Source organism: Magnolia sinica, chromosome 18, assembly GCF_029962835.1.
Source record: "Magnolia sinica isolate HGM2019 chromosome 18, MsV1, whole genome shotgun sequence".
Lineage (NCBI taxonomy): Eukaryota > Viridiplantae > Streptophyta > Magnoliopsida > Magnoliales > Magnoliaceae > Magnolia > Magnolia sinica.
Window position 1 is genome coordinate 31,648,681 of NC_080590.1, and position 72,089 is coordinate 31,720,769.

Below are 72,089 nucleotides of genomic sequence, written 5' to 3' on the forward strand. Positions count from 1 at the left end.
GCACTCAAAAGAAGCCTGGTATGATGTGCTTGCCGCTCAAACTCTTACGTTCCCCAAGCCAGCCTTGTCAAGGACCAGAGAGCCCCTGATGCGCCTGGGCAATTCCGAAGGGAGGCGAAAGGAGTTAGAGCATCCTTCACTTGCTGCTCTCGCAAGCGCATCCGCCACCGCGTTTCCTTCACGGAAAATTGGCATTTGCAAAAATTCACTTTTGGGGCGTTTTGATCGTATGTTGCTTAAGATAAGTTACTTGTATCACAAGTAACTTATTTTAGTTTCTACTTATTAAGAAGATAAGTATATTTGGTCAACAACAAACTTATCAGCTTCTCCTTTCTTTTATCTCTCCTGATGTCTCTCTTCAGCAACTTATAAAATGTAAAAAGGCTAAAAAATTAACTGAAGTGATTAAGTACTTGTAAGTAAAAAAGTTACTTATAACTAATCATAAACCAAACTTATCTGAAATAAGTTACTTATCTACTGGTTTAAGTAGAAAGAGTAACTTATTGTTTCAGTTCATCCATACTTCCGATATGGCATACATGTATCTCAATCCAAACCGTCAAAATAGCGGGCCTCCCAATAATCACAATGATGGAAGGATCCTCCCATCTGAGTATTCCCCATCAAATGAATGATATGAATAAAATGGACATGATCCAAATTCCACAGACGAATCAGATGATCGAGATCCACTGCATGCATACGATCACATGACTGGGATGACCTGAATTGGCAAGCACGCATGCGAGATATAACTTCAATTTTCTTTGTGCAATTCATAAACAGTGGCAACCGTCACCATACTCCAACCCCTATAACTATTGAGATTGGTCGGCAATAACTTCGATTATTATGATTTCGCTATGTAATCTGACACTGACATTAACAGATAATGGAAAACATGAGAGCACTCTAGCAGTTGTATGCAGTTCACACCAAACTACATAGCTTTACAAACCATATTGTGTGAAATTCATATCAAAGTCATATATAATTCATGTCTGTGTTCAAATGGTGCTTTTTTTTTTCTTCTTCTTTATTTATTTATTGAAATGGTGCTCAAAGGATCCATCCATGCATGAAGTTACTCTCGGCCACCACAGTCCTCGGAATGTTGGCTTCGGGAGCAGCAAAGCTGTGGTACCTGTTCCAATAGGCATTCCATTAGAAGTGTCCATAAATGTGCTACTATGATCATCCAAAGAGCTCAGTATGATCCCTTTCATCAGGTGGGCCCCACCATGTAAATGACATGGACTAATAATCAGGATGGTCCAATCATTAGGTGGGTCAGACGTGTACGTTGAATGGGGACCAATGGGCACATTTTTAAACCATTCCCTCTTTTGGGCCATGGAATGTAGGAAGTGGGGCCCACATGATGAGCAGCTGGGAACTTGCGTATGCCTAGGTGAGGAATTAGCAATGCTTGGGCAAGTAAACAAACTGCACCCTATTTGTAAGGTGGGCTCGCATTCGATAGCAGCAGATTGAGAAGGGTGCATTGGGAAGCCGTTGTTTCCGACTACTGGGCCTGACTCCCATGAGCCTTGCATGGCTCTGAAAGCACCTTGCCCCTTCGCTTCAAGCTGAAATACCAACATGTGCAAAATTTGAAAACAGATTAATACAACCGTTTGAGAATTTGCAAATTAAGTATTTGGTCATGAACCCGGCCACAGCTCAACTAAAACCTTATTTTTGAGCTCCTTGTTTAGGTCTCCAAGCTGGCGTTCCTGTGAATTGTAAGCAAAGGAGATAAAGTTGAACTTAGAAATAAAAAGTGAAGACTTAAAAAAGTAGAAGATGAACATCTTGCTCAAACATTATGTGCAACAAAAGCGTGAAACTATCAGTAAACCAATATATCACGTTTTTTTTTTTCGGGCCACGGTGATTGATTTGTTTACACCCATATTCCATTTTCAGGAATTGAACTAGCACATTTTTGTACTACGTAAATTCACAAAAAATGGAAAATGGGTGTAAGAAAATCAATCAGAGTGGGATTCCATTAGTAAAAGATAATATCATCGACCTTTGGAAGGTCCCGCGAAAATGGTATGCAGTTAATCTAAAACTTGCAAGCCATGAGTATCAGAAGAACAATATGAAGGCACAGGTTGCTTAGAAAACTGAAAGTCAGTACAAGGATCATTAATGATGATTCAGGTTGCTTAGAAAATTGAAAATAGGCACAAGAATCATTACTGGTTAATCATCGACATGTTTGAAATGACATACGGAAATTGAATCAGAAGACTCAAAACCGTGTCTCAATCTATCACTGTTATAAGGTGGCCTAAACACCTATTCGACAATTCTTGAACACAAGCAAAATCCTCAAAAGATGCATAAAGACATGAGCCCTGCTAAGGCAGTGGAAAGATTATAAAGAAGAGAGATGGAGAGAGAGTGAAGAAGAATAGGAAGAAGAGAGAGAAGTAGAGAAAGGAAGGCAAGACTTTAGAGAAACGCAACACTTGTGTTAGTCCCTCTCTACAAACACTCACATGCATGCACGCACTCATGCACATGCGCGCACATACATATTAACATGAAAAAGAACGTAGTGTTCCGTTAATACACATGTTCACATTTATATATACATTCACATTTGTTACTCTCCCTCTCAAGCTAGAGCATGAATATTAATTATATTTAGATTGGAACACAAGCAAAGAAGATGATGATGACCAGTACCTTTGGTTAGAAAATCAGCCAACCGATCATTCGACTTTTGATATAACATTCAAACATCTTGAAAAGCTACTTTCTTTTTGATAAAATAATAATAAACCTTGATAAAATCTATCCTTTGAATATATAAGATACATAATGAATATATACTTAATGATTTTACTATCAAGTTTATCTTTATGAGTAGGTAAAAAAACATATTCCAGAGATCTCCAAGGGCATAAGTCGGCTAGAGAAGGAATCATTACGATCTATATTTTATATAGAGTCTTGGGAACAAATTTAGATGAGACTTGATTTAAAAATATAGATGGATATGAGCAATACATCTTACGTCCTATTAAAATGTGACAAAAAGATTTGCATGCGCATCACGATCAACCATGTCTAACACGGGTATATTAATTTTCCCTGCAACTTCATTTTACTATGGAGTATAAGTTATGGTATATTTTCAAATAATACTAAAACTTTCACGGTATAATTTGAATGTTTCTAATGTATATTTGCCACCTCTATTAAATTAAGGATTTTGATACTTTTCTTTATCTATTTTTTATTTTTAGCTTTATATTTAAGAAAATAGTTAAAGACTTCAGATTTGTTTGACATGAAATAAACATATCCATAGCATTAGTAATCATTAATGAAAATGATAAAGTATTGACCTCCGTTTCTTACCTGTAAATTTAGAGATTCACAGATGCCAGAATGGGCTATATCTAATAAACCCTTAGACCTAGTTGCTTTGGAAAAAAGTTCTTGAAAATTTTTCTGAACACTCAATGTTCATAAAATGACAAATCAACTCTGAATAAGGACCTTAATATACTAAATCATGCTATTATTGTTATATCGTCTTTTTCAATATATCCTAACCTTACATGCTATTTCACAAATTTAGATACAATTGATTAATTCAAGATAGTAGATTAAGCAAGAGGTACATCATCACTGTTTATGTTTAAAATAAATAAATATGAAGTTAGACTTCTCAATACATAGATGAAATTATTAAGGACCCTTTTTGAAACTCTTATATAATTTAATAAGAATTATTCTAATATGAGCTAGAGAATTATGACCTTTTATATTTAGATCTTGTTTTATAATAAGCTCCTTTAGTAAAAATCACTTTTTCAAAACCAAAAAAAGCTTCTATTTGAAATAAATTTTTTCTTAAAGGGCAATTCATCCTACATGGCACTTTTTTAGCATGGATTGTCCATAGCATGGGGTCAACTTTGAAGTGGGCTATCCATCATGTGGGTCTCACCTTGGATGTGGGTCATTCATTGTTACGAGCCATCCTTTAATGTGGATTGTCCATTATGTGGGGCCTACCTTGATGTTGGTCATCCATCATGCTAGGACTACCTTGATGTGGGTCATCCATCATTCGAACATTGGAAATTGATTGTCTATCACGTGGGGCACACTTTTAATGTGGACTGCCCATCATGGAGTGCCCAACTTTGAAGTGGGTCATCCATCATGCAGGCCCGCCTTGAATGTGGGTCATTCATTGTTAGGAGCTGACCTTCAATGTGGACCATCCATTATGTGGGGCCACCTTGATGTGGGCCGGTCATCCATCATGCTGTTTCCACCTTTAATGTGGAATATTAATCATCGGTGCCCAACTTTGAAGTGTGCCATCATCATGCGGGACCTGCCTTAGATGTGGTTCATTCATTGTTAGAGGCTAACCTTTAATGTGGACCATCCATCATGTGGAGCCCACATTGATGTAGGTCATCCATCATACAGGGCCTACCATGGATGTGAGTCATCCATCATGTCAGACATGGGATGTGGATCATCCATCATACAGATCCCACCTTTAATGTGGATCGTCCATCATGCGGTGCCTAACTTCAAAATTAATGGGTGGTCATTTGCCGGGCCTACCTTGGATGAAGGTCATTCATTGTCAAGGGAAGATTGTCTAAAGGCAGTCTAATGGTTATTCTCTCTATATTCTCTTGATTTTCTTTCCAAGGAACACTTAGATGTGTACTTTTGTCGAGGGAATGCCATCTCTTACTAAGAGAATTAAAAGTAATTTGGATATGATAGGATTTATCCCTATCACATCGAAACACTTTGCTTTATTATAATCTTTTTAAATTTTGAATTTGAATTTCAAGAGGGGATTGAAAAAAAAGGAATATAATCATAAATATTTTGAGGGATAGCTATGGGACCTACCAATTAGTGGTTGTTTATATATAAGCACTTTCGGCTCATGTCGAACAAAACGGAAGCTTAGAATTATTGACATTTTAGATGAATGACACTATAGTTTTCATTCAGACACTTTTTTTTTTTTTTTCAAATTATGGTGATTCATACACCAAACACAAGGCATACTTGTAAATCAACCCAGAATGTCTAAATTCTAGGCTCTTTATGGATATATTGGAAAATGCACTGATTGAATGATTGTAAGTGCTCATTTGGGGACCATAAAATGGAAGGCTAACGATAAATAGTAAGTGATCCTAATTAAAACTGGAAAATCAGATAGTTAACATCATCTGTATTGTTTGACTGCCAATTATTTAGAGGATGAGAAAAAATCAGAAAGGTTTGTTCTATCTTCCACACAATGTCCGCAAAGCTTTGGTTAAGCACACGAGATGTCCAAATCATTTGGGGATTAGCTCATTCAATAGTACCCTTGGGAGCAAATCATAAAACCAAAGTACTTCTTTGAATCATAAGCAATGCAGAGTGGGATGCATCCCATAGGCCACCCCACTCAAGCCTAGTGTGAGAATGCCCTCCCATTAATCACTCCCAGTGAGGAGTCTTGAATACGAGACTTCCCGCTTTGATATCAATTTAATGGAGGACAATTAACCACTTTCTCTAAAAGCTTGAACTGATAATGCATGGCGGATTAATCCTTTTGTCTCATAGCTCAGGCTCCAAATATATGGGTTAGGTACTCGGTCGAACCCTCCTCATGGGCCCCAAATCCATGGGTTCCGCCTCACATGAGCTACTTGCCTCACACAGCCCCCAATTCCATGGGTTCTACGGGCCGCCCACCCCAAGTGTGCCCGTGCATTCCACAAGCCTCTTCACTCAAACCCGGTGTGAAAATGCCACCATATTAATTTCATATCCTATGATGTTAAGGATGATCTTATTTGTATGAATTTTGTACCATGTCTTGCTCAAATTTGTATGAATGAATGAACAGTTTAAATTGAAAAAAAAAAAGAAAAAAAAGAAAAAAGAAAAAAAGAACAGTTTAAATTGACAATAGGTCATCCCGTGTGTTTTAAAAGCTTAAGGATATGCCGACATTATCCAAACCCATCAGGAAAACCGAATTCTTCACTAACAGATCAGATTTTGTAATGTTATCCAATTTTCAATTCTTCAAATTGAAGCACCAACACTCAAGATTAGCGCTCTAATACCATGAAAATCTTGTAGAATGCATGATCAAGATATGACAGGAATAGCTCAGAAAATGTAAGTCGTCATCCAACACAAGAATCATGCCAACAGTGCCCAGATAAAATCAATCTATAATCATATCATATGTAGTTAATGATAAATTAAATCAATTATAGCTATTAAAACTGATAGAACGCAGGAAGCATACTTGTGACGAAGCTATACATACATTAACATCATTAAAAAGGATCATTAATGTAATCAAACCACGAATAATCAGTTTCCGACAATACACACCTTTTCACGGAGTGCTTCCATATGCTCTAACATAATTTGTGTCTGCATTGTGGAAAATATAGAAAGCATTACCAACTCATCTTCACATTCATAAAATCTTTTAGCAATGTTTATTAGTAAATATTAATAGAAACATTATATTTCTACAACAAAAAAAAATTCTTTTCAACATTCAGTAGACAATCTGACAAAGATGAAGCCTAGAAATGATTGTCTAATAAAGGAGAGGATTGTTAAAAGAAAAAAATCAGTTCACAAGATCAATTGATTATGATGATTACAGTGAAAATAGATTTGATGAAGGTCCAAAACATGTCTCCAATTCTCAACAGCATGAGTACAAACCAAGATTTTATACATATAGTAAGGAGAAACCATATTGATTAATGATAAGTAGACAACATTTACTTGTTTCGTTATGACTGATTGCGGACTACATAATAGCCCAAAGCTCAAATATGACAACAATCACACTAATTAGGAGTAAAATGAAAATCCAAAAACAATCTACACTACAGATAGGGCAAATCTATCGAGAATGATACATACATCTCAAGTAGATGAAAGCAATTTCAAAATCCACAAAATGCTGATAGGCTATGATTAATTTAGGAAGAGGGTCTATCAAGTTAATCAAAATGATACAAAAATACAAACACCAATCCTGGAAATGATACCTTTTCTTGTCACCCAGATGGAACTATCAGAGTCTAAATAGAAGTGCCAAGTTCCATCTGCACAATTCTGGAAACTAGAAAACTCATTGTAGACTAGTTTCCACTTACCATTTGTAGTAGTTGCACAATATGAATTGAAAGTAGTATCATAATAAGCTCAGTACATAGCAAATATGCTTTTACGACTCGAAAATCCTAATTAACAAAACTCCTCTGACAACCCAAAATCAAGAATAGCCAACAATAGCTCCTTGAGAATGGAAGTAATCCTCCCTTTCCAAATTCCTACCTATACAATGAAGATTCATGACTCCAATCTCCATATATATTAGGTTGTGTTCTTTGAAGGTGTGCTCGACCATAGAACATCACCTCCAAGAATTCCTTGACAATCTGTCATGACTTGTATGTATTTTTTAAATACAAAAAATGTAAAATAGCATAATACTTGGGAACACGACAATGTCCTTATTTACCAATGAGAAAGGGAAATCAAAATGTAGGGCTGTAATCGTTGGTTTGAGGAGGCAGATCGTTTGTAATTTGGGAATGGAAAGGGATGTAGATATTGGTGTCCTTTTTCAAAATAGTGGATGGACCTAACCTAGATTACCCTCTAATAGCAGGACTGATCTTTAGAATCTCATCAATCATGTAGAACTCCAATAAGTGCTGCACAAATCCTGTTCCACTGTTTCACTCTATCAAGGACCATGTCCTCAATTAAACCAAAGGTTATATTCCACCTTGAAAAATCTCAAAAAAAAAAAAAAAAAAAAAAAAAAAAACCAAAAGCGTCAGCCGCCTTTCAATTTCTTGCAACCACAAGTTCTTCAGTTTCCTTGGAATTGGAAGTGAATTGGTCTCAGATACGTCGAAGGACCAAAATGAAAGAAAAAGAAAAAAGAAAGAAAGAATAGTTCTGTTAATCTGAAATTTAAGGAATCCATTCAGTCGAATGTGATTTTACTACCAATGAAGATACTTTTTAAAATGAAAAACATAATCTATTATACACAGAGTGACAAAGTTCGACTGGGTTAACTCAATACGTGATAGTTTGTGTACTATTATCATTTACATACTTCAACAATAAAACCTAATTCCAACTGAAAACATGAGATATTTGAAGTACCTTTCTTTGTCTTGTTTGTGTGAGAGCTGATTCTAGTTGTCTTTCCAGTTTCTGCAATTCTTTCACACTTAGTGGTCCAAGATCTTCCCCGAGCAAATGCCTTAACATAAAATACAGATTTCCATTTCACAGGAAAAATTAGTGCAAGTTGTTACCTTTATGAGAAAGTAAATGATGCACGAGCTAAGAATATGAATATCATCCACATGTTCTTAGTTTGTACAAGCGGGACCCATGGATTAATGACTCAGATTGCTGACCCTAACATGGATGAATCATGTCCAAAATATTCTAAACGCAGGAAGATTCCAGTAATCCAGTCTTTAGGCCTTCTTTCAGTTGAATCTGGACCATTGCTGAAATACTCATCAAGAAATTTTGGGTGATTGTCCATATATTGTGGGGTCCATCATACAACATTTTGGATCACTGAACCACAGGCTCCCTTGTACAAACTGAGGATAATATCCCTCTCCTCAGGATGGGTGACCATATAAGTCCTCTGTCAGTATATCAATTATTCCATTCCAATACTGGTAGTGAGTAAGAATAGCTCGAGTTATAGGATCAAAAGAAATAGATGAAGGCATGGAAGTAGTAATGTTCATCATGGGATCTTGGAATAGGGATAACCTCTGCGAGCGCTGTAGTGAATCACACTTCGCCTTTAATTTGGATACTTCTTGGTACCATCCCTATATTGACAAAACAAGCAGAAATCAAATGAAAATGGTCATTGAGAATTGTAAATGAATTCAAATCTCAAACCTCATAGATTAATATAAGAATGAGGCCTAGTTATTTGTATTGTAATAAACATAACTGCATCTGTTAATCAGAAGATGTACTAGTCTGTTGACGACGAGTAACAGTGGTTCAAGAAAAACTAGTGCTGTAAGAAACAGAGGGAGGACCTATGATCATTGACCTGAAAATATCCACAATATTCAATGGTTTTCAATTTGTACAAGTGGGTTCCCTGGTTTAATAATCAAGACTGATTTTCTGGACCCATGGTCGATGAAATGCTTCCTAAAAATCTCCCAGAGTGAAAGATCTTAACCACTAATCTCAGGGGGCCTTTTCTAGCTAAATGTTGACAGTTGCTGAAATGAGGATGTTGATATGGATGAATGGCAAGACAAGGATGGATAGAATTAGAAATGAATTCATTTGACGGAACTTGGGAGAAGTACCAATACATATTAAGATGATGGAAAGTAGACTTAGATGGATTGGTCATGTGCACTAGAGATCGAGAACCATGCTGATTAGGAGTGACTTGGTACAAGTTGAAGGTTCTAAAAAGGACAAGGGGAAGGCCCAAAAGGACATGGATGGAGGTAGTAAGAAAGACCTATTGATAGAGTGGAATGGCAAAACAGGATTCATGTAGTTGACTCCAATTATTTGGGATAAGGTTTGGATGATGAATGTGGACAGTTGCTGTATTTCTCTTCTCAACGGTATATTTGCAGGCCAGGAATTGATGTTTGAGTTTTGATCCAACAGTTATGGGACCCAACAAAAGAGCTTTTTTGGATCACTGAGTAATTGGCTGCACTCGTTCGAACTGAATCCCAGCTTATGGTGCATTTCCTCAGGTCAAGTATCCTATAGTTCCTCTTTAAACATATAGTACAGATATTGTATAGTATAGTCAATCTAAGAAACGATTGATCTGACTAAGAAGCTAGTTAAGTTTCTCGGTTCAGATCATCTGAGCACCAACTTCAGAAAGCAAATGATGTATTTACATGGAGATGTTTCAAAGCAACCAAAATGTTGTAAGCATAGAGTCATTTAGAGAAGTAAGAAGATGTAAGATTTAAGCGATTCTATGTAAGAACAATATAGGCAGAGAAAGCTAGAGAAATTTTGAGAAGTGGGTTTTTAACAATTTGCAATAGGGAAAATGTTATTACAAGCATGACAGATTGTATTTAAGGATAAACCAATCATTAGAAGGAAACCATACTATCATCAAGGGAATGAAAGGTGAAAGAAAGAAATCAAAAGGCTGCAGTAAGATTTCAAGCTCCAAATATGATTTCTTTTAACTTGGTCAATTCTCTTTTCTATATAAATCAATCACACAAGTTTCAATGTATTTTTTTTTCTTTTCTTTTCTTTTTTTTTTTGTAATTTCTAGGGATGATTTTTCGAATTCTTGTGAAGTTGTTTACAGTATTTCACAGGTTCCTGTAATTGTAATTTCTAGGGATGATTTTTCGAATTCTTGTGAAGTTATTTATAGTGTTTCACAGGTTCTTGTAATGGATGTAAGATTGGTCTTTAGATTATTCCTTCTAGTTTTCACATTCCAACATAGCTTTGATGAATGTGAAAGTCCTCTTACAATTATCCCGTGATTATGAGGAATTATGTGATCCCTAACCTGACAACCATTACACTCAGGTTTTCACTTTACACAAGTAGACCTATGGTCCGTCGATCCAAACAATTGCTCCGATGCGATCTCCCACAGATGGATGATCTTTGTGGAGATCTCTTCAGGTCACAGAATGAAAGGATAGGATTGGCCTGTTGAGGAGAGAGGAGATCACTACGGCACATTCCATCTGCAGTGGACCCATGAGAAACAGTCTGGATCACTGGACCATGGATCCCATTTTTACAATATATCCTGTGTATCGCTGGTTAAGAAGCCTATATTTCCCCTGCCATTATTCATATTCTAGGAAAGAAACTGAGAAAAATGCGAAGTTAGGAATGAAGGGAGTTTTAGAACTGAGAAAAATTCTTCTAACACAATCTGAAGGTGATCTTAAACTAGAGTTTAGATTCTTTCACATTTCGGTCCTTGAACCAAAGTGGTGCTTCATCTCTGTTCCCACATCAGGCCAACTTGGGAATGAAAATGTTTTTGAAATAGCCTCTCTCTAACTATTAGTAATTGTGGACTGAAGTATTCTTACTGCTTCCTCTTCTTAACCAACCAATCTTGTGTGTAAAAAAGAGGTCTGAATGCAGTAGTGACTCAGATATCCCAACTCAAAACACCAAAGACATCACCATATATGTTGTCCAAGAATCAAAACAAAATTCTTTTCCAGTTTCAGAACATTACAGCATACGATCTTGACTCGTTACAGAGTCTATCTGTTATGCTGCCAAGACTCAAGACAGTACATGTCTCTACCTTATTTGATAGGCTCACAATCATGGGATTCACCATTATCAGTGTTCTTCAGATACTTGGCACATTGGAATTTTTTGATACTGAGATTCCTTGAAATAGACAATGCATTTGTATCCTATCTTGTTCGAAACTCCAATTTAAGTGACACAGACACATATCCCTTGCACTGTATCCAAACACGGAATTACAAAAATGAAGAACATACACATTCCAATGATTTTTGCAATTTGATATCCTCAGAGTATGTAGTATATGTTGTAAGAACCATCCAGACATATCTTACTTCCATCTAGTTGAAGAAGGCATTATACAACTTTCATGACAAGAGCTTGTAGAGTACTTTCAGGCTTTCAGTTTGTACAAGTGGGGGTTATTTTTCAGCAATCCAACTGTTAAAATTACGTGTCATGTAGTGAATGGTCTATGCACCAAAAATCCTTCTGGAGAGTCCTAAATCTTTCAATAGTTAATTGACGGTTTAAAGAGAAATGTTGCAATGGTTCTGGTTCAACCAGTAAAATGTCAAACATTCCATAGCCTGGAACTTCCAAGCTGTGGGATTTTCAGTGAATGAGGCATCCACTGTGAATAGTTGAAATCGAGCTGAAAGACAGTAAGACATTTACTTGCTTAAAGTGGGAAAAAAAGATGAAACCAATCACACAAGCACACTGATGTGAAGATAGAGTGACCGGGTTGGGAGGGCACTTTCTTCTCAGAATTCAAATAAGATAACCAACATATAAGAAAAATATGCCAAAAACACAAACCTGTGTATCGCGATCAGTGATATTAGCATCTTGAAAAGTGTAACAACACCGTTGATATCGCTCGAGTGTTGTGTTGATACTGAAAAGGAAACAAGATTGTTATTAAACCATTCAAATTAGAGAAGAAATTCGGAGTCTCCATAGTAAATTTACCATCTTAGACACTCAGTAGAAGGTGGATTGTAAAAATAAAATGTAATCCATGCACACCAAAGTGACAATTCATTTCAAAATTGATTCATTCATGTAAATTACGAATGAAACTTTTCATTGACTTGCTACAATCACATAATACCATGAATACCACAATGCTGTAACTCGATGGTTACTTAGAATTGAATACCACTCGACTATTGTCAATTTTAATTCTTGATTTCGATGTAATGGCAGCAGAAAGAGAGCGTAAAACATCAGTTAATGCATAATTAACATTTGATACTATCTCTGACAGTTCGGGGGCATCTCCTCTCCAGATATGTAATCGAAAAGGCAGTAAATGGCTCTCCACCATGGAGACATCTAAATCGAATCTTGGTAAAGAGAGTCGGCTATGCCGTTGGCCATATGTAATGCATGATAAAGAGGTGAGGAAGAAGTTCTTGACTAGCTACTCAATACCATGAAAATGTTTTGAAAGAGAAAGACATTTCTACAAAATCTTTAATTATCTAGCGATTCCATGATTCTATTAGAACATTACATTGTATAACCTTCGAATTCCGTATGTGCAACCCAAATATGTTTCACAATAATTAAACTCACTCTGAATTAGAATTTTGACTTAAAATGCTTGAAATAGATCAGCCCAAAAATCACATTGAGAAGATACTATTCTCCAATTAACAGCATCAAGGCAGGGAGACATTCTGTGCCGCACAACCCAAAAGTCACACTGTTTGGATGATCCTAGCCACCAATCACGAGCAGTGGCGGATGCCAAAGTGAGGTCCAAAATGCAATCAGTTTTCATATTTGTTGCTTTCTTTCTCTTAGAGCTACTGCAAAAATTTATTTGGATTGATTTTTATATATACCAAAATCAACTCTAATGCAAAAGACCAACTTTAGAAAATTTTAGTAAGAAGAAATGAGATATCAAGAGGTGGATACCATACGTCTATATCAGTGGTGAAAGGCCTAGATGGACGGGCCCATAGGATCCGATGGTATCTACATGACCTTATAGACCTTCGCACAAGGTCGAAGATGGACAGCTTCGTCCAGTGGTTCACCTAACTACAACGAGACTACAAAGTAGTGATTTACTCCTCTGATCTTACAGTTAAACTGTCCACCGGACATGATCAACGGTTTAAATTGTCTAGATACAGCATAGTGGACAATCAAATATTCTCTCGTTATTCATTAGTAGATGTGCACCTTTATCGAAGGAACACCTTTTTCTAAAGAGAGGAACCGAAAGGTGATGAGGAGTGGGTCACGGACACTTTCACGGCAAAGATGGACCAGAGAAGGCCCGATCGGAGGCAGAAGTGGTCAATACTGTTAAAACTTTCAAACAGTCGTATCTCACAAGCTGGAATGAGTTTTTCAATGTATCATATATGATTTTTGGGTAGGAGAAGCTACTTTAGCCAACCAACCCTGCTATGCCAGGTTGCCCATGCCAGATTTGTGAGATTCCATGGTCAAAAGTCCATTTTATTTTCATTTTTACTATAAATAATAAGTTTTAGTTCGAACATAACTTTCGATCCTTTGAGTTTTAGGAGTCGTGCCCAACATGAAAAGGGCTTAGAGAAATTAGGAGAATAATGTGGTTAGGCCAAATTGGACACTTGCTATTTTTGGCTGAAAACGATGAAGACTAGTAGGAATTATGACCATCTATAAATAATAAGTTTACTATTTATATTAAGTTACGTTTTTAGAGAGTTTGAGTCTAAAACTCTGTCATAAGTTTGAACTCATCATTTAAAGGATTGTAATTTCATTTTTATTATCAATTAATTTATTTTTAAATTATTTCTATTTTATCCCTCGTGGATTCGAGGAAATTCTGTGAGGAATCCAGAGAGCTCTGTGGATTTGAAGTAGACGATGATCGACCTCATCACATCCTTCCCTACGTCAAAAGGATTAGGAATAGTTTGGATATGATAGGGTTTATTTCTGTCACATTCAAACACTTTACCTTATCACAATCTTCGGACCCATCCATCAGTGATTGCTTACAAGTGTGTCTCACAGACTTATATTCAACATCTCTCACTCAATCATGTTGTGGGAGGGACAATGCAAATTATTTATCTCTCTTATCTCATAACAACCAAAACCAAAAGACCGTGATAGAAAAATAAAAACAAATGTATGAACCAGTTGGAACATCATTGTATTCTCGCAGACGTTTGAGTACTAAATGACCACTTGAATAGCACTCAATACAAAAGCCTTGTTATATGCATATACGTCCAAGTTTGCATGATCATATTGGTTAGAGTTAACTCTTGATTTAGAGCACTTAACCAATATACTTACATATCAAACTTATTAGCTTTATTTAGAAAACTTAGTTTTCACAAACATCAATTTAAAACTCTCTTTTTAAAGTAATAATGTACTACATATACTTTTGAAAGAATATTGTCTAGAAAAACTTACTGAAATTTGATAATAAGGATGTATAAGTCTTCAAGTGTGTATTAATACTTTTAAAAACTTCGTGTAGTTTTTATGAAATCTTCCACATGTAGATGTATAAATTGCAATTAATCAAGCCACTTTCTTGACATAACCAAGTTCGGCTTATTTAATGACCTTCATTATCGTACACTAAAGTAGCAGCACAGGGAACAATGGCTTACATTTTTCGTACGCCTAAATAGTGGCTAGATTTACTTAACCCTTAACGGGTCGTTTATCTTTGTCTACACGGTGGGGTACAGTTTGGGTTCCAACAACCAAGCAAAATTCAGAGCTATTTGGGATGGGGTGATCCATTGCCTTTCGCTGGGCCTATCTCGGATTGTGGTGGAATCTGATTCTAGATTGGTTGTCGATATTCTCAATCTTTCTTCCAAGCCGTCCTAGATTTGGAAAATTCAGAGTGCGAGAATCTGTAAAATGAAGCAATTTGGACAGCTGTCCTTTATCCACACCCTTCGGGAAGGCAATGGCCCTGCAAATGGCCTAGCGCACATCGGGAGTGAGTCCTAAGTCTCGTCCTTCTTTTCCAGCTCTGCCTCGCTCCCACTTTCGATCCGTGGCTTGGTGTTCCTCGATAAGGTTGGCTTGGGCTCTTTGAGGGCCTCCGAAGCCATCCCCTCGGGTCTTACTTTCTCTCGTTTAGCTCCTAGTGTTGTTTTGCCTTTTGTTATGCCTTTTGTTTCTCGTATGATAGGCGAGGCCCGCCCGAAATGGCTGTACAGTTTAGTCCTTGAATGATAGTTGGTGGCATCGTTCCACCTTTCTTGGAAAAAAAACCCTTACCCAAGCCAAATACTGAGGCCCAGTACTCCTATTCTTCCTCTTTAGGTTTTGCATTCAAGGAAAATAAAAACTAATACCCCCTTTCTTCCTCACCACAATAGTTGGTTGTGGCTTCCAAATCCTTCTTGCAATATAAAGGAAGTAGCTGCAGCCAACAACTATTATTGAGATGCCACTTCTTTTGGCAGCCACAATTGATGGTAGATGTAAGAAAAAGTGGAGAGGAGAGAGAAGAAAGAGAGGTAGGGTGAGGACAAGCAGTGACAATGACCACTGCTATTGCCTCTAATGTTGTTGGTGGTTGTTGTTGTTGCTGGTGGGACCAATGGCAGCGGCAAACCTAGGAAAGAGAGAGATGAGAGAGGGAAAGGAGAAGGAGAGAAAAAAAATGGGGGCAGTGGCTAGTGGTGGTGGTCTAGGGTACTTTGATTTGTTATTTTATTTTATTTATTTATATTTTTCTTTTCTTTTCCTTTTCCATTAGTTGGTGGACATGGTTGTCAAAACTAGCCTTGGAGATGGACTAGGTGGCGATTATGGTTGCGTTCATCTCCGGTAACCAGGATAAAGGGCATGAGTTTGAGTTGCAAAAATTGGTAGATAATGATGATAATACATGAAAAATAATCAATATTAAAATAAATAAAATTTCGTATTAGGAGAATGGTATTAGTCTCGATGATGATATACACAAGAGATCCATTGAAGCCACTCTAATACCACTTTGAAAGGCCTAGATGGGTGGGCCCACAAGACCTGATAATGTATATATGATTTTAGGTACCTTCGCACAAAGTTGAAGATAGAAGATAATGTAGGTGCATCTCCACACTAGGGTGGGGTGGCCCATGAGGTGGGGTGTATGAGATGCAGAATGGCCAAGGGATGAGTCCCACTATGGGACCTGTGAAATGCCGTTCATGGAAAAGATGGACCAGAGAAGGCCTGATTGGAGGCAGAAATGATCCAGACTATCAGGACCTTAAATCAGTCATATCTCACAAACCGAGATGAACATTTTTTGACATTTAAATTTTTTTTTTTTTTTTTAATAAACATGGACTCCTACCACCGATATTCATTTAACATATAAAATTACAAGAATTCGGGAGGGCTGCAAACAAAAAGACAGCAGACCCCTCCTATCATATCACCCCTTGCCCTACTAAAGCTATATATATATATATATATATATATATATATATATATATATATATATATATATATATATATATATATATATATATATATATATAATATTTTCAACCTAACCACAGAGGCACATGCTAGCATCCCAACACCAAAAGAGAGACCCCTATGAGCTGAAGAGCCTTAAGACCTTGATAAAACCCTGTCAGGAGGGTTGTGGATCGAACCGAGACCAACCTTATCTAGAAAAATTAAACCCTTGACTTGCCTGGGCAGAGATTTGAAGTGGTCATAACGGGCCGTTTGCTGGGTCTTGCTTCTAATCTTCGCTAATTCATCAGTCGGACCGTTACCTTCACAGAGAGTATGATTGAATTGGAAGATTCTCGACCGTCTTAGTAGGGTGATCCGGTTGACCCATGGCCTCCATCTCCATGGGCAAGTAGTGGCTCCCATTAGGGTGTCCACTACCAGCTTTGAATCTGATTCCACTATAAGTTGGCCCATCCTTTTTGTTAGACTTAGCAGCATTCTGTCATGAATTGCCCGTAATTCAGCTAGATTATTCGAGTCTACCCCATACCCTGCTGAGAAAGCGAAGATAAAAGATCCATCTTCCTTTCTGCAAATGCCACCTCCGCCAGAAAGGCCAGGATTACCCCTGGCTGACCCGTCAACGTTTATTTTGACCCAACCCGGGGAGGGGGTTCTCCATTTAATCACCATAGAGTCCGAACTGGAATGTGTGGGAGCTGAAAGATTTGGAACAAAACTGTTTCTTGGGGGGGGGGGGGGGCGGGTGGCTGGGAATCAGTTTGGAAATTGGGGATCGCCTGAGAAGCCCACCATTTAATTCTATTCACAGAGGCTCTGACGTTCATTGCCACTTCGCCGAAATTTGCATCATTTCTAGCCCTCCAAATTTCCCAGAGAATAAGGAGGGGGAGGGAGGTTCTGACCTGACGAGTAGCAGCACCGGGGGCATCGGCATTTCTCCATTGGAGGAGTCTACCAAGGACGGATGTGTGAACAACATGGGAGATGCCGCATAACCCCTGAAAATGGTTCCATATGTGGGCTGCCATTTGACTATGAAGGAAAAGATGAGATAATGTCTCCCTTTGAGGCAGAGCGCTCCCATCCAGACCGCAACAGCGGCATTTGGAGGCTAGAGAAATTCCTTTAGACTGCACTCTACTGTCAACTGGGACTGCATTTTGCAACAATCTCCAAGCGAAAAGTGAAATTTTCAGGGGTAGGTGATTGGGCCAGATTCATTCCCCCCATGGAGCGTTGTTGTAATGTCTTCTGATGAGCATCCAAGCAGATTTAAGATTGAACTCCCCTGATCGATCAAAGGGCCATATGCATTCAGTTGGGTCGTCAGTAATGGCGAATCCCTTTCTAAAGATTTTGTCTATTATATCCTAAGGAAGGTATTCGAACAACCTAGATGGAGGAAGTAGACCTGAACAGCCAAGGAGATCCTTCACTTTCATGTTTCTCAACGCAGGAGGGATCGGCATTACAGCGTGATGTCGTAATTGACTGAGACCGGTCCAATTGATATTCCAGATGTTTGCTTCACCTCTACCTACCGTCCACTGTGCGTGATGCTGAATTGAGGGGAGAAAATACCTGATTTTTTCCAAAAAGGGGGCAGTTGGATTGTACATTCGCGAAAGAGTCATCTTGAAGATCTGCACCGTGCTTTGCTTTCATTAGCTTCACCCAAGGACCCTGACTTTTTCTATATCGAACCGACCAAGTAAGCTTCATATGCAAAGCATTTAGAACTTCTTTTAGGTTCCTGATTCCTAGACCTTCCTCTTCCTTTGTCTTGGTCACTTTCTTCCACGTGAGCCAATGGAATTTTTTCTTTCCGTCAGCCCAGCCCCAAAAGAATTCTGCAAACTTCCTTTCCAGTTGTTGAATCACCTGTGCCGGAACACACATGGCTGACATAATGCGGATGGGATAATTGCCTAAAACATGGTGGATGAGAATAATCCTTCCTGCCTATGAGATGATCCTAGCAGCCCAGCCAGAAATTCGACTGCTGATTTTATCCAATAGAAACTGAAAATTTGACAACCTGATTTTCCCCCTGATTAGAGGGGCCCCCAAATAGCATATACTTTCTCCAGCTCTTCGTAGTCCAAGCAGATCAGACAAACTTTTGTGTTTTGCCCAGACCATTTTGACAGCCCCAAATAGTTACTCTTGTTGAAGTTAATTTTTAGACCGGTTGCAGTTTGGAATTTTTGTAAGAGATCATTCAAAGTTCTGAGAGAAGATCGACTTGCATTGGTGAAGAGTAGCATGTCATCCGCGTACAGCAGATGAGATATGAGAGGGCAGCCTTGATGGAATTTGAAAGGAAGACAACGCCTTTCCTCTATCATCCTTTGACATTTGATTAAGAAAGCTTTCATATCTATGATGAAAAGAGCTGGAGAAAGCAGGTCACCCTGACGGAGACCTCTTGATGCTTTAAAGAAACTAGTTGCTTCTCCGTTAATGATAATTGAAAACCAATTGTTAGCCCAACATGATTCGAGGAGTTGCACACTTTTGCCGTTGAAGATGAACTTGAGAAGGACTTGTTTGAGGTATGCCCAGTTCACCCTGTCATAAGCCTTTTCAAGATCAAATTTAATGATTATATTTCCTCCCTTGACTTTCCTGTTTAGTTCCCTCACCGCTTCCTGAGCTAAAGTGATGTTTTCCGCAATATATCTCCCTTGGACGAAAGCGCCTTGTTCCTGTGAGATCAGCTTAGGCAAAATAGAACTTAACCTGTCAGAAAGAACTTTTGCTAAGATTTTGTAAATGACATTACATAGACTAATAGGCCAAAATTCAGAGAATTTGGCAGCCGCAGAAGACTTTGGAATTATGCAAATAAGCGTTGATTTGAATGCCTGAGGAAGAGGAGCCCCTACAAACATTGCCACCGCTGCTTTGTGCACATCATCACCCACAATATTCCAGCAAGACATGTAAAAGGACGCAGAGAATCCATCAGGGCCCGCCGCACTATCCTTTGGGATGGATTTGAGGGCAGAGAAAACTTCCTCCTTGGAATGGGGACTCTGGAAGGAGTTATTTTCTTGAGGCAAAACACGGCGGGGAATATGGCGGAAGAACTCTGACATACTAGCAATATCTTCCTCTTGGAAAAGACTTTGGGGGTAGCATAACCTACTTAAGCCAACCAACCTTGCTATGCTGGTCAAAAGTCCCGTTTAGTTTTCTCTTTTACTATAAATAGTAAGTTTTAGTTCAAGTATAACTTTTGATCCTTTAAGTTGTAGAAGTCATGTAGGCTCAGTTTGCCCTTTTGTCCATAGGCTCAATTGTTTCTTTTTTTGGTACATGATAGGCGAGGCCCGATCCTAGGCCCGTTCGAGCTGTCTTCCTGTAGATAGTTTGTTTGCCCTTTTGTCCATAGGCTCAGTTGTTTCTTTTTTTGGTACATGCTAGGCGAGGCCCAATCCTTTTTGTTGGTTTTCGCCTGAAAGTTTGTTCATCTTTGGTTGATATGATATAAAAGTCCTCTTTCAAAAAAGAAAAAAAAGTTGTAGATGTCATGCCCAACATCAAAAGGGCTTAGAATCGCTGAATGATCCTCAGGTGATACCATAAATTCCAGCAGCATGTAGGAAGGGGGTTGGAGGCCGCTTCATGGATAACGCGAGAATCAGTTTCAACTACCATTTTAGAGAGCCCCATTTCACTACAAAGCTTCAGGCCATCCACCATGGCTTGCACTTCCACTACAGTGTTCATGACCCTAAATAATAACTTCAATACAAAGAAATTAATACATTCCTTCCTTTGATGGCTTATTTTACTATAAAAGAAACAAAAGTCTTTAGCATTCTTTTTTGTTTATTAATTTTTAGGTGGAGGGTGACCAGTACTAGTTGTCGTACATGAGGGTGATTTCCTCATGTTTTTCTTTATTATTAGGTTCTCATTAAGTCCATCTCTGGAGCTTATAAGATGTGTGAATTTGATTGTTTTAAAAGGCCATGACTCTTATTTTTAGTTGGGTTTTGATGGATCTCTCTTAACTCCTCCCTATTTTGAGAATCAAGTTGTCTCAGATGATGGCAAGTTTGTGATCTCTTTGGTCCCTAATCCAGCATATGTTGCTTGCGTTTTCAACAATTAGCTTTGATTTTAGTTATTGGATTAATGTCACTTTTTTTTTTCTTTTCTTTTTTGAAGATCTTTCTATTCATTCACAAAAGAACCGGGTTACATTCGGGGATGCCCGGAAAAAAGAACCGGGCAAACCTATCATGATCACAAAAAACTAAAAAATCAAACGCTAATTACAAAGGCTAAGACCTGCCATCACGACCTTTAGTCGCCCTCAAGGCCACCTTGTCCAAGAAGAGCAGTCCCCTAACATGTTGCGGCAGCTCCGCAACTGAGGAGAAAAGAGAGGCACATTGGGTATCTCTCCCAATCCGGGCTAGAGTGTCGGCCGGGAAGTTGGCCTCCTTGAATATGTGAGCAATGCGCGTTTGCCCCAGCATCTTGAAATTTTTGATCCTCTTGAGCCAGTAGCTCCACTTCCATCCCGAACATGAGTTGCTGTTCAGAATGTCTACTATAAGCTACGAGTCAGATTCAATCTCTACCTTATAGAAGGCCCGTTGAAGGCAAAGGGATAGGCCGTTGAGAATGGCGCGAATCTCTGTACACGTGTTTGTACCTTGCTACTACGTAGCGGAGAAGGCAAAAATAAACTCACCTTTATCGTCTCTGCAAATCCCCCCACCGCTTGAGAGCCTCGGGTTACCCCTACGTGAACCGTTGACATTAATCTTGACCCACTCGTAGCGAGGCTTGAGCTAGCGCAAAACATTCGACTGAGAATGCAGCTGAGAAGTAGAGACCGACCCTGAATTCCTACGCACGGCTGACGAGATCGACTCTTGGGCTGACCTGACTCCACTTCGATCTGAAATGTACCTCATCCACCAATCAACATTAGCAAACAGGACAGGATGGAAGCCGTTTTGCTGTCAAACCTCGCAGCATTACGAGCTTTCCACACCACCCAGCAGATTAAGAAAGGGGCCACTCTTTGCGCATCTGATTTCCTACCTAAAGTAGAGTATGCGCTCTTCCACTGCGCAATCTGTGTGCTGAAGGAATGAGCGGGCATGATTTGGATGTGGAAGATGTCACCCACGTGATGCCAGAGGGCCTGCGCAATGCTACTATGAAGAATTAGATGAGAGACGGTCTCGACAGATTTGTGGTCTCGATCCTCGAACCCGCAGCAAACTCAAGCAGAAGCTAACGCACGCCCCGGGACTGAACGACGCCATCAACCGGGACTGCAGCCTGTAAGATCTTCCAAGCTAACATTGAGATCTTAGGTGGTAGCACACCGTTCCAAAATATCTGGACCAATCCATAGGCGGAGAAGGAGACCTACAAATGTTCCTAACCGAGCTAATAGTAAACTTGCTAGACGGAGCCAGTGGCCAGAAATTCATATCAGGGACGTCTGATAAGCAGAAACCACCTTGGAATATGTAGTTAACTACCTGCTGAGGCAAAAAACTGTACACCGCTGAATGAGGCAATGGGCCGCAAGGGCCTAGAAAATCCCTGACTTGCATCTCCAACAAAACCTCCGGGATGGGGCTGACAGCGAGATCCATAAGCGAGCCAAGTCCAGTCCAATTTTCCGACCAAACAAGACTAGTTCCCTCCCCGATTAGTCGCTGAACAAATGGAGCCATGTGTGAAAGCTGAGACTGGATTCGATTCCAAAGAGGGGAAGCAAAGGAGCAACGCCTATCTATCCCGTCCAAGGAAGCAAAGGAAGCAAAGAAGCAGCTGGGACTGGATTAATGTCACTCTTACAACAAAGATTCTGATTCAATCTGTGCCTTTTTCAACCTATTGAGTCTTTTATCCCTTTGGACGCATTATGAAATCAGTTTATTCAATGTCCATTTCTACTTTTGAGTGTTATAATTGATTTGAAACAGATTAAATTGAAGAGAGAGAGAGAGAGAGTTCAAAATCAAGAAGACAAAGCTCATCTTTACATTTTTATGTACAATGCCCGGACTTTTGAAACCACATAGAATAAACCCATGATGTACTCTTGAGTATTTCCATGACAGTTATAGCATACATGAGTTTATTTATGCAAGATTAAACTCATTTTGGCTTTATCTGATTTTTCAAATCAATTTTCTATTTTAATAAGGAATTCCTTTGTCTTTTTAACATTGGGCATGGCACCGCACATTGTTTTAAGAATCAAATACTTCATAATTTTGAGACATATCTTGTTAAACTTGACCTAACCCCTTGTGATATATAATTTCTGACTTCGAGATAGAATTAGATGGTTTAAGAGGTTCTTCTTCCATGGCAAGGTTAAAATCCATGAGCCCAAGACAATCTTTAGAAATACTTTTCATTTGAGATAATTGGCTCTAGTTAAGGATGAAATAACATTGTATTAGGTTGGAATGTTTGAAATGTCTATAGGTGAATGTACAAAACAAACATACTCATGTGAATTCAAAAATGCCGCATCTAAGAAATGCATGAACGCAAACTAAATATTAGGGTTTCAAGAGTCATAATATTATATTATTATTCAATTGATTAGGGCCTTTAACCAAATTACGTAGAAAGATGATAGGCTTATCTCATTAACTCTGGTAAGGGCGTAGCACATCATTGAAACTTCTCTTTTGAGTCGAAGTCCAGATATATAAATATCTCTCTTGCAAATAAAGCTAATTGATGTTGACTTCATAAATATAAGAGATCAAATATTACTCTATGCTACCTTTATGTAAGATGCATCCTTCAAACCTATTTTACCAACACCAAATATTACTCTATGCTACTTATGTCTTTGCCAAATAATGGCATTCTCTAGTGTCAGTCCTGTCCTCTTTTCTCCCCTGCTATTGGGAAGGGAGAGGCAGGTGGGTTTCTAGCTTGGGGATTCTGGGGGCTTCGCGGGGCTGTGGTCCTGGTTTTGTAGTGTGCAGTCAGTGGGGGTTTTTTTCTTTTTCGCATACATGATAGGTGAGGCCCACCCTTTTGTTGGGCTTCACCCGAAAAGCTGTATATTGTTTTCAGTTAAATGGATCTGTGGCAAGAGCCCACTTATTTATTTATTTATTTATTTATTATTTTTTTTTTTTTTAAGGGAATAAAATGCAACCACATGTAATCCTAAATATGTATGAAAGATAATCAAATTTCATATACGTGAGTCTAAAGTTGAAAATTTTCATCAATTGACGCCACTTTGGTAGCTAACACAACTAATTCTAACCTCCTCGGTTTGAAACTTAAGGACCGCAGTGTGATCCTACCCTTGCCGGACTAATGATAAGAAGTCCGAAATATAGTTGATATTGATGATTAATGGACGGTTAAACTATCCTAAATAGATGGATGGATTTTTTAAAAAAAATCACGAATGATAAATCCAACTTGAACTTAATTTTTAAACTTAATCCACTCTCCACAGACATTTTCCCTTATTTCACCAATACCAGAGGTTAATATTAGCCCTTGATGTATGGGTAAAGGCCCAAAAGTTTCACCCAATAAAAACATGATAAGCAATTATGACTGACATGATGCAGAAGGACAATGACAGGTCAAACATTCATAGTCGTTAATAATTACTCACCCACTTTGAATACAATCAATTCTAATTCCAACGTCTAATTAAAGGCCAATTCTTGAACAATTACCATTGCCTAGTCGGTGTTGTTTTATACTAGCTGGGTCATCCGCGATATGGCTAACTAGATGGATAGTCTGCAATTACTAAACAAAATGGAATTATTATTATTATTATTTTTTAATGTGGGCCTGATTTCTAGATCTGGGACAAGTTTTTTCTTTATGTGGGCCTGATTGCTATGTGGGCCTGATTTCTAGATCTGGTTAGACCTGGATTTTCTTTGCTCTCTCCTCCCCCAAGTAGTTCTTGACCACATCGAAGATGAAGGGACCTGCACCTCTTCTGATAACGACAAACTCTACAGTGCGATCAAAGCCATCAATGGTACAAGCTATGGTGGAAACAGAATGCTCGTCCAGAAGGCGAGATTCGGCTTGGAACAAAAAAGGAAATGAAGCCCTCAGACCACGAGCAATCGTTCTTTGCAACATCGGGGTGTCCCAATCAAACAGCAGAGAACTTTCTCTATAAGAAATCTGTCCAATCTCGCGTGGTGGGTCACATCAGAAGATCGATCGGTTTATCCTTTGGAGATCATCCGAAGGACTTTATCTCTCTTTTCCACTGCATCGAAACTCAGGGCTGTCCATTATTCCCATCCAGATCTCCTAAAGTTAGAAGCCCCAAGCCAAAGTCCAACAGAGAATCCAATCGCTTCGTCCCGAAATTACCTCCATTGGGATGGTACAGGTTACGGCCACAGAAGGCCGAAGGGGTCGATCGGTTTCCAGATGTTAGTCTTATCCTGGAACGTTCGAGGGGTGGGTTCAAGTCGGAAGAGAAGCATCATTAAAGACATATGCTTCAGAAGTAAAGCCGATATCATCTATTTGTAGGAAACCAAGGTCTCCAAATTCTCAACTGGATTATCCTTTTTTTTTTTCTTTTGAAAAAATGGACGTCTATATTGATATCAAAAAACTATACAAAAGGGAACTCCCTTATATAAAACAGGAGACCCAACATCGAAAACGGCAAGATACTTAAGGAAGTCTAATAACTACAAATGGGTGGCGTTGAATGCGGTTGGCAGCTTGGGAGGGGTGGTTTTGGCCTGGAATTATGCAAAATGGTCTCTAGATTGCAAGTGGGTGGGAAAGTACTCAGTCTCCATTATTCTTAAAGACGCGGCTTCGAATTTCTCGTGCCTTTTTATCTCTGTCTATGGTCCCAATCTCACAGATAGAAGGTCTTAATTTTGGGAGGAGCTTACTCAAGTTAGGAATTTATTCAGCGGTCCGTGGTGCTTAGGTGGGGATTTCAACATCACAAGATTTGCAGAGGAAAAATCAAGTGGGAGCAAAGTTTCTCCGGCAATGAGGCAATTCTCCAAATGGATCAACAGTCATGCTTTGGTCGATCTTCCCCTCCAAGGAGCTAGGTATACTTGGTCGAACGACAGGGCCAATCCAGTCCGTGCGACATTGGACATATTTCTTATCTCCACTAAGTGTCTGGAACAATTTCCCCTGTTATCTCAAGCTTTTCTCTCTAGGCCCACCTCAGACCATTGCCAGGTCATTCTTAGCTCTGTAGAGGAAAACTGGGGGCCAAAACCATTCAGATTCGACATCTCCTGGTTAAGAATTGCCGAATTTCATCAGCTAGTGACTGCTTGGTGGAAGGGCTTCTTAGTTGAAAGTTTTGCATGCTTCAGTCTATTCAAGAAGCTCAAACTCCTCAAGGGCAAAATCAAGGAATGGAAGAATTCAGTCCTCTATGATAGACAGCAAGAAATGTCAAAAATTTTGGAAGATTTCCTCTTGGCACACTCCAAATTAGAAGAAGCTCCAATGTCAGCCGAAACCTGGAATCAACGGGCTAACTTAATTCAAAGATACTCCGATAGAATTTTTGAAGATGAGATCTCCTGAAAGTAGAAATCTAGGAGTACCTGGATATTGGAAGGAGACAAGAACATGAAATTCTTTCACAATATGGCAAGCATGCAAGCGAGAATTAACAAGATCAAAGCATTAGAAGTCAACAGGACTCTGATCGATTCCTAGGAAGAAATTTCAAAAGCAACAATTGATTACTTCAGCACTCTTCTAAGAAAAGAGGTTTGGTCCAGGCTGAAACTCGATCTTCTTCTTTTTGATCGAATATCTAAAGAAGAAGCTTCATCCATTGAAGCCTAGTTTACGTTGGCAGAAGTGAAGGAGGCGATCAGCTCCCTCGCAGGCGATAAAGCCCCAAGCCCTGACGGTTACCTGATGGTGTTTTTCCAATCCTTTTAGGAGGTGTTACAGAGGGACATCATGGTGTTTATCTCTAAATTCCATGATAGAAGTCGGTTGTCTAAAGAACTGGCAGTAGCCTTCATCGCCCTAATCCCCAAAAAAGTGGGAGCAACAGCTTTGAAGGATTTTTAGCCGATCAGCCCTGTAGGAAGTCCATACAAGATCTTGGAGAAGGTTCTCGCCATTCGAATAAGCAACGTTATGATGAAGATAATTTCTGAAATTCAAAGTGCGTTCATATCAGGAAGATAGATCATCGACAGTACCTTGATTGTGTCCGAATGTCTAGACTCCATCCACAAAGCCAAATCCAAACATATCCTATGCAAACTAGACATAAAGAAGGCCTATGATCATGTGGATTGGGATTTTCTCCAATATATGATGCAGAAGATGGGATTTGGTACGAAATGGTGCGGCTGGATTAAGGAGTGTGTGGGGACTACATCAGTCTCGATCCTCCTCAATGGAGTTCCTAAGGGCTACTTCGCCAGTTCCAGGGGCCTCTGTCAGGGAGACCCACTATCTCCGTTTCTCTTCCTTATCGTCGCCGAAGCCTTATCCAAGATGCTTTAAAAAGGAGTCGATGCTGACATTATTGGAGGTGTTCATATCACAAATATGCCTCTCATATCCCACATTCAGTACGCGGACGATACTCTCCTCTTCTGTGAATCCAAGCTGAATAAGGCGAGCAACCTCTATACTATAATCCGTTATTTCGATGTAGTTTCAGGGCTTTGGGTTAATCTGTCAAAATCCACGATCATCGGTGTTAACATGGAAGATCTGGAGGTCACAGCGTATGTTGATTTGTTCAACTGCTCCATTGGTTCTCTTCCTTCGACCTTCGTTGGGCTCCCTCTGTGTGTTAGAACTCCTCTCAAATCAATGTGGGACAGAGTCATCGACAGATTTGAGAGGCATCTTGCATCCTGGAAATGTAAGTATATATCAATAGGGGGCCATCTTATAATGACTAAAGCAGTCTAGTCTGCTTTTATACTTTATGTCTCTTTACAAATGCCTAAACTCTGTTCTCAACAAGTTAGAAAGATTGAAATGCGATTTCCTCTAGTTCGGAAAAGGAGATAAGAAGAAATTTCATCTGGTCGATTGGAACACGGTATGCCTTCCTACTAGAGAAGGAGGCGCTGGTGTTAGAAAGCTGAAGTGGATGAACATGGCCCTGCTCGGTAAATAGACTTGGAGGTTCGGATCCGCTCCTGGGGCTTTATGGAAATCGTTGCTTAAAAAAAATATGGCTGGTCTGTTGGAAGGTGGTGGACCAAAAACTCTATGACATATAGAGCGTCAGCTTTATGGAAAGGGGTCCTAGAGATGAAACGGAAAGTTATCAAAGGAATTCATTTCTCGGATGGCAACGACAACAACATCTCTTTCTGGAATGAAATATGGTTACGGGAAAACCCTCTTAGAGAAGATTTCCCACTTATTTATCAGCTCGCCTCAAACTGGGAGGTATCAGTCTCAGATAGCTTCTCCTTCCTCGATTCCAGATTAGTGTGGGACATCCCTTATCGCAGGAACTTGCAAGACAATGAAATTTCTAAGCTTACAGCCCTGTATCTCCTTCTCAACAATAGTAAACCAGATCCTCACAGCCAAGACAACATTCTCTGGTATCAGGATAAGAAAGGGAACTTTTTAGTTAAGTCCCTATACAGTTGCATTCTAATCAGACCCTAGCGTTCGTCAGTCCCTTTAGCAGACCACATGTGGAAGTATAAATTGCCGCCAAAGTTTGGAGTTTTCAGTTGGTTGATTAGCAACAATAAGGTATTAACAGTGGACAATCTTCGGAAGAGAGGTATGTGCATCCCAACCATATGTCTTTGCTGCATGGCGGAAGCTAAATCGATGAACCATCTCTTTATCCATTGCCCGCTCACACTTTAGTTATGGATAGTGGTTCTCGCTTCGTTTAATATTTCTTGGGTGTTCCCCTCCTCTATCGTCAATCTAGTGAAAGCTTGGTAAGGGACAGATTTCCGTAATCAGAGAAATCAGACTTGGAGATTGGCATTAGTGAAGTGTGGTGGACGATTTAGGAAGAGCGCAATGGGAGGTGTTTTAATGGGGAATCCAATGTCGTCGGGTACCTTATTAGGAGAGTTCATTTTCTAGTAGTGGAATGGGCCTCCCACGGATTGCACGCTCTTAGGAGTGTTTTATTTTAGTTTTCTTTAGTTTGAGGGATTTTGGTGTGCTACCTCAGCAGGCCATCTCCTTTGTATCCTTTTCTGTCCTTTTTTTATAAAATTTCATCACTTATAAAAAAAAAAGTTATTGCCCCAACATTTTTCCACTAGTCTTACCCATTTATAGTTGAACTCGAATCGACTAAGGACCTGCTTCAAGAATCTCCATTCCACTCTATCATAGGCCTTCTCCATATCTAATTTCAGTACTATATTATCTCCATGCACCTTTCTGTTGATCTCTCTAAACATCTTTTGGGCGAGGGTAATGTTTTCTGCTATCAAGCGGCCCTGGATGAATGCTCCCTGTTCAAGGGATATGACCTTCAGTAGCAGCATGCTTAGTCTCTTGGCAATGCTCTTCAAAAATATTTTATACACACAGTTACATAGGCTGATTGGGTGAAATTTCGAGAAGTTTTTCAATGTTGGGGACTTTGGAATCAAACAAATGAGAGATGACATGAAAGCTATTAGCATATCTCCCCCTCCAAATAGGAAAATTGCTGCCTTGTGCAGATCATGACCTACTATATCCCAGCAGCTAGCGAAAAAGGCCCCTGAGAAACCGTCTGGCCCGAGAGCCCCTTCCTTTGGGAGAGAGCACATTGCATGGTGGACCTCTTGGATGGAGGGAGGGGCTATCAATAGATTATTATCTTTTGGCATTAGGATTTGGGGAATTGTAAGAAACAATTTAGATCCTGAGTCATTTTCTCTGACTTGAATAAGGCTGTGAAAAACTTGATTGCTTCAACTTTAATGGTCTCATGATCATCTATTACCTTACCTCCCTCTACTTCCATTGCTCAGATTTTTGCTCTCCTAAGCCTTTCATTTGCAGAGGTGTGGAAGAATTTGGTGTTCCTATCTCCTTTATTTAGCCAGGAATTTCTTGTTTTTTGTTTTCAGAAAATTTCTTCCAAGAGTTCCATCCGGTCAAGATATTGCCTGACTTCGAAGTATTCTATTTGGAGGCCCTCAGATGTTGAATTTTGCATTCAATTTTCAATTAATTCCAGGGATTTTTCAACCTTTTGCACCTGTTGGAAGACATTACCGAAGACCTCCTTATTCCAAGCTTTGAAAGCCTATTTTACTTTTCTCATTTTGAGTTAGATGTTGACCATGTGATGCACCGATGTCTCCCCTTATCGGGTAGTCCTCACCTTTTTAATGAATGAGTCATGCCGTGTCCACATCCTCTAAAATATGAATGATTTAGTTATAGAAGAACACTAAAGGGGAAGCAAGCAGGAGCATATCTGTACACACCATCGGCCGCCCTGGATTTTCCTAGGACGACATGTGAACATGTAGGTTTTTTGAGAAATCCTACATGTTTCTATCTCCAACGATCTGAGACAGGACACGACAGCCGATCTTCCTGCCTTCATTCGGGCACACATCATCAACGAAGGTTTTTGCACCTCTAACAATGATGATTCTTTTATCTGGCCCAATGGTCCTGGTGGTTCTTTTACGGTGAAGTCTGGATGAGAGGTGGTGCAGTCGCAACGCCAAAAGCTGCCTTGGATGATGTGGGTGTGGCACCCATCTCTCCCACTTAAGATCTCTGTTTTTATATGAAAGGTTCTAATGAATGCACTCCCAGTCGATGGTAATGTCCAGAAAAAAGGGATCTATCCTGTGTCTAAGTGCGAATGTTGCGGCCTGGAGGAAAACAGCCCGTCTTCCACGAAATCCATGTTGCATTTGTTCTTGCACGGGTCCCTGGTGAAGAAAATGTGAAATCTAATTGCTGAAAAGTTGGGCGTGATGTTAGCCTCTCATACCTCCATTATGGACCAGCTCCTGTGGTGGTGGGCCCTTCCTCGTACGCGTCCATGCCCCCTTTTTGCCTTTCATTTGGCGCTGACCTTTATGATGTGGGAAGTTTGGAAGGCCAGAAATAGTTCCAGATGGTCTCTTGGTGGCTGATGCGAAAGTTTAACTGCCGCAGTCCTCCTCAGCCGTTTGACACCAACCCTGTTGCTCCTTTTCCCAGGTGGTCCTTTCCTCCCACGTGTCTTAAGGTAGTGAGGTGGCAAAAACCACCTGTTGGATGGTTTAAGCTTAATGTTGATGGATCCGCCATCGGTAATCCGGGGCCTGTAGGTGGGGGCAGCATTTGTAGGGATCATAATGGCAGCATGATATTCACTTTTCATAAAGGGTACGGAGTAGCCTCTAACAACAGAGCTGAAATCAGGGCTCTCCATGATGGTTTGGATTTGTGCATCCAACACGGGCTGCAGAGAGTGTATGTTGAATCGGATTCCAGATGGGTGGTTGATTGCATTAGTAAGAAATCCATAGTGGCGTGGAAATGGAAATATTGGATCCTGAGAATTAAGAAGTTGATGTCTGAAATGCCCTTTTCAATTGCCCTCATTCATAGAGAGGCCAACAGCCCAGTGGATGGTTTGGCTAAGCAGAGTAGTACATCACAAGAGTCCAAGACCCTCTCAGCTCCCTCTGATTTCTCCCCTCTTGCTAGAGGTTCCTTTGTTTTGGACATAACAGGGTTGGGTGATACGAGGAAGAAAAAGATAGGAGTTGTATGTGATATGATAGGCGGTTCAACCTTTTTGTTGCTATGCTTCGCCTAGTTGATCTTTTTTTATTTTCTCCATCAATGAAATTCTCCTTCTCCCCCAGAAAAAAAAAAAAGAAAAAAGAAAAAAAAGAGGGATTTCGGAGAAATCTAACCTTGCCGGTCTGATCAGCTTCAATCTAAGTAATATTTAATCATGTAAGGTCCAATCGATCAACTTCAAAACCATCCGATCAATGTGTTGGTCCGTTATCCATCGATAGTCGCAACCCCAATTTGAACGGCATAAATTGGTGCATGGCATCCTGGGCTTGAGCGGCATGAATCACAACCGTCCATGAATCGGTGTAAAACGCACACTGACGTAACTGCCCAGATCGAGACGCATGCATATCTGCTGACGTAGTTGAGGGGCGCACTAATGATTGTACAGTGGTACGTACCATAGTTTTCAATCGTGTTCCCAAAGTCAGGGGCAAAAGACTGACATTTACAGTCCTCACGTACGGGTTTCCAAGTTTTACTAACTACGAGGTAAATATAAGGACGTCACCGATTTCGACAGCATCGTAGTATCAAGGTTACGTACGTTTTCCAAACTTAGCTTCGTTTCCATCTCCTAATATTTCAAAGGTGGATCTTAGAGTCATCGATCTAGACCGTACATCTAATGCTCCTTGTTTAGCAATAGCCGTTATTTGAAAGTGCAAGCAAACGGTAACTATTTACTCAACATATGGTAGACTCAAAATGGACGGTGGAATATAGAGATGTTTGTTACCTGTATTAAAAAGTAGAAACTGGTTACGATTCAACGCTCTCATAAAATATCATACGTCGCGTACACGTAGCTCAAGTTAAACAGCAAAAATTTGGGCCCACTGATATAGGTCATAATCTTTTAAACAGATTGATTGGATGATCTTAGCCTTTATATTTGTTTGTAGAACTCAAAACATAGACCATATTCACTGGGAGCCATGATTTAGACGGTTTGATTTGAGTAAGAAGTACGGCATGCGTACAATTTCCGAGTTTACGCGATGAACCATGGCATACTATCACAGTGAAAGGTACATGTTATCTGAGTGGCGAAAGAACGCCAGCCAAAGAAACTATGGTTTGCATGGATTTTCCAGACAAACAGCCTCGTAGTCAGCAGCTGTCCTGCAAATACATGCAGAGGAGATGGGCTGCTTACGTACTCGTTTTCATTTCAAATTCCATCAGCTTGAAATCTGACGCTAAAATGAAAAGTTGCTATAATACATAGAGAATGATCAGATACAGCGTCCATATCATGAGTTAGGATACATCTTTTTTCATGACTAGTATAGAATATCCAATATGGGCAAAGCGGCCTACATCATGATTATCGGCTGAGATGAAAAACGGGTAGATCCACTCATTCGGTGGACCACACCAGTACACTGAGTTACCATTGGCTTTTGATTAGTTTATGATGTCGTGTCCTGATAGATCGAGTGGATCGAACTGATTTGTGAAACAGTGATGCAGTTGGAAAATCTCAGTTGCAATCAACAGTGTTGTCTTCTCCATCATATAAGAAGCACTGGTTGATTGTGAGTTGGATCCGCTTTCGGACCCAGCTAGACAGAATATGTTGCATCAAATTTTTAGTGTTTTCATGGAGCCATGAATCACCTGATTACTCATGTACGTGGCAAGAAAGCTGTAGTGGAAGTCGATTCATTCGGGTTAGAGGATTCAACACTAGAAGAATTTAAATATGATGATTGTGGGACATCTGATCAATCAGCTTTCATGTCATCCAATCAATCAGCTTTCATGTCATCCAATCAAGATCAGCCTCCCTTATTAGGGGAGGATAATTAAATTACCAATTGAGCAGGTGAGAAACCGTATGGGTTATCAAGATCCTTTGGTTCCAGTGAAGCTGGTGAAGAAGGAGAGACTGCGTCAGAGGCTATGGAAGGAGTTGTAAATCTTCCCCATTATATATATATATTGCCGAACCTAAATTGTATGCAATATTTTGTTACCACTTTTCATTGAATGAAAAATCTTAACTTCAAATATATATATATATATATATATATATATATATATATATATATATATATATATATATATATATAAATCCAAACTAGTCAGAAATTGCCTATGGATTTTGAAAACACAGAAACATTACGGTTTTTGTGGAGACTTCAATGTGGTTTCCAGCTCATCTAAAAGAATTAGGAGCTTTTTCTCCGATCCTAGGAGTTCCCCGGAGTTCACAGCGGCTATTCAGTTGACACAACTGATAGATGCAAGGTATGTGAGCAGTAGGTTTACTTGGAGCAACAACCGAGAAGGGTTGTCTTGATCGTAGGCCATGTTAGATCGGGCGCTAGGTAATGCTGAATGGTTTAGCCGGTTCTCGTATTTCCAAGTTAGACATTTACCTAGAGTGAACTCTTATCGTGGCCCTTTATTCCTTTCTTGTCAACGAGCCCCTCCCAGCTATCCCAAGCAAATTCCAGTGTATGTGGCGGTTGCATGATACATTCCTCCAGGTAGCTAGGGAAGCTTGGGTTTCTGACATGGATGGGCAGCCAATGATTCTTCTTCAAAGGAATATGAAGAGTGTTAAGATTGCCCTGAAAATCTAGAATAAGAAGTCTTTGGCAATATGTTTCTTAAGATTAAGGAAGATGAAGAGGACGCTGTCCAGGGTAAAGTTATTGTTCAAAATTGTCCTAATCCAAGAAATGATGACATGATAAAGGTAGCCATGGACAGGCTCTACAACCTTGATCTTATGATGCTACATCATGTGGACTGTTAAGATTTTGTGCTCATACTACGTGAATGGAGTTCTCAAAAAGTTCTCACGAAAACTTATGAAAACCGGTGCGCAGGTGAGCATTGGGATAGACTTTTAATGCTTTTGAAAAATACTCATATATTGTTCTAGATGTAGATGCATATGAGGTCGGCTCAAAGACCAAACTGGTAAAATAACTAGTTAACTAAGCGCATGTTTGTGATGCAAATGAAGTAACTCTGGGCAACGAATTGGGGATGATGAATCGATTCACGATGAACGTTGACGTCTGGCAGAGGTTCGACACAAAGGATTTGGCAACAAGCTACACACTCTCTTCATGGGCAATATCACGTTCGACACCATAGCAGCCGATCTCTACAGAATCTTTGGAAGATATGGGAAAATCATTGATGCATTCATCCCCTCTAACCCAGGGCTCAAGCGTTTCAGAGGATATGAATTCATTAGGTTCATGTATGAAGCTGATGCGAACGCTACACTAGACATCCTAGACGGTGAAAGGGTGGATGGCAGAATCATCACAGTCCAAAAAGCCAAATCACGCTCCAACCCCTAACCAGCGCTCCACAGGGCAAAATGGCACAGAAGTTATTCAACAAAATGCCACAGCCAATCCGATGCGTCCATTACTGCCTCCCCCAGCCACTTCACAAGCAGAGGATAGTCGGGATACCTTCTCCATACCAGCTAATCAAGAGCATATGCAGACCAATGTATGCAGGCCAGGTGTTCACTTGTTTGCCAAGACTAATTGCCTAGTGAAAGCTGATAGCCAAACTATTGTCCACAAGTTGAGGGAGCTCAAATTGGCTTTGGTAGTTCAAGCAACCAATGTGCAGACCTCCACCCTATCCCAGCACCTAGCTCGAGCCAACTATAGACCCGATGGGGTGGTCATCTCGCAGATAGGCCCGGATTCATTCCCTCTCCACTTCACCGAGCGCACAACCCTCATATCCTTCTTCTTAGATACCAACCTACACAAGAAAATGGGCCTCCTAAATCTAGAGCCATGGTCCCCAAACTACATGCCGTGATCTCAAGGTACATGGATTAAGCTGCTGGGTATCCCGGCTCACGCTTGGTTCAAGCCAGTTTTCAGGGATTTGGGAAGCATGTTTGGAGAGGTGGTGGGGATTGACAGGAGCGCCATCTTAGGGCTTCCCCAAGAAGCTGTCCAAGTTAAAGTTCTTATTCAGCCAGGAACAAATTCTGAGTCACCTAGAGGACTACAAGTTGGAGGTAAAATCTTCACAATCTAACCCATACCCGAACCTGAGTCCCCACCCCACATCCTGTCATCTCCCCTGTCCCCTTCCACTAATACCATCCCTACGAGGCAATGGGTGGAGCAAACCTTCCCCAGCCGAGCCCCACAACACACAGAAACCTTCCCTGAGCCGAACCTCCCTCCCCCTCCATTACATCCTCCAGGACCCCGTTCCACACCCAACCTCGATCCCCTCCCTCTGCCCACCCTTGGCCCTCACACCTCCCAATCTATACATGAGCTAGCCCCCCCAAAAAAATAAATAAATAAATAAATAAATAAAAATTCTTCCACCCCCATCCCACCAACAATCCACATTCGCCACTACCCCGCCACATCCCCCTCTGGAACGTAGGGGTCGATTATTTCACAGTCCTCTAGAAGCCCTGCTATTTCCCAAGAAAGCCCTTTTTGAAGGCTGCAACCCCCTCAAAATAGGACCTCAGTTTGTAGAGGACCTTGACGATTCTCAAGTCGAGGCATGGAACGCGGTGAGGTCAGTAAACACACTGCCATTGGGGGCCGCCTAGCTGTTGATCTGTCCCCCTACTTCCTAGAATCCTCGCCCATCCACTACTCCCTGAGGCCCTGCCACATGAGCTCACTCAGGCAGTAACCCAGGCAGACCTCCCCTCGCTGTCAACATCAAGATCTCCTGCTCGAACAAGGGTTCGCTGGTCCCATAGTTGTCCTGTTGTGCAACAAAATAATTGCCCACATGTCAGACTTCTCTCCTCTAGTGGTAAACCTTGAGGACCTGATTCAAGGGACATGGAGAGGGCTCTGCCTGTCTGCTTCAAGGGGGCATACTACGATTATAAGCGCCAACTGTGATAACTCGATATATGAGCCCGAAGAGGAGCTTGACCACTGCACAACTAAGGTTACAGGATCAGTGATTTGCCAGCCCAAACAGAGGATGAAAAGAACGTACAAGGTGTTAGATGTTAACTGGTATGGCAGGCTGCGAACATTGAAGAGACGGGGTGAGATTTCTATCCACGTGATCAATACATAACATCCTTGTTTGGAATGCACGTGGAGTGAGGAATGCTCCCACCATCAGGACGCTCAAAAGCCTCATCGGGCAGCACAAGCCTCTTGTGCTGGCCATTTTAGAACCGATGCTCAGGGATGAGAAATATATTCGGGTTGGTCTGAAACTAGGCTACCACTCCTCCCGCTCTAATGCATCCCTTGGAGGTAAAATCTGGGTGTTCTGGGATTCTTTTCTATCAACAACGACATTTGCCACATCAAATCAGATATTATCCTTGGAATTGAGCCTGCAACAGGCAACTGAAAAGGTCTTAATATCATTCATCTATGCAAAATGCGCCAGAAATTCGCGTAGGGAGTTATGGGATGACCTGGCCAGCATTAGCTTGGTGTGCACCACTTTATGGGCTGTTGCTGGGGACTTCAACGCAGTGGTCTCGCAAGAGGAGAGACAGGGCTCAGGGGTGTTCGATGCCAGAAGCGCGGCTAATTTCATGGAGTGTCTACACAATGCTGGCTTAGCAGATGCTCATTTCTCAGGCAACCGTTTCACATGGGGGAGCAGCCAATTGGGCCAACCCAAGGTTTGGGCGAGGCTTGAACATGTATGTTGCAATGATCGCTGGCTCCAGAAGTTCCCCTCCTTCCAAGTTAATCATCTCCCTAGGCGGAATTCGGACCATGCTCCACTTCTCTTGCATTTTCCTTCACCCCAACCGCAAGGTCCTAAAGCCTTCCGCTTCTAAAGAATGTGGTGTTCTCACAGTGGGTTCCAGGATCTGATTCAAACTGTTTGGGCAGCTCCCGTAGAAGGAAACCCTATCCAAATTGTCATAGCTAAGCTCAAGGCCATCAAGTAGGCACTCAGACACTGGAACAAAGCCACCTTTTGCAATATCTTCCAAAGAATCCAAGCCACGATCGCTGAGCTCCACAGCATTGAAGCTGCAATGCTTACATCCCCTGATCAACAAAACCTACGAGAGGTTCAGAATCTTAGAGAGGCTCTCTCTCGCCTGGAACTCTATGAAGAAATCTTTTGGAAGAAAAATTCGAGGGTTCATTGGCTACAAGAAGGGAACCGCATTACCAAGTTCTTCCACTCCACAACGACAGAAAATAGCCATATAGTCTTAGTCTAGGAGATCAAGCTTCCTAATAGCTCGACGCTGTCCAACAATGCTGACATTAGACAGGCTGCGGTCTCCCATTTCTAGACCCTATTACAGGCTGATGACAACTAACCCCTTGGGGAGTTTCTACATACCATTCTAGCCATGGTGTCAGCTCAGGAAAATGCCTCCCTGCAAGCCGAGCCATCCCTTAAGGAAGTCCAGGCAGCAGTGAAAGCTATCCCACTTGATGGTGCAGCTGGTCCGGATGGGTTCTCTAGGGCTTTTTCCTAGGCCTGTTTGACCACAATTAGCCAAGACCTACTTGCAGCCGCCAAACACTTCTTCAATGGGTCTAATCTCCCTAGAGCACTCACAGCCTCGCTGAATTGCCTCATTCTTAAGATAAGTGCCCCGGTCTCCTTTTTTGACTTTCGCCCAATTAGTCTATGTAATTGCTTGTATAAAATCTTTTCTAGAATTATTGCTATTAAACTAGCTAAAATTTTCCCCAAGATTGTCTCCATAGAACAGGGAGCATTTGTATAGGGTTGATCTATGGCTGAAAGCTGCGCGCTAGTCTAAGAAGCTTTTAGGGACATAAACAGGAAGGTCAAGGGAGGAAACTTACTATTAAAACTAGAAATGGAGAAGGCTTATGATAGGCTCAACTGGCACTACCTCAAAGCAGTCCTCACACAATTCGGGTTCCATATGAACTAGATTCAGCTAGTCAAAAGATGTTGGTCGGACTGTTGGTTTTTAGTCCTCATCAATGGTAGAGCAACTGGCTTTTTCCGTTCTACTAGGGGTTTACGGTAAGGCGACCCAATCTCCCCAAGTCTCTTCATCCTGGCAGCGGAGGGTCTTAGCAGGGGCTTTCATCGCTTGGCTACAGGTGCATGCCAACAGTACAGGACGCGTCCTAACTGCCCGATAGTCTCCCATCTTCTTTTTACGGATGACACTATCCTCTTCGCCAACGGTTCCAAAAGGTTCATTGTTCGAATCAAGCCATTTCTTAACAATTATGAAAGGTGTTCGGGTTAAAAAATAAATTTGGCAAAGATCTTCTTCATTCCCCCTTAAAACACGCCCAATTTAAGGTGCAGAGCTGCAGCTTCACTTCTTGATTTTTCCAGGGCAGCGCCACCCTTCTCTTACTTGGGTGTTCCCATCTTCCATAGGAGGCCTAAGCGTAGTTACTTTTAGGCCCTAGTAGTGAAGATCCAGTCTAAAATCTCCTCTTGGCAAAGCAGAATTTTGTCGTAGGCAGGGAGGCTCACACTCATCATCCATGTTCTCAACAGCATCCCAATCCACACTCTCGCGGCTATGGAGGTCCCGTCTAGCATTCTAGCTGATCTCAAAAAAATCTTTGCAGATTTCTTTTAGGGCTGGGATGGGCCTAAGAAAAAATATCATTGGAGACACTGGTGATGCCTTTTTATGCCAAAAGTCTGAGGGAGGGCTTGGACTCAGACCCTTGAAAATGGTGATGCATGCATGGCGTCTGAAGATGGCATGGACAACCCTGTTTCACGGCACAACTAGCAATTGGTGTAAGTTTGTCAAAGCCAAGTATGCTACTGATTTCATCGCTGCTCCTTCCACGTCTCCTGGCTCCACGGCTTCCCCTATATGGAAAAAAATCAAAGAAGCTTTTCCCCTTCTCTTCGAGAAGTTGAGATGGCTAATTGGGTGCGGTAACATTGACTTCTGGACCGAGGACTGGTCTGGGCCAGGTGTTAGATAGGCTCACATGCCTTGTATATCTTGTATAGCTAGTATACCTTATATAGATGATTCTGAGTTTATTATTTTCCTTGTATAGATGACTGTAATCTCTATATATTCAATCCCTTTGGGTTGTCTCAAATATAAAAAATCTTTCAGCTCCTCTTAGATTTCATGGCATTAAAGCTTCACTGATCCAAAACTAGCACCACTTGTCAGATCCGACCATCCCTACGTCCGGTCATCATCTCTACTACGTCCGACCCCCATCCTTACTCGTCCGACCTCCCCTGCATCATCCGGCCACCCCTACTGCGTCGTCTGGCCATTACTGCATCGTCCGACCACCCCTACAGCGCCGCCCCTGCTCATCTGACCACCCCTATTGCACACCCCTCTACTCTTCGATCTGTTGCTGTTGTCAAACTTCGTTCTAGATCCAACAACCCTTGTTGCTGTTTCAGATCTAGACTTTTTAAATCCAGCGCCCCTGTTGTTGTTGCTCCAGATCTAGATTTTTCAGATCCACCGCTCCTGTTATTGTTGCTCCAGATCTAAATTTTCTATATCCAGTGCCCCTATTGTTGCTGCTATTCTGCCAAATCCAGAAATTACAATCCCTTCGGTATCTCCTGTTGTACAGTACATTTAAAACCTTCTTCTACTGCAACTCTTTACATACTTTATATTACTTCAGATTAATGGACAAGGACTCATCACGTACAGAGGCCCTACGTTGTAGTTTTGATAGTACCAACTATTCTCTATGGGCCATCCATTTTCAGAACTTTCTCAAGGGTCATGGTTTATGGGGACTAATTGATGGATCTGTTAATATCCCCACTTCCACAGATGCGACAAATTAGCTGATTGGGAAATAAACAATGGAAAGATTATCATATGGTTTCTTGATTCGGTCGATCGGTCCATTGCTGTTGGCCTCACACCTCATCGCACTGCTAAAGCAATGTGAGAGTATCTCTAGACAATTTATCAACAAAGTAATGCGGCCCGGTTATACTACATGGAACAGGATCTCGTTAACCTTACTCAGGGTGACGATAATATTCAATCATTTTACTCCAAAATTGTCACAATTTGGACAGAGATGGCTATGATGGATCCAATATTTTCTCATGACTTTAAGATATTCCAAACTATGCGCAAGAGTGCGCAAGTTTGATAATTTCTTATGAAGCTCTGTTTGAAATTTGAGTATTGTCGGGCTACTTTCTTGAACCGTAGCCCTACTCCTTCATTAAATTTAGTTATTAATGATTTATTGATTGAGGAACAATGATTGAAAGTTCTCTCTCTTCCTTCCTCAACTTCAAGATCATCTGATATGGTGCTTGTTGTGTCCACCACTACACCAACACGTGATTCTACTCCTTTGACTTGTCGTGGCTATAAAAAGGTGGGTCATGTTGTCGCTCAATGCAAAGAATGGTACGCTTATTGTCAACGGAATGGTCATGGTATTCAGGACTGCCGTACATATGCCTATACATCTTCTTTCGGCCGTGGACGTTGTGGTCGTGGACTTGGCCATGGTCGTGCTCTTTCTGTTACTACTCCCATTATTTCTTCTGAGCCGTCTGTTAGTGATACTGCATCTACTATTTCTAATGAAGGTCTTTCATCACCTTTGACTCCTACAATGCTCCAGCAAATCGTTAAGGCCCTTTCTACGGCTAGTATGTCAGGTATATCCCCATCTTCTACGTGGTTCTTTGATTCGGGTGCTTCTAATGATATGACTGGAGTTATATTTCATCTTCATGACATTTGTCCCTACACCGAAAATCAGGCTATTTCTACTGCAGATGGCACTAGACTACCCATTCAGTCCATTGAATCATTGACTTTCTCTCCTTCTGCACATCGCCAGTTCACCCTTCATGATGTGTTTCATGTCCCTAACCTCTCCTCTAATTTAATTTCAGTTGGTCAACTCATATCCAATAACTGCTTTGTCATATTTCTTTCTAACTGTTGTTTTGTGTAGGATTTGGCAAGGGGGACGGTACTTGGGATGGGTAGGCAGCATAGTCATCTGTATGTGTTAGACTTTGATTCATCTGTCACTTCGGCTCGTTGTTTCTTTTCTCTATCTTCATCAGATATTTATTTGGCAAATAAATTGTGGAAACTATAACACTTTCACGTGGGTCATCCACATTCCGATCGGTTAATTTAGTTATTTTCTTCTGGCATGTTAGGGAACGTTTCTCTTAATACAAAAGATTTGGATTATTCTTGTTCATCTTGTTGTCTTTTAAAAAGTGTATTCTTTTTCCTCTAAGTACTACAAAATCATCTTCTATGATTGAACTAGTGTATACAGATGTCTAGGGTCCTTCACCAATTATGTCTCTCTCTGGGTTATGATACTATATTATATTCATTGATGATTTCACACATTACACCTGAATTTACTTTCTACACTCAAAGTCACAGGTTTTTGAAAAATTTAAGATATTTCACTCTACGGTGTAGACTCAATTTCAGGTTCCAATTCAAACTCTTCGATCTGACTCAGGGGGGGTATCTCTCAATAGATTTTCATACATTTCTTCAGGGTCATGAGATTATTCATCAGACCACCTATTCTGATACTCTACAACAGAACGAAGTGGCTGAATGAAAAATCGTCATATTGTTGAAACTGCCAACACCCTGATGACAACTATGAGTGTTCCTCATTCTTTCTGGGTGGAAACAATGTTACATTTAGTCTACTTGATTAACTGGATGCCAACCAATATTCTGAACAGTAAACCTCCATACTTTGTTCTCAAAGGTTTACCTCCTGCATATTCCACATTTCATATTTTTGGTTGTGTCTATTATACTCACCTAACTTCATGTGAGCATAATAAACTATCTCCAAAATCGATCAAATGTATGTACTTGGGATTTGGAGAAACTCAGAAGGGTTTTTGATGTTATGATCCGGTTTCTTGTAGTGTTTGGGTTTCATGACATGTTATTTTTCTTAAACATATTGCCTTTCATTCATCTCTTCCTCATCCGCACGCCCTAAAATCTCTTGGTCTAACCACCTTTTCTGATATTCCTTTTGCTTCGAGTACTCTCCCTCGTTCGTTGTAGGTTTACTCACATCGACCACGTACAGCTCTACCACCTATTACTCAACCCGAACCTACTGTACCTGTTGCAGATCTTGAACCTACCTCGATACGTCGTTCCACTCGTGTACATCAAGCGATTGATCGCTTGATTTGTTCTATGTCTTCCATAAATGCTACTTTGGATACTGTCTCTATTCCTACTTCCTACACTCAGGCAGCCACTCAAGATTGTTGGAAGAAGGCTATAGCAGAAGAACTTGTGGCATTGGATGATAATCATACGTGGGACATTGTCACTCGACCCACTGACCAACAACTAATTGGTAGCAAATGGATTTATTCTGTCAAGCTCAAGTCTGATGGATCATTGGATCGATACAAGGCTCAACTTGTCGCTCAGGGATACAAACATGAATACGGAATTGATTATGATGAGACATTCGATCTCGTGGCCAAGATGAAAACTGTTCGTACTTTTCTGGTCATATCTTCCATTCTCTTTTGGCCACTTGCTCAGATGGAAGTGAAAAATACTTTTCTTCATGGAGACCTTCAAGAAACAGTATATTTGAAACATTCTCATGGCTCTTTAATCCCTGACAATAAGGTATGTCACCTAAAGAAAGCCCTGTATGGCCTCAAACAAGCACCTCGGGCATAGTTCTAACGCTTTCACGATGTTGTTACAGGTGCTGGCTTTACTCAAAGTAGTCATGACCCATCCTTATTTTTGCGCACCATTGCTCATGGAATTGTCATTGTTCTCGTCTATGTTAATGACCTACTTTTGACTAGTAGCGATGTTACTGGCATCTCGGCTTTAAAGGATGTTTTGCAATCATCCTTCAAGATGAAAGACCTCGGCCATCTAACATACTTTCTTGGGCTTAAAATTTCATATTCTAAACGTGGGATCCTGGTCAGCCAGCGTAAATATACCAAGGATCTTCTTGCCTTGGCATCATTGACGGATTAGAAGACAGTTCAGACTCCCTTAGAACTTAACGTTCGTTATAGCTATGACGATGGTGATCTCCTTGTATAGCCCGACTTATACTGCCGTTTGATTGAGAATCTGGTTTACTTAACTATGACTCGCTTTGATATTGCCTACGCTGTCCAAGTCGTCAGTCAGTTTGTTTCTGCTCCTCGGACTCTTCATATGACTGCAGTGTTATGCATCCTACGATACCTACGTAGAACTCTAGATCGATCACTGTTCTTCTCCTCCATGCAACTCTGGACCTTCGTTCTTATTTGGATCCCGATTGGGCCGGTTACGCTCTAACATGAAGATCTACCACTGGTTACTGTATTTTTTTCGGCACTTCTCTTATCTCTTGGAAGTGTAAGAAGCAGGCCATTGTTTCTACATCGAGCACAGAAGCTGAGTATCGGGTAATGTTCGCTACGTGTAGTGAGCTTCTATGGTTACACGGACTTCTTTCCAACTTGGGCATTCCTCTGCAGAATCTTACTCCACTCCATGTCGATAATTTAAGTATAATTCAAATTGCCTCTAATCCGTTTTTTCATGAACGGACGAAGCATATTGAAGTTAACTGTCACTTTATCCGTGAGAAATTTCAGTCTGGGCTCATTTCTCTTCCACATGTTGCATCCCATGATCAGATTGTTGACATTCTCACTAAGTCCCTCACTTCTGCACGTCACTCATTTCTAGTTGACAAACTATTACTTGTTGATGACCAGCATTAGTTTGAGGGGGGATGCTAGACAGGCTCACATGCCTTATATATCTTGTATACCTTGTATAGCTAGTATACCTTGTATAGAGGATTTTGAGTTTATTATTTTCCTTGTATAGATGACTGTAATCTCGATATATTCAACCCCTTTAGGTTGTCTCAAATACAGAAAAGCTTTCAGCTCCTCTCGGATTTCACTAGGTCCGCTGCTTGATCTGCAGTTGTATCTCCAGACGTAGACTCCTGCCTTGGTCCAGGATTGGTTTGGCCCATCGAGTTGGTTAGATAAGGCCAGGGCCTCTTTGGTCCTTCCTTAGACTGTGGTGGACCATGTCTCACAGGAAGGCATTAGCACGTCTAACGTGGACGACAAACGCGTCTAAGTATCGGTGGTAAACGGGGAGCTCTCTTTGGCTTTGGCGTGGCAATGTATCAAACCAACAACTCCAACAACTAGGTGGTCTGCTTAGGTTTGGCACCCCAAGATCCCGCCAAAACTTTCCATGCTTTCCTGGAAAGTACTTCATAATGCAGTTCCGGTCAACCCCAACATTTAGTGTAAAGGAGTTTGTATTTCTTCCAGGTACTCATGCTACCCCCCGCCTTCCTAACCTGACTGTGAGTCGCTTGACCATCTTTTTGTTACGGGTTTGCTGGCCAGCAAAGTCTGGGACCATTTTCGTGGGGATTACGGGATCCCCCAGCCCATGCTCTCCTTAGTGGCGGGTCGGGTGTCCTAATGGTGGAACGCGTCCCGAGCATCTATGTCACAGCTCATAAGCCTCATTCCCATCTTCATTTTCTGGGAATTGTGGAAGGCTATGAACTCCATCCGTTTTGAGAACGCTAGCCCCATTGATTCCCACATAATACAAAGAATCCTTACCTGGGCAAAGCTCGTTAGCCCAACTCTTCCAGCCCCTTCGCGCTTACTGAATTTTTATTTTTTATTTTTAAATTAGGGGCCGGAAGGCCCTTCTATTCAAAGAAAAGAGAACTATACAAGATTCCAGAGTGCCCAGACAAAAAGGAACGGGCCACTCCTATCATATCAACTTTAACCCTAGAAGAGACTAAAACAGATGCTGGTGCATTCCGAATCCCCAACTAATTAAGCCCTCCGTATTCATTGTAAAATGGTGTAGACCTCCCTCAGGTTAGATCAAATTGAACGTCAATGGTTCATCTAAAGGGAATCGGGGGCCTTCGGTGGAGGTGGTGTTGAGCAAGATGATTCCGGTCATTACCTTTTTGGGTTTGCCCACGGTTATCGCATTGGCACCAACACAAGGGCCGACGCGATGGCGGTTGTAGATGATCTTACATTGGCCCACCATCTAGGCTACTCCAATATCATGCTGGCAAGTGATTCTAGGGTGGTGGTGCAAGTGTTGGCGGATGATTCCAACTTCTCCTGGCCGTTTTGGTAGGAAAGCAAAACTGGCCCTACTTTCCCGCTCCCCCCATCTTCGCATTGTCCACACTCCAAGAGAAGCCAACGCAATCGTTGATAGTCTGGTACGTCTGGGGAGTGCGACCCAGTCCAACACTTCGTTTCTTGCTTCGGACATGCTTCCCGTTGACATCAAAGGACTCCTATTTCTCGACAAAGTCGGGCTCGGGTCCTTGCGCCTCTCCTAGTCTCTTACTAGCCAGGCTTTGTTTTTTCGTTTGCCATATGATAGGCGGGCCTTTTTTTATTTCCGGTCCTACCCGAAATACGTGTATGCCTTTCTGGCCGTTTCTAATTAATGCATATATCTCTTTAAGTTACAAAAAAAGTTCTACAACCTCGAGTTGATGGATGAGGTTTTCTGGAAACAAAAAGCTAGGAATAAATGTCTTGAAGATATCCTTTGAAAAAAAAAGGCTTGGAGAAGGCGACCACAATACTAAGTTCTTCTATTTGGTTACCAACAAGAGAGCGTGTAAAGCATTGCGGTAATTAAGCTTGATTTAGGGGTAAAGATAATGGATCATCCTACTATCAAAGTAGAGGCAATCTCATTTTTTCCAAGTTACTTTAGGCTGAATCAACAAGGGATATTATAGACTTTTTGGACGCAATTTGAAACTCGATATCAGCTGAAGAAAACATTACTCTACTAGCTATATCCTACTCTTAAAGAAGTGAGGGAAGCAGTTAAAGCGCTGCCAAAAGATGGGGCCCCGGGTCCGGATGGTTTTTCAGGGGCATTCTTTAGTGCATGCTAGGATATTGTTAGGCCCGATATTCCAAGCATAGTGCAAAATATGTTATGAGGAGTTGACATCACGTGGGTGTTCACCTCTTCTCTCATCCGTCTTATCCCAAAATATTTAAGTGTAGCTAAGTTCTCTAATTATAGACCTATTAGCTTGTGCAATTGTATTTATAAATTTTTTTCTAAAGTGATTGCAGCAAGGTTGTTTGGCATCCTTCCCAAGATCATTTCAAAGGAGCAGGGTGCATTTATTCAAGGTCAACTAATTGCAGAACATATTGCCTTAGCCCAAGAAGTTTTTAGAGATATCGATAGGAAAGTGTATAGTGGAAATGTTCTTCTGAAGCTCGACTTGGAGAAGGCATATGACAAGGTCGACTAGAACTTCCTTAAAGCAGTGCTGCAAAATTTTGGCTTCGTTGAGCGGTGGATCTCTCTTGTGGAGAAGTGTTGGGCTAATGAATGGTTCTCAATTTTGATCAATGAAGAAGCATGTGGTTTTTTCAAGTCTTTCTATGGCCTTCACCAAGGTGATTCGATGTCCCCATCCTTATTCATCACACAATGAGTCCGTGAATGACTCATATGATGCCGGAAGTGAATTCAACGACATACATGCCTGATCTTCATCTTTGACCACTTCCTTCATATCCAATAACTTGCAAAATAATTTATTAAAGTTACTAATGTGGGCTTCCACATCTCCACCCTTTGCTATCCTAAAGGTGAACAACTGTAGCTTTAAGTGTAGGCGATTCTCAGTAGATTTTTTTTAAAATATCCTCTAACTTTGCCCATAAATTAGCTATAATTTTCTCCCTCAAAACATTATAGAGAACCTCATCCATGAGACACAAATGAATAGAGGATAAGGCCTTCTTATCAAGAGTATTCCAATCATCATCACTCATAGTCATCTTTCGCTCCTCAAGAGCACCATCTTCACCATGCTTTGTTAAGGAACTGATCATCTTGATCTACCATAACTCAAAGCTATTTTTACCTGAGTACTTCTCAATGTCATACCTAGTGTTTTCCATTAATGATAATCCTACAGATTCAAGCTTGCCCCCCAACAATTGCTTTGATACCACTTGTTTGGAGAAACAATGGAATCACACAGAGATGAATCTAGGATAGAAATCCAAAAGCACCAAGCAAAGGGAAGAATAACATAACAATTTAATGTGGAAAACCCTTTCGGAAAAAAACCATGGCACAAAGCGACAAAAATTCACTATGAAAGCAGAAATTACAAAGAGAGAAGGCTTACCCGATTGGAACAACCTCGAATCTCACCCTTGCTCCATTCCTTTGAAACCCTAGAACTATTTAGAAACCCTTGGAATACATCCCAATCCCATTTACACCCATATTTATAGCCTATGGGAGAATCCCAAACAAAAATCGGGAACAAAATCCTGTGCAAAACATTAGATGCCATCGAAACTTATTCTTCAATGGCATCGAAGCTGGGTCAATGGCATCGAACTAACACCCAAATTTTCAAGAGACAAAACCCGACTTTCCATAAAATCTCAATGGCTTCGAAACTTATTTTACTTCTTTTTTTTTTTTTAAATAAAAATATTTTAACTAAAAAAATATTGGAAATGATGAAATTTGATCTTCTCTTTTCGTTTAGTAGTGTTTGATGACCATAGTTACTAAGAATCCTATTTCCATTTGCAAATGCTTCTTGCTTCCCGTAAGCTCCGTTTACCATTTCTCAGTAAACACTACACTAGCTGAAAATGAGATGTTTCACGCATCTGCTTCTCACACGGTTCCCTAGGTATTTAAAAAAAAAATAATAAATAAATAAAAATTCTGTGGCATTATATATCAACCTCCGAAAAACTGTACACAGCCAGGATAGACATTCAGGCGCTCCATCCAGAAAAAAGGGGGAGGGCCGCCTATCCTGTGATAGCCATCTACAAAAGCGCCCCATTCTGATCTCTTAAACTAGCTTCCTAACTGATCCTAGCCCAGCTCTGTCAAGCACTAGCAAACCTCTGATTTCCACAGGTAGTTCATTCGGAGAAGTGAAGAAGGAGTTCCCTACATATGTTTCTCCATCTGGTCACCATGTATCAGGCACTACGACAAGATATAGACGATGATATTTCTAAAATTTACTATTCCTTTTCCTGTGAGTGTATACGGATGATACACCACCAGTTCTGCAACAAGAACGAAATGATCTTTAAAAAAGAAAAAAAAGAAAAAAAGAAAAGAAAAAAGAAAAAAAAAAAAAAGGCGAACTTTGTTGATTTGGGAAAAAAACTGAACAAGAACTCGGGCAGGCACAACAAAAAGAACAGACCATTAATTTTGTAAACCATAATCTAATAATTAAGAAAACCAAGAAAACCATTAATCTTGTAATGGTATTATTCTGCAACTATCACCATTGGAATAACGACCACACTCTACATTTTACAAAGCACCCAAGTATAACCCCACCATTAATGGAATAATGATTTAATAAACTACATCACTTGAAGGAGAGATCTAACAAGCATCTATGCACACGTGACAGATTGTCACGTGTATAAAAGGTCAAGTTAATCCAAAAAATAAAAATAAAAAGATCTAGGCAAACTACTAGGTGGAGATCAGTGTTACCATGCCACTTAATTTTCTGTAGCCAAGGCTGGTCCGTCTGTAAGGTTTGCTCCGTGTCTACAATAACGATAGAGTTCCATTTTCCTTTTGCATTTTTGGCCCACCCAGCGAGTAGAATGGCCTGATTTATGATACAGGAAAATTTCTCCCAGAAATCTCACGCACGTGACCTGAATTATGATTAGGCTAGAGTACTCCTGTATTCGTTTTAAAAAATGACGGTGACTTATCATCCTCGTAGGTGCCACTTGGACAATGCAACTGATGTAGAGCAGTCGCAGACACTTTTATGGCAAAGATTAGCTAGAGAAGGCCCGTTCAGAAGCAAAAACGATCCCGATCCTGACCATTGGAACCTTAAATCAGTCATATCTCGCAAACGATTAGTAAGTTTGCGAGATTCCATCAGATCCGCGGTCAAAAGTACTATTTAATTTTGTTTTTACTATAAATAGTAAGTTTTACTTCGAGTATAACTTTTGATCCTTTTACTTGTAGAAGACATTCTCAACATGAAAAGGGCTTAGAAAAGTTAGGAGAATAACATGGTTGGGCTAAATTGGACACTTGCTATTCTTGGCCAAAAACCATGAAGTCTAGTAGCAATAGACATTGTTCATAAATAATAAGTTTACGATTTTATAGCCAGTCGCATTTTTAGGGTGTCTGAGTTGGAGTCTAATTCTAAAACTTCATCCTAGGTTTGAGATCCTTGTTTTAAGAGTTTTAATTTTTATTTTTATTTTATCATCAATCAAGTTATTTTGAATTTATTGAGAATTATTCCTGCTTTTATCCCATGTGAATTCGAGGAAGCTCTCTAAGGAGTATAGAGAGCTCCATGGATTTGGAGTAGTTATCCCCTGAGGAAGATGGTGATCGACCTGATCACGGCCCTCCCTGTGCCAGCAATGCACATGCGTCATCCTGGGTGTGAGTCCCATTTTGGATATAGCACAACTCTAAAATTAGAATGTTCAACAAATCTTAAGAATCGGATTAATGGCCATCAAATGGATCGCTAGGGTAAAGTACTGAGTGGTCCAAATTTCAAAGGAAGAACTAAGAGGTTAATATTATCTTCTAAATGAATCTTTTGGATTATGCTCGCTATAGTTGGTCAATGATTCGTCAAGATGATCCAGATGGCCAAGCAACTATACCATGTGTTCTTTTGAAAAGTCACCAAAATTTTTAAAATGGTGTGGAACTAATACTGAAGTCTAACTCAAATTTTCACCACCTTTATTCCTTCCTGGACGTTTCCATAACTGACAGGGACTCATTTGTCTAGATCTGATTTTTTTAGACTGAATAGATCTGGGTTGTGCTGAAATTTTGAGCAAGATAAAAAGAAAGAGAAAAGAAGAAAAGAAATATACACACGAGGATATTTCCATATGGATAGAAAAGACTTGTTAAATAGGCTGTTGAAAGCTAGCTAACAAGGTATATTTAATATATTTTCACCTTCTCAACAGGCTACAGGGTGGGATCCAACAACCAAGCCGAGTTGTGTGCGATTTATGACATGCTCATTCTATGCCTGGAAAGAGGGCTGGAGAAGATTGAGGTTGAATCCGATTCCAAAGTAGTAGTTGATCTCCTCATGGGGAAGTCCTGCATTCCCAGGCAGTAGAGACCATGGGTCTCTAGGATTAACAACTTGAAGCAGATTTTTTGTACATTGGCGGCCGATTGTGGTTGCTTTTACGATAGGCGCCCCCTGTCTTTTTGTTGTTGGGGTTGCCCGAATGTCCTGTAGGCTGAGCAGGCTGTACAGCTTTTCTATTTTAATGAAATATCCGTCTCATAATAAATAAATAAATAAATAATTTTTTTTAAAAAAAGGTATATTTAATATATATATATATATATATATATATATATATATATAGAGAGAGAGAGAGAGAGAGAGAGAGAGAGAGAGAGAGAGAGAGAGAGAGAGAGAGAGAGTCATGCTCCCCTGCGCACCTACGCACGTGTGCACCTTTACACACGTGTCATGGGTGTCTAATCTGAACGGTCCATGTGATGCGGAATCCCATGAAATTCCATGTGACAAATTTTTACCCTGATCTAAAATTCTGGTGGGCCATAGCAAAGAGAAATGCAAATCAAGGGAGGAAACTGTTTTCATTTTTCATGGCCCATCAAAGTTTTATATCAAATTAAAAATTGGTCCCAGTGGGTTTCACGAGGTGCTGCTTCACATGAACGGTTCAGATTTTAGATCCACATCACGTATGACGGGTTCTCAAAAAAGTTCGTATGTTGTACGTACAAACTGGTTCGCAGGTGAACGTTTCCGTGTGTGTGTGTGTGTAGAATATCCCCACATTAAAATAAAGATGGTATATTTAAAAAGGAAGAACCTAAACCTAAAGGAATAGGGAGTTCTTTGTGGAAGCTTTTGCAAATTCGGAGGTCTTATGGAACAGAGAGCCCTAACACTTTTTATTTGCGGTAGCTTGGCCATTTAACCCATACAGAAGTAAGAAAGCAACCATCCAATCCACCCTAATCCTTTCAAATTTGCTTAGGACGTGTTTGGTTTGAGGGATTGGAAGGGATGAGAAGGTTTAATCCCGGGTTTGCCCGGGCGTGCCAAACAGACTGGATATAGCAATCCAGGAATATAGCAATCCCATGGATCTCCAGACAATCCACCGACAGCACCATTATTACCTAGAAATCCATGCCATCCACCCTAATACCATTCAATCCCTCCCAATCCACCCGGCCAAATGGGCCCTAAACCTAAAGGAATAGGGAGTTCTTTGTGGAAGCTTTTGCAAATTCGGAGGTCTTATGGAACAGAGAGCCCTAACACTTTTTATTTGCGGTAGCTTGGCCATTTAACCCATACAGAAGTAAGAAAGCAACCTTCTATATAACATGCAATCTGTTATATTGGACATGCATTTTATATAATGTATGTATGGTATCTAGACAGTACGACATTGATCATTTTTCTCTTTTTTCTTTCTTTTTATTTTATTTTATTTTTAAAAAAATTTCATGTAGAACATGAGTTATTTACACTAAGGGTCTGATTGTTTCACCAAATGTATCATCCTTAGGATTTTATTACCGCCAAACCAAAAAAGAAAATTGTTGATCAATTTCCAATGTTCTCAGAAGATGGATAAATGAATTTATAATTATTACAAGTTTTCATAACGTTTTTGTGAAAATTAATTTCAAATCTAAACAGCAAAGTCAATATATTTTAATGATGATTTGAAATTAAAATAATATAAAAATGTGATCATTACTATACATTTTTCCGTTGATAAACCTAACATGGGAATCTGCTGTCACATTTCCTCCGCATCGCTGTAGCAATTGATGAAATAAACATGTCCTGTGCGTCTAAGTTGCTAGTGAGTAACGCTCTTTTATCCAGGGACCTATATTATTTATTTTAAATATATGGTCTTTAATATGAGAAATTTTTTTTTCCCAATACATCATATCACTCTTACCTCTCAGTGACTGAGCAAACAAATCCTACCTTGTTATTTCTAATATCATATATTATCTATCATAAGTTATCCAGGGTACCGTGGATAGGCCCACAAGCATCCAAGTCCCGATGTTCCGAACCATCCATGTTATTCAACATGGAAGCTCGTGTCGATCGTGATTTTTGCACCGTGAAACGTCCAGGGTCGACACCAGGAGATGGACAGCACCGATCACTCTACCATGTCCACAAGGGTGCCCTATACGACAAGACAGACATCGACCGGAATGTGCGATGCACCATGCAGTACGAACTCCCTATGAAACGAAAAACAGCTCCATATCCAATGTACTTTGGACAAGTCATACGTCATGCATTGATATTTCGTACTGGAAGGGGTGAAGGAAATAAAAGAGAGGAAGATCGCATCCGGCATGATTTAACGGGATCTAACTAAAACCCGTTGGATCGTCTAAGAGATCATGCGACATCGATTTCACGCGATCCCACTCTAGAGCCCCCTACATCCGTCGACACGTGTACTTGTACAATCCCAGCCGATCATCCGTACGCTGTTAAGGGAACTACGGTAATCTTCCAACGGACCGTCGAATCACCTAAAAACCCTCCCCACCAAAGTGACCAAAGAGAGAAGACAAGGGAAGGACCATCGAAACCCCCCTTTGGATCTTGCAGCTTTACCTTCATCTCCATCGAAAGAAAAGTGGACCGTGATCGTACGGTCGATAACATATGATAATAACTAAAATAAGCTAGAAATGTAAATGGGTTTTCCTAAAATTCCAAGGAAATGCATTTAAAAATGGCAAAGATCAAAGGAAGAGACAAAGAAATTCGAAAAATTTATCATTTCTAAATAGAGATCTCAAAGCAAAAGAGAGAATAGATAGAGAGAGAATTTATTTATTTATTTCTTTTTCATACCCAGCGCTGCCGAACTCATAGAGCTTCCCGCGGCTGGAGAAGACGATAAGTGCAACCTCGGCATCGCAGAGAACGGAAAGCTCGTAAGCTTTCTTCAGAAGACCGTTCCTCCTCTTTGAGAACGTAACCTGGCGGTTGATCTTGTTCTCTATCCTCTTAAGCTCTACTCTTCCTCTCCCCATCTCTTTCTTTTGTACGAGATGATTTCTCTACAGCAAGAAAGAAAGAAAGAGAGAAAAGCATTATCAGGAGAAGAGTTTTTAGTCTTTTATGTAGGTAGGAGGGAGTGGTTTGAATGGATTTATGAAGAAGGGAAGTGAAGGGTTAGATCTGCAATGGTTTTTTTTTTTTCTTGTCGGAAGTTACTGGGGTTGTGATTTGTAAAAAATAGAGAGAGAGAGAGAGAGAGAGAGAGAGAGAGAGAGAGAGATCGTTAGATACCACTTTCGGATCTCTGGAAATTCCTTCTGCTAAAAGAAGAAAGAAAGCTAGAATAGGATGTGGGAAGGAGAAGAGATGCTTATTCTCTGGACTTAGCCTAAAGTATACATGCACTTCTCCAACTCTCTCCTGCAAGAAAAAGGAAATATAAGGATTTCAGACCTCCCCTTTTTTCTTTCTTTTTTTTTTCTTTGTTTTTTTCATTCTTCTCATATTTTCCTCATATTTTCCTTTGGAGAGAGAGAGAGAGAGAGAGAGAGAGAGAGAGAGAGAGAGACTAGTTTGGTCCTTGGACTGAGGTTAGGCATAGTATGCTTGGGTTTTGAGTTTGTTCACGTGGGGTGCATGGTTTTGTGGTCCTGAGGGTTTGTCTGATGGCCGAAGGTGTTGTGGACCATGCCTTGACAAATTCTCGAGATTGGAAGATCTTAGCCATCCAATGATGGGCCAATCATGAAAGAGTTATGATCGGTCCGTCAACGACATGGTGTGTACATCCGACTAGTCATTGTTAGATTTAACGGCTTTTTCTAGCCGACACGTGGCAGCACTACCATACGCAAGATCAGGATGAGATCCTTGTAGCCAACACTATGGTAAAAGAAAATGATGCAAAACCAAGAATTGTTACCAACGTACGTGTGCCAAATCACCGACAAGACGGAGAGTAGGCATCTATCTCGTAAACATATAAAAAAATGCGGAAGGTCATGGTTTACATAATCGTTTAAGAAAACACGCATGATCAAATAGCTAGTTAGCAGTGATATATTCGAGTATGACATATACAGCGAAATATGATTGGCTATGCTTGTTAATGATCAACTAGAAGAACAAAAATCATAAGGAGTTGTCCTTAAAATGGAAGCAAATTGGCTATGTCTATTGTTAGTGAATTAATTAAGAAAAGATCATTTTTTTAAAGACTTTAATGAAACTTTTTTTTTTTTCGGGAAGCCAAGTGGGAACTCTCCACCTCAATGTATATTTCCTTAGAAAGCTTACAAAACTCGAAATTCGGGTGGGCTCCGAAACACAAAAAAAAAAAACATCAGGCGACACCTATCATATAGCATGCACACTGACCAAAAGAAAAAACTAGAAGGAAAAGCTAAATCAGATAGGAGAGGAAGGCCACTCCATTAGCAGTCCCTCAAGTGGGACAGTAGCAATGCAGGGGAAGAACAGAATGGCCCTGAGAGGCATAATTCCAACAGACCCTGTAAACTGAAACGTCCAAAACCATCAATTAAAGCAGGGAGCCATGAACAATCAAAAAAAAAAAAAAAAAACAATCACACGAAGGACACCGCACCACTAGGCATTGGAAGTCGAGCTGAGAGAGCTAACCCACTCCACCGATGAATTAGCTACAGACTGGTGGAGGAGCAAAAGGCCCCCTTCAAGCTCCGAAGAGGGTGCCCTTTGGAGTCTTAACTGCTCTACGCAGATGACACCCTACTCTTCCTGAATGGCAACAGGAAGTCCCTAAGAGCAACCAAGACCTTTTTGGATGAATATTAAAGAGCGTCGGGGCAATGCATTAACCTTCGCAAAAGCTCTCTTCACCTCCAACAAGCTCTCTTCGCACAGAATCAGATCCATTGAGTCTCAGTTAGGCATCTCTAAGTCATCAGGCCCCCTCTCATATCTGGGGGTCCCAATGATAATTAGTAGAACGAGAGCTGGGGAGTTTCAACAGCTGATGGAGAAAGTGGAGGGCTGGGTGCGAGGTTGGCAGGCTAAGTGCCTCTCTCAAGCAGGCAGAGCAGTCCTGATAAAGCACATGCTGGGTAGCATTCCTGTGCACACGATGGCAGCTGTTCATCTTCCTCTGCAGGTCCTAAAGTCATTGGAATCATGTTTTACCTCTTTCTTCTGGGGTTGGACAGCGGGGAAGAGGAAATTTCATTGGAAGACCTGGAAGGTGATCTTGCGTCCCAAAGAGGAGGGAGGGCTTAGCATTAGAAAGCTAACAGATGTGATGAAGGCTTTCCGATTTAAGATGGCCTAGGATATTAAGTTCAAAGGAGAGGTTAGCTTATGGGGTTCTTATATGGCTGCTAAATAATCCCAGGATCTTCTCCCTCTGAGCTAGAGGAGCTCGACCATCCATCACTTGCCATTGTGGAGGAAAATTCTTCCCCTGCTGCGTCAGTTAGAGGACCTGGTGCAATGGAAGATCGGCGAAGGCTCTTGCAACCTCTGGATGGACAACTGGACTGGGCTAGGCCCCCTGCAGAACCTGGTCTCATCCTCCATTCCAGTTTCTCTTCGAGCTATGAAGGTACATCAATTCCGGAGCTGTAACGGTCCAGCCCCCCATCTGCTGCTTTTGGTTTGCTGCCCCCAAGAGGTAGTGGATTTGTTTTTCCATGAAGGTTTCTGCTTATCCGATGGTCCAGATGTTCCCTTCTGGCCCCTCTCCCCCTCGGGCGTCTTCTCAATCAGGTCTACCTGGGACCGCTGCAGATAGAGCTCGCCCCATTTCAGTTGGGCCAGGTGGGTCTGGCATGCCAAGATGCCTCCTCGTGTATTGCTCTTCGTGTGGAAGCTTCTGAACAGGGCAATTCCTGTGGAAGGTGCGGTCCAGCTCAAGGGAATTCACCTAGCTTCGAGATGTGTGTGCTGCAGCCCAAGCCCAAACTGAGATCAGAGCCACTCGGTGGAGTCCGCTACTCATCTCTTTCTGGACAGGGGCCTGGCTAGGACGTGTTGGGCCCGCCTAGGGGTTTTCTTCAGCATCAGTGTTTTGCTTGCCATTTCAGTTGAGGCTAGATTGACACAGTGGTGGAGCTCTCTCTCTGTCGGCCCCATCCCGCCTCCCCTACACAAATTGGTGCCATGTTTGTTGTTGTGGGAAATTTGGAAGGAGAGGAATGTCATTGTTTTCGACAGGAAAAACCCCTCTTCAGCTGTGGTTCTGCCCCAGGTGTCGTGGTGGCTGTCCACCATAATAGGGCTTAAAATCTCCATCCCGGGCACTGTTGTCAAGCCCAGAATTCCAGGTTCGCCTCCCAATCTGTCCTTCTATCGCCGTTAGAATTTTCATTTTTCGCCCTTATTGGTGACTTAGAGAAAACTTGCCCTGGGTTAGGTCAAGGTTAATGTTGATGGTTCCTCGAGAGGTAACCCGGGGAACACTGGTGGTGGCGGTGTGTGTAGAGACAACAGGGGTGTTGTAATTTTTGCTTTCTCGGATGGTTACAGTGTGGATTCAAACAGCTACGCGGAAATCCATGCAGCTCATGATGGAATCAGTTTTTGTCTCTCCAGGGGCCTCACTAAGATTATAGTTGAGTCGGACTCCCAACAGGTCATGCAAGTGTTAAGGGGAGAATCCAAGCCGGGTTGGAAATGGGGTTACTGGATGAACAGAATCAACACGTTTAAAAGGAGAGGGCAGATTGTGTTCTCCCATATTTTTCGGGAAGGTAACGCCCCAGCGGATGCATTGGCTAACTTGGGTAGCGCTAACCAATGCTCAGTTCTTTATGGGGACCCATCCGAGCTTCCCCACCAGGTTAGAGGCCTCATCTTCCTAGATAGGGTGGGCTTAGGGGCTATTAGGAATTTCAGTCGGGTCGGAGGCTGCCCCTGATGTCTTGTCTTTTGCTTTGTTAGGCTTTAGGCTTCTCATGATAGGTTTCCTACAGGTCATTTTTCTCCTGCGGCAACCCGAATGTAATTATTTCTGTCAATCAATGAAATTTTAAGTTAAAAAAAAGAAGCAAAAGGCCCCCTCCTGGCCCAATGAGACTGATGAAAAGATCATTGATATTGATTTCAAATATGATTCTCCAACAACCGCCTTTTTTCTTCCTTTTTTTTTTTTGGAAAAAGTGGGTTACTGCCACCACCTTTCATTAAGAAGTAGAAATTATAGTATATTCGGGAGGGCCACAACAAAAAAACCTCAGGGCCACTCCTACGTGTACCAGCTTAAGAAAGTAGGGGATTACACCCCAGAAGGCTGAAAAAAGGAAAAACTATCCACAAAGGCACTGAAACCACCCTATAGTGAGGATCCACAACCCACACTAGAACTAACTTGTTAGCCTGATCTAATGCTACCCAAACCAATTTTGTCTAGGAAGACCTTTCCTCTCACCTCCATAGGCAAATCTTGCACCTGCCAATTGAGAGTGAAGGTTTGAGATAAACTACCTTGGCGTGCCATTCCATCAATTGGACCGTTACCCTCGCAGGGGATGAGCCTGAAAGAGGCTGAGGAGAAGCTAGCCAACTGCCTGATTAGAGACCCATGGCTTCCATCGCCAGGCTACTCGCGACTTACATGCTAAAAGATCGATGATGATTTTAGAATCGGACTCCACTTTGATCTTCGTGTAACCTCTTTCCAGATAAAGGGCAAGGCCGTCATGAATTGCGCGGAGTTCAACCTCATTATTAGAACCCACTCTGTACCCCGTCAAGAAGGTAAAAAGCAAATTCCCCTTGTCGTTTCTACATACCCCCCGCCCCCAGACAGGCCCGGATTCCCTCTGGATGAACCATCTACATTGAGTTTGACATAGCCCAAAGGTGGCTTCCTCCAAATTACAACCACATCCCGATTTGCTGCCTCCCTAGATTTGCTGCCTCCCTAAAGGGCCTCGAACTGACCCAGGACTGGCCGAACTGAGGGCCTCACCTTGGCAAGTTGTAGATCTGATTTGGGATGCACCTAAAGATGCGGGCAATGATCTTAGCTACCTACATGGGAATTCCATCAAATCTCGCTGCATTTCTAGCCTTCCAAATCTCTCACACAATCAACATTGGGAGGGTGTTACACAGATGGGAAGAGTGAAAACCGGGCGCATCTGCGCAACGCCATTATAGAAATCTCTGGTCAAAAGTCTGCTGCTGAATACATGGAATACCGAACATGGCACCGAAATGCCTCCATATGGAGGAAGCCTGCCTACCCTCAAGAAAAAGATGCGGAATGGACTCATAACTCGGCCGGATAGGAGGGCTTTCCTGGTAGCAACTATGAGTAGACACTAGCGGGATTCCTCTGTCTTGGATTCTGCTGTCCACGGGAACCACGTTTTGAAGTAGCTTCCAAGAGAATAGAGAGATTCTGGGCTGAAGGTCCTTCTTCCATATCTAGTTAGACTAGCTTTTGGGCAGCTGTCTAGGGCGGCAAAGATTCCACGCTGAAGAAACTGTGAACTTGCCGGACGGTTCCAGTGGCCAGAAACAGGAAGGCTTCTTAGCTGAGGTTGCATATCCACCTTTGAAAATGCAATCCGCTATCGCCTGGGGGAGCAGGTTCAGAATGATTGAGGGAGGTAGGGGCCAGAAGGACCAAGGAGGTCGTTCACTTTCAAGGACTTGAGGTTTTTCGGGATTGAGGTAGTCATGAATTGGCACAGAGGTCCCAGCCCTGTCCAGTTGTGTTCCCAAACATTAAGATTTACATCCCCAACTTCCCATTGGACTGCCTCAGACAGCCGAGGCATTACCTGCCTGACTTCCTTCCAAAGTTGCGAAGCGTTGTTAGGAGGGAGATGCCTCTCCTCACTAGAGAGCTCCTCCTGATGTCTGGACCGCATAAGGGACACCCACGAACCCCCAGAATCTCCAAACTTAACAGCCCAGGCTAATTTCATGCGCATCGCCACTTTCATTTCCTTTAGGCTACACGAATAACCAGATCGCCTTCAGCCTTAGAAGGATTGATCCTCTTCCAAGGTATCTAATGGTGTTTGTTTTTTCTTTCTGGCGCACCCTAGAAAAAGTGAGCAAACAGACGATCAAGAGTGGAGAGAACCTGACCCGGGACCTGAACTGCTGCTAGGATGTGGATGGGCATGCTCCCTAGAACATGTCTGATGAGGGTCGCCCTACCCGCCTAAGAGATGAACCTAGCTTTCCAACTGCTTATGCGCCTCTCCACCTTATCTATGATGAACTAGAAGTCAGCTTGCTTCACCCTCTCCTTGGGTAGAGGGGCCCCAAGGTACTGAATGTTGGCGTGCGCCCTGGGGAAGTCCAAAATTCTTTCTGCCATTCTAACCCTACTGACCGCCATATTTTTGGCACATAGGAAACAACTTTTCTGTTGATCGATTTTTAGCCCCGACACTTGTTGAAAAATTGAGAGGAACTTGTTGACTGCAATGAGGGAATTCCGACTTTCGTTGACGAATAAGAGTGTGTCATCCACAAATAGAAGATGAGTAATTAGCGGGCTATCGCGATTGAGTTTATATGGTTGACAAGCACCGCTGGAAATGAGGAATTTAAAGTTCCAGGAGAATGCTTCAGCCGCCATAATAAACAGGGCCGAGGATAAAGGATCCCCCTGGCGAATACCTCTAGAAGACCTGAAGAAGCCTGCAGCCTCACCGTTAATGAGGACCGATAACCAAGTGTTGGCCCAGCATGTCTCCAGCTGACATAATCCTTTAGAAGAGAAGCCAAACTTGTTTAAAACCTGTTTGATGAAGCCCCAGCTAATCCGGTCATACGCCTTTTCAAGGTCGAGCTTGATAATGAAATTTTCACCACGCACTTTATGGTTTAGATCCCTCACCACCTCATGAGCCAGCGCTATATTCTCCGCAATCATCCTGCCTTTCACAAAGGCACCCTGTTCTGGGGAAATAATTTTTGGAAGCAACAAACCAATCCTATTGGCCAGGACCTTAGAGAAAATTTTGTATATAACGTTGCAAAGACTGATTGGGCGGAAATCTCTGAATGATGATGCCAACTGGGATTTTGGTATCAAGCAGATAAGAGAGGAGGAGAATGCTTGCAGAAGATTGCCACCCTCAAAGAAATAGACTATTGCTGCGTGAACATCCTTGCCCACAATCTACCAGCACTCTGTGAAAAAACCTGCGGAGAAGCCATCTGGACCCGACGCCCCCTCTTTAGGGATGGACGAAGCGGCCACCCTCACTTCCTCCATGGATGAGGAGGCTAAAAGGACATCGTTGTCCATCTGAGAAAGGAGGGGAGGGATGCCCCCGAGCAGGTCATCCGCTGAACCGCAAGGCTCCGCCCGAAACAAATCTTCAAAGAACTTTATTGCAGCTCTTTTAATATCGTCTTGGGGGGATAGGACACTTCTGTCGGCATCTTTAATCTGTGAGATGAACGCGCGACGGGCCTTCTCATTTACCGCATTGTGGAAAAAGCTTATGTTCCAGTCCCCTGCCTCAAGCCAGGAATTTCTAGCCTTTTATTTCCAGAAGGCTTCTTCCATGAGTTCCGGCTAGGCTAAACATTATCTAGCTAGCAAGCTCTCCTATAGCCAGTTCTCATTCAGCTGCTCTTGCATATGTTTTTCGATTCCATCAGATTTTCCTCCGCCTTTCGAAGATTTTGGAAAACTTTTTCGAAGACTTCCTTATTCCACATATTCAAAAGTTGCTTCATTTTCTTCAGCTTTAGCAGGATATTCAGCATGGGCTGATTTGAACACTTACCACTCCACGCTTTGCAAATAACCTGCTGGAAGTTTTCATGAAGTAACCACATCTGGAGGAACCTGAAAGGTTTAGGCTTCGAACTAGGTAGGGTAGGGCAGGAAAGTAAGAGAGGGGCGTGGTCCGAATTAACTCTGGGCAAAATTTCCACCTTGAATGTCGAAAATTGATTCGCCCAACTTGTGTTCATGAGGACTCTATCCAAGCGAGCCCAAACCCGAGCTTGGCCCTGTCTATTATTGCTCCAGGTGTAATGATTTCCCACAAAGCCAGTATCTAGGAGACTTGAATTATGCACCGCAGCTAAGAATTCAGAGAGACTAGATATATCTGGGTCTCGGCTCCCCCGCCTTTCATTGATTGCCAAGATCGCATTAAAATCCCCCCCGACTGCCCACGGAGCCTGAACGCTATTACTAAGGCCTTCCATATCACTTCAAGGAGCTCTTCTTAGGATCCTGCTACACCAGGCGTAGACAATTGAAAGAACGACTGGGTTTTGAAGATACTGAGGTCTTATACTAATGGATAACATTTGGTTAGAGGACTGCAGTGCAGAGATGTTGAGATGGTTTCGAAAAAATATCCAGATTTTTCCATCAGATTCATCATTAGATAAGGATAAGTGGAAGCCTAATTTGAGTCCCACTGCTACTCTTCTCTCCTCAGAAAGCATTGGTTCGAGGATCACCACAATACTCAGGTCAAATTGGTGAATCAGATGCTTGATGGACCTAACAGTTGGTGCATTTCCCACTCCACGAGGGTTCCAAATGAGGGCTCTAACCATCAGTCACACAGCCTGAATTCATGGCCCTCCACTTTAATTTTCTCAATCTACACAGCCATTCACCTTCATCTAAAGGGTTAGAGGACTTCTTGAATGGGATCGTTCGCCTTCTTCCTTTTGTTCCTATTTAGGCTTCGGTTTCGCAGACCTAAGTAGAAGGAGCCACTAATGCAGTAACCTCTTGGTAGGTACCCTTTTCCTGAAGCCCTGTCCCCTGCTGACTATGGCCAGGGGAGTCTACAACTGCTGCAACAACATCTTCTTGGCCTACGGGTTTCCCACTCAGTTCTACTGACTGCGACTCTTGGACAAAGTATGGGGACAGGTCCATGCTAACTTGCCTTGAACGCTCTCTTCTATTGAAAGTAGGGGTTGTTAAGTTGACCAGCCCAGAAAGCCTCTTCCTCTTGACTGATGAGTTGCTTGTTTTGGTTGCCAGCCATCTGGGGAAATGTTGGGGAGAGGGGAGATCCTCCCACTGATTTTGCCCGAGGTTTGAGAATAAGTCCTGCTGATTTGTTGCGGATAGGAGTTTGCGCATTCACACCATCAGCAAGTGCGGGAGAGGCTCGAAACGAATAACCCAACTCAGGGATGATTTGCCGAGGTGAGCATTCTTAGAGGAGGCCTTCCTTCTCTTGTTGTTGGCATGTAATCTGGATAGGCCCTGGAGTGGGAATGTCCCCAGGACCCTGGTGAATAGCAGGCATCATTCGGTCAGCACTCTGTTTGGGGGGCTCCCTGAACTCTAACATAGGATCAATCCTCCCTACAGATGAAGGAAGAGGTTCTGGATCGGGGTTGTGAGTCAAGGAGGGGGGATTGATTCGGGGTATTTATAAAGTGGGTTGATCTTGGGGGTTGGTAGGATGGGGGCTGGGTAGGCAAACTACATTTGTAGAGGGTGGAGGCTGCATAGGTGGGTTGGAACACTCCAGGGGAGGGGTGGGCTGCTGAAGATTTTGGACGAAAGCAAGTTGAGGTCAGGGGAGGTTAGAAGAGGGTTGTTGGTTTGAAAGTGAATGGGGTTCCAGGATCAGGGGTGGGCAGAGTAGGGGGGTAGTATGAGCAGGCCCGGGAAGGGGTGGTAGGGGGTTAATGAGGGGGTTCAGGGGAGAGGGGAGTAAGGCCTAGCGGATGTGGCTACTCCTGGGATTGGCCTCGGCATGGGGCTAGCTGGGGTTCCAGGGCCGAGTTACACACTGGAGGGGCCGAGTTTTTATACCCATCCTATGAGGCATTGCATCGAATAGTTTGTTGGTTCGGGACATTAAGTCATGGTCTATTGTAAAAGGATCTGGTTACCCATTCCTTAGTGGATTCTGGCTTTGATGTGGCTGAATTCTGACTTCACCCTACAACAAGATTTTCAAGAAAACCAATAATCAGAAATGATTTACCATTTACCTGAAGGGTTCTCGGGCCTTGGAGCATGGATCCCGGCTTGAGTCTAACACGAACTCTGACAAAACCTTTAAAGGAACCTGAGACCGCAGCTCTGTATATTTCCTCAACGTCTCCGTAAGTTTTTGCCAACTTCTCGATAGCACCCCTATACTACCCATGGGTTGGGATCCCAAACAATCGGCTCCAAACACCTTTGCTTAGGGGGGTGGTGTCTGGGGATCAATTCCACACCTCTGTCAGTTTCATGGAAAGGTGAAGGGGCGTATTTGATAAGAAGTCCTCCATTTCCTGCCTCGAGGTGAAATGTAACAAGAATTAATCAGGGCCTATCCTAGAGATCTGCTGTAAGGATGCATACTGCCCTGAATGACGATGGGAGTTGGGTTTTTTTTTTTTTTTTAATAAGGTGAGGCCAGCTATAGGCCCACCAGTTTTCATAAATGAAGAAAAGGATTACAGCCTTTGGTATTTCGGGCAAAGAAGCAGCAACTATGCTACTTGTCTATCTTTTCTATACAAAAGAAGATTTTTTTTTTTTTTTTTTTTTTTTGAGTTTCCTAACTGATTCTAAGCCAGTTTTGTCTAAAAGAAAATGACCCTTGATCAATCGAGGGAGATGGAGCACATTCGAAAATTGCTGGTCAGTTTGAGAAGAGCTTCCCACTTTTACCAACCCATCAACAATCCCATTTGCTTCTCTGGGGGTAAGGGAGATTTTGAACATTCCCTTGCTGCATAACTTCCTGATTCTGGTCATCCAGTAGTGCCACTTCCAAGAGAACTTGGATTTTCTGGATAGATAATGCACTACCCACTTGGAATCCGATTCGATTATCACTCTCTCCATAGTGGCCAAAATGCACATCTACATTCTGTCATAAACTACGCAGAGCTCTACCAAGTTGTTGGATGCATTCTAGTATCCCATTGAGAAAGAAAATATCATATTAGCTTGGGAGTCTCTGCAAATGCCTCCCCCGCCCGCTGGCCCTAGATTGGACAAAGCTAAACCATCGACGTTCAGTTTGTGCCAGTCCTGTGGGGGACAAAACCAATAGACAACTTCAGCTACCACAGAAGGGGCAGAGACAGATGAAGATCGGAACTGACTTGGGCAAGCTGGGACGTGGACACGGGGTTGGATTGACGACTTTGCCTAAATAAATAGCAATTCCATCCACCATTTGGTTCTTTCTTGCACTTGCGATACTAAGATAGGAGTGCCTTCACTTCGAGCACCATTTCTTACTTTCTAGATTACCATAGAGCCAAAGTAGGAATTAAGCGGGAGTTGGTTAGAGTGTTTTTTATTTGGAATTTCGATGGCTCCTTTAGTAGTCTCTAGTCTTGGCCTTGTTGATGGTTTTCCCAATCCTAGAGTTGTCCTAGGCTTTTTGGGGGCCTTTGTTGAGCTAGTGCAAGTATTTTGAGATCACTGACATTGGCCTTGTTGGATCCTTTTGCTTTTTATATAGTTGTTGTTGGGCTAGTTCTTGTAAGGGTTTAGGAGAGGTTCAATTTTTTTGTGGTGGCCAGGCCTATGCCAATTTAACACAACTCTCCTATACATCGCAATGCTACCTATCCCTTGTTCCTCATGGATACCTATCTAAGTTTAGTTTAATTTTTCCTTGATCCTAGAGATGTATTTGTGTGTGGTTGAAGGTTGGTGATTAGAGGGCATTTCTATTGGATGTGATGGTCAAAGCTTCAGATTGTTGTGTTTTTTATTTGGAATTTCGATGGCTCCTTTAGTAGTCTCTAGTCTTGGCCTTGTTGATGGTTTTCCCAATCCTAGAGTTGTCCTAGGCTTTTTGGGGGCCTTTGTTGAGCTAGTGCAAGTATTTTGAGATCATTGACATTGGCCTTGTTGGATCCTTTGTGGTGGCCATTCAAATGCTTGTATAGACATTTTCTTTTCAAAAAAGTTATATGTGATTTGCTCCCACCTTTTCAAGAGAGAGAGAGAGAGAGAGAGAGAGAGAGAGAGTTTAGTTTTGTTTTGATCTACTAGTAGCCAACGTAATATTGTAAAAATCATGGACCGTTTACATTGCTTATCTCTCGACCCTATGTCCATGATCATACCATTGGATTGTTAAGAGGATCCCTAAGTTTTAAATAAAAGGGTAACGAGGCTTTCTTGCCTACATGCTCAAAGATTTCATCGGTTATAATCCTTATGATGTTTGACTTTGTGATGGACAGATGATCATCTAACCACAACTGTTTCACCTATAAAGCCCATTCGAGCAATAAACATACAGTTGAATCATGACAGTCTCACTATAAAGTGAGGCACTACAAGAAAAGACACTTTTACCTACGAAAATTTTTGTAGGTAAAAGCCTTTTTTGGTAGGCAAAAACTTTTATCAACGAAATTTTTCATCGGCAATTTCGTTGCTAAAAGACCGAGGGGAAAAACTTTTACCAATGAAAAAAAATTTTCGTTGGTAAAGATAAGACTTTTGCCGATGAATCGATTGCGTAGGTGAAAGCTTTTACCAACGTTTTGCTTTATAGGCAAAAATATTGACAAATCTTTTTACCTATGATTATTTTTGTAGCTAAAAAAGTTTATAAAACTTTTACCTACAAAGTTTTTTGTATGTGAAAATTTTTACTTACGAATATTTTTGTAGCTAAAAATATTTATAAAACTTTTACCTATGAATTGTTTTTGTAGGTAAAAATCATTACAAAACTTTTCCCTACGAATACTTTCGTAGCTAACAGTATATTTACAGAACTTTCGCCTACGAAAATTTTCATATGTGAAAACTTTTAAAAATATTTATAAAACTTTTACCTACGAATGTTTTCGTAGGTAAAAATTTTTTTTACCTAACTTTTACCTACGAATACTTTCGTAGCTAAAAATATACTTTTACAAGATAAAAGATATATCTACTTTTAGGGTTTACCTATGAAAAGTTTTGTAGGTAAAAAACCTGAATTATACTTTTACCTATGAAAGAAATCGTTGGTAAAACTATGGAAAGTTTCGTAGGTAAAAAACCTGGATGATACTTTTACCCACGAAAATTTTTGTAGGTAAAAGTGTCTTTTGTTTTTTTGTTCAATATTCCAGCAAAAAAATTCCTGATATACACTTGTTATGTAAATATTTCATCATATTCACATTCACATCCATTTAAACCCTAAGTACGTAAATCCATCCAAATATAAACTACATTAATCAACATGACATTCATTCACATGTAAATACATATAAGTTTAACATCATAAATAAAATATAAAAAATCACAAAAATGAAGGCGGAGGTGGTGGAGCATCGGTTGGGTAAGCGTACAACAAGAGCCTGAAACATCTTTGTCATCCATCGCTCATGCTCCACCTGCATCTCCTTCATCCTCTTCTCCTACTCCTCCATCCTCCTCCTCTCCTGCTCCTCCCTCTGCCTCGTTAGATCCTCCATCCTCCTCTCCTGCTCCTCCCTCTGCCTCGTTAGATCCTCCATCCTCCTCTCCTGCTCCTCCCTCTGCCTCTCCAGCTGCTCACTCTTCTTCTCCAGCTGCTCTCTAATGTCATGGACGATGACCCGTAGCTGCTGAACCTCTTTCTCTGATGTCATGGACGACGACCCGTAGCTTTAGGGAATTGAAAATAGGTTAAGGTTTAGGTTTAGGCAATCGGGTTCAGGTTCGGGTTCGGGATTAGATTTAGATTTGGGTTTTCAAGTTTAGGTTTAGGTTAGAGAGTTGAGATTAGGATTAGGTGTAGGTTTCGATTTAGGGATTTGAGAATACATTTAGGTTTTAGGTTATAAGTGCAAGTTATAGGTTTAAGTTTAGGTTTAGGTTTAGGTTAAGGTTTAGGGAATTGAGAATAGGTTAAGATTTGGGTTTAAGGATTTTAGAATATATTTAGGTTTTAAGTTAAGGTTATAAGTTTAGGTTAAGGTTATAAGTATACGTTTAGGTTATAGGTTATAGGTTGAGGTTTAGGTTAAGGTTTAAGTTAATGTTTAGGTTTAGGTTATAAGTATAGGTTTTGGGATTTGAGAATAGGTTTAGGTTAAGGTTATAAGTTTAGGTTAAAGTTATGAGTATAGGTTTAGGTTATAGGTTATAGGTTAAGGTTTAGATTCAGGTTATAAGTATAGGTTTTGGGATTTGAAAATACGTTTAGGTTAAGGTTATAAGTTTAGGTTTGGGTTTAGGTTTAGGTTATATGTTTAGGTTATAGGTTTAGGTTTAGGTTTTAGGGTATAGGTTAAGGTTAGGTTATAGGTTAAGGTTTTGGTTTAGTTTAAGGTTATAGCTTTAGGGACTTGAGAATAGGTAAAGGTTTAGGTTTAGGAAATCGAGTTCGGGTTCGGGATCGGGTTTAAATATTTTGGCTAATGGCCTGAGAACTATTTTTTTTTTCCAGCCAGAACAAATCATAAAAACACATCTATTTTTGTTTCATTTTGTTGTAATTCCAGGTGTAGCTTTGAAAGAGGTTTCTTTTACATCTTTTTCTTTTAAAAAAATGTTGTTACTTTGGCTAATGGCATAAGAACTAATTCTTTTATTTCAGCCAGATGAAAAAAAATGTCATAGTACATTTTAAGATTTTAAAAAAATAGATTGCTCCTTGTCAAACAGGGATATGGCCTTGTATGGACGATCCCTTTTGTTTGGTAGTCCTTGGTTTGTCCTTAGATTCTTTGGGTAAGATAAGAAATCTCCTACTATTTAATATTTCTTGATTCAATAGTAGTAGACATCGACTTTGGTTTGCTAAACCCTTTGATTTTCTTTATATATATAGGAATGCATGTGAACAAGGTTCTCTACGATTTAAGTTATATGTCTTGCTGCTAGTGCAGCTGGCATTCTTCTCACGGGAACTCATATGTTGATCAGATATCCAACTCTTCTCTCTCTTCTTTTCATGCGAACTTTTACATTTTATTTGGTTATGCCAAACATTAGTTGAATCTGAAATGGCTTGAGTTTGTTTAAATTTTTTCAAGAGTTGGGCTGCGTTTGGATGCAACATGCAATCCAATTCCATAGTCATTCAAATGCACCCTTAAAGTTTATTGGGGAAGTATATTGTTCTAAAGTCTAATATCTAAATTACTCATCAAGTACTCAATCATGGAAAACGTGTCATACATATAAGAGATCCAGACATTTTATATGTTGCTCTGTATTATGTTGGTTTTTCTTTCTGGATTGTTGTTGGTGAGTCCAGTTGCTTTTTGTGGAGCTCACCTGATTGCTCATGTTACACATCTGTTTTATTCATATCAACAAAGTGACAAAACTTGAAAACCCAAACCTAAATCTTATCCCGAACCCGAACTCGATTTCCTAACCCTAAACCTTAACCTATCTCAATTCCCTAAAGCTATAACTTATAACCTATAACCTAAACCTTGACCTTAACCTAAACCTAAACCTATAACCTTAACCTAAACCAAAACCAAAACCTATTAGCTAAACCTTAACCTATAACCTATAACCTAAACTTATATCCTATAACCTAACCTTAACCTTCACCTATAACCTAAAACCTAAACCTAAACCTAAAACCTAAATGTATTCTCAAATCCCTAAACCTAAACTTACACTTAATCCTAATCTCAACTCCCTAACCTAAACCTAAACTTGAAAACCCAAACCTAAACCCGATCCTGAACCCGATTTTCTAAACTTAAACCTTAACCTAAAGCTATAACTTATAACCTATAGCCTAAACCTAAACATAAACCTTGACGTTAACCTAAACCTAAACCTATAACCTTAACCTAAACCAAAACCTATGAGCTAAACCTTAACTTATAACCTATAACCTAAACTTATATCCAATTCTCAATTCCCTAAAGCTATAACTTATAACCTATAACCTAAACTTAAACCTTGACTTTAACCTAAACCTAAACCTAAACCTATAACCTTAACCTAAACCAAAACCTATGAGCTAAACCTTAACCTATCACCTATAACCTAAACTTATATCCTATAACCTAACCTTAACCTAAAACCTAAAACCTAAACCTTAACCTATAACCTAAAACCTAAACTAAACCTAAAACCTAAATTTATTCTCAAATCCCTAAACCTAAACCTACACTTAATCCTAATCTCAACTCCCTAACCTAAACCTGATCCCGAACCCGATTTCCTAAACCTAAACCTTAACATATTCTCAATTCCCTAATGCTATGAATAATTTCTTGTATTTTATTTATGATGTTAAACTTATATGTATTTATGCTTGGATGAATGTCATGTGGATAAGATTGTTTGTGTTTGGATGGATTTACGTAGTTTGGGTTTAGATGGATGTGAATGTGAATGTGATGAAATATATTATATAACAGGTGTATATCAGGAAGAATATGATGAACTATATTGAAACAGGTGTAAATCAGAAATTTTGAGCTGAATTTTTTTTTTAAAGACTTTTACCTACGAAATATTTCATAGGTAAAGGCTCATGTTTTTTTACTTACGACAAATTTCGTAGGTAAAGGGCTCATCTACGTTTGAACTTTAAGTTAGAGATTATATTTTTACCTACATTTGAACTTTAATTTAGAGATTATATTTTTACCTATGAACCACTGCTGAGGTAAAAGTCACATATATGTTTTTTAGCTACGAAATATTTCGTAGGTAAAAGTCTCATGTTAAATATTATATTTTTACCTACGAAATATTTTGTAGGCAAATGGCTCATATATGTTTTTCCCCACGAAAATAGTCGGAGGTAAATGTCTCATAGACGTTTTTTTTTTCCTATGAAACTGTTGGTTGGTAAAAGTAAACTTTTCAATTTTTGATTTTTTCAAAAATTCAAAACACCTTTACCTACGAGAATTTTCGTAGGTAAAGATGACTCTTACCCACCACATTATATTTCGTAGGTAAAAGCAAACTTTCGTTTGTTTGTATTTAGAAAAATTGAAAACACCCTTTACCTACGAAAATTGTCATTGGGAAAGATAACTTTTACAAATTTAAAACACCTTTTACCTACGTAAATATTCATAGGTAAATATGACTTTTACCTACTAAGTTACATTTCGTAGGTAAAAATTAACTTTTCGTTTGTTTGTATGTGGAAGATTTGAAAACACCCTTTACCTACGAAAATTGTCGTACGGAAAGATGACTTTTATCTACGAAATATTTAAATTGAAAACACCCTTTACCTACGAAAATTTTTTGTAGGTAAAGATGACTTTTACCTACAATATTTAATTTCGTTGGTAAAAGTTTACTAGGTAAAAGTTATCTTTACCTACGAAAATTACTTTCGTCAGTAAAAACCATATTTCTTATAGTCTTTTACCTACGAAATTTAATTTCGCAGGTAAAAATAAACTTTTCATTTGTTCGTATTTTGAAAATTTGAATACACCCTTTACCTACGAAAATTCACGTAGGGAAAGATGACTTTTACCTACGAAAGTTAAATTCGTCGGTAAAAGTAAAATTAAGTATACTTCTTTTAGAAGAAAAATTCAAAACACCTTTTACTTATGAAACTATTCGTAGGTAAAGATTGCTTTTACCTACAAAATTAGCTACAAAATTACAGTTCGTAGGTAAAAATATTTTTTTGTATTTAAAAAAATTGAAAACACCCTTTACCTACATCAATTTCCGTAGCTAAATATGACATTTACCTACAAAATTAACTTTCGTTGGTAAAAATATTTTTTTGTATTTAAAAAAATTGAAAACACCCTTTACCTACATCGATTTCTGTAGCTAAATATGACATTTACCTATGAAATTAACTTTCGTTGGTAAAAGTAAACTTTTCCCTATAGTGAAGGGTGGAAAAATTGAAAACACTCTTTACCTACGAAAATTGTCGTAGGTAAATATGACTTTTACCTACGAAATTTAAATTCGTTGGTAAAAGTCATCTTTGCCTACGAAAATTTATTTCGTCGGTAAAAGTTTCGTCGGTAAAAACCATATTTCTTGTAGTGAGGCTTCGAGTAATGAACAAGTAGTCATTAGCAACTACCTCACCCACGAAGTTCGATTCCAAGTGATAAACAAACTGTCACCTCTGACCATCTCACCTCGGAAGTACAATTCCTAGCAATGAATAGATTGATATCTAACAACAAGTCTCTTGCATATGAAAACTAGCCGTGTAACAAATAAACTATCGAAGACTCATCTGCCATCCGCCATTTTACCTATGAATCCTATTTCAGGTTAAGTGATGAACAAATGACCACCATGCGAACTACAACTGCCTCACCTACAAACTTCAATCCGGCAATGAACAAATTGTTGCTGTTAATTATGGTCTCGCCTACAATGCCCAGTTGAACGATGAACCGATTGTCGTGCCCGACAATCACCTTGTCTACGAAACCTGTATCGATCTTGTCAAGCGACGAATGGATTGTCATTTGTTATTCATTTCAGTTTCTTTATATTTTTCTTTACGCTGATTTTTTTTTTCTTTATGCTGATTGTAAGCATTC

General features: G+C 40.8%; 1 protein-coding gene across 1 annotated transcript; it reads right to left on the reverse strand.

The window, feature by feature from the left end:
• Window positions 1-839: 839 nt before the first annotated feature.
• On the reverse strand, window positions 840-54,172 carry LOC131233517 (agamous-like MADS-box protein MADS3). Its single transcript, XM_058230256.1, has 9 exons — window positions 53,970-54,172; window positions 53,529-53,737; window positions 12,163-12,241; window positions 8,863-8,924; window positions 8,230-8,329; window positions 6,418-6,459; window positions 1,701-1,742; window positions 1,459-1,595; window positions 840-1,150 (listed from the first exon to the last, which is right to left on the reverse strand). Exons 2-9 carry the CDS (start codon window positions 53,708-53,710, stop codon window positions 1,066-1,068), a joined length of 729 nt encoding a protein of 242 aa, XP_058086239.1. The 5' UTR covers window positions 53,711-53,737; window positions 53,970-54,172; the 3' UTR covers window positions 840-1,065.
• Window positions 54,173-72,089: the final 17,917 nt, after the last annotated feature.

Excerpts from the sequence above, each read along its gene's own strand:
- LOC131233517 (XM_058230256.1), bottom strand. The coding sequence starts at position 53,710 with ATGGGGAGAGGAAGAGTAGAGCTTAAGAGGATAGAGAACAAGATCAAC. Across the intron at positions 1,743-6,417 it reads TGGAAGCACTCCGTGAAAAG|GAACGCCAGCTTGGAGACCT; the intron begins GTGTGTATTGTC and ends TACAATTCACAG. Across the intron at positions 1,596-1,700 it reads ACAAGGAGCTCAAAAATAAG|CTTGAAGCGAAGGGGCAAGG; the intron begins GTTTTAGTTGAG and ends TTGGTATTTCAG.